At 37.5% G+C, this 63,687-nt stretch overlaps 2 protein-coding genes across 3 annotated transcripts; one reads left to right on the top strand and one right to left on the bottom strand.

Annotated features, from left to right (window-relative positions):
* The first annotated feature begins 7,342 nt into the window (after positions 1–7,342).
* Positions 7,343–41,555, top strand: LOC149792373 (uncharacterized). 2 transcript variants are annotated; one of them, XM_089970948.1, is made up of 3 exons: positions 7,371–7,493; positions 8,872–8,988; positions 34,958–41,555. In XM_089970948.1, the coding sequence occupies exon 3, from the start codon at positions 35,355–35,357 to the stop codon at positions 39,204–39,206; it is 3,852 nt and encodes a 1,283-aa protein (XP_089827074.1). In that variant the 5' UTR covers positions 7,371–7,493; positions 8,872–8,988; positions 34,958–35,354; the 3' UTR covers positions 39,207–41,555. The 2 variants fall into 2 exon arrangements, with proteins under 2 accessions (XP_089827073.1, XP_089827074.1); XM_089970947.1 differs by lacking the exon at positions 8,872–8,988 and having other exon boundaries at positions 7,343–7,493.
* A 5,190-nt stretch (positions 41,556–46,745) lies between these two features.
* LOC149792372 (uncharacterized) lies at positions 46,746–63,220 on the bottom strand. The gene is made up of 2 exons (XM_089970946.1): positions 63,132–63,220; positions 46,746–53,795 (listed from the first exon to the last, which is right to left on the bottom strand). Exon 2 carries the CDS (start codon positions 53,766–53,768, stop codon positions 49,788–49,790), a length of 3,981 nt encoding a protein of 1,326 aa, XP_089827072.1. The 5' UTR covers positions 53,769–53,795; positions 63,132–63,220; the 3' UTR covers positions 46,746–49,787.
* Between the last annotated feature and the right edge of the window lie 467 nt (positions 63,221–63,687).

Genomic DNA, 63,687 nt, shown 5'->3' with positions numbered 1-63,687 from the left:
TTACTACATTTTTGTTCGTAAAATCTCGATTTGACTTAAAGATCCATTGCTTGGACCATTTGCGAAATCTTATTAGATCATAATTCAAGCGTAATTCTATTTCTGCACATTACGGGGTTCAATAAAGCAGAGATGAAGCATCTGCAAAGAGACAGATGAGACAATTCGTATCGTTGGAAATATAATGTACGGACATTAGAAACAAGATAGGACACAGAACAGATCATTGTGGAACACAGACATTTATGACAGATTCTCGTGAATACCTATTGTACTAAGAGTCTATTTGCATTCTGTTACTTAAATAGTTTACAAACCATATCAGCAATTATTCGTTCATTTTGAATAGTACGCCTTTATACCAGCCCCGATCAAATAATTTTGATAAAATCACATTTATGTATATCATGACGTTAGGCACATCTGATGACGCAACAGCCAGCATGTCTGCTTACGCCGCAACAAACAATATTACTTTACTGGTAATGCCAATTAATGGATTGCACTCATACATATTTATTAAATATGTCACACAAAAGTGGCGAATTACTGGCGTTATCACGTCACGTTCCCGCCAAAAGTTTGATGGCGATTAAAATACTTATTCTTGTATAGGATTCGACATAGCTTATAAACTCTGATAAAAATTATGTGATTTGTTAGCTTAAACACAGTCCTTTGTATCCTTTCAAGCAACAGTTAGCCAAGCGTCTAACCGTGCCGCATTCAGAACATCATCGTTTCTGTCCTATGTAAAAGAGATTGCGATAATGCTTCTCAAATTAGTAAGTTTTTGGCGGCGGTCCCCCTCCCCCATACACGCACACTGATTTCATTAGTTCATGCGCGCCATGTAGGAGCGATTGACGGATAACGAAACAATTATACATGTACATAATCTTATCAGCTGAACTCATGCAAGCGAGAATACTGATATGTTTCACAGCTTATTACATATTTGACTGGTAAATGATAGCAAGTAAATGATTAAAGATGTATGTCAGGAATAAATCATGGTTGCCATGTTTCATACTCTTAACGTAAATTTTAATGCTTGCATTATAATATTTGTGAAAAACTATAAAACGAAAAATAATCTCCACCGAAAGTGTTGAAATACAAAATCTATTCATTTATGAAAAATGTTTATACACTCTAAATCCTTTGCGAGCTACCTTTTCTTATTTTTCGAACGTGTCAAAATTTGTATATTTCCCGATATTCTTCCATGGCTTGTTTCCCCTGTAATATAAGCCACCTGACAAAAAATTGGATTGTGATAATTAGGCCAAGCCGTGATAATCTATTGTTTACAGTGTCTCGTTGTTGTTGTTGATGATGATGATATTATTATTATTATTATTATTATTATTATTATTTATATCTGTAATACAATTCATTGTTTTTAAACGCATATTAACTGCAATAAAACACTGTTGATGACAAAAATATCCCAAAAATATGATGCGATATATCAAGCTATTTCGATAACATTATCATATTGAAGTGTTGCTGAACATTTAAATGATTTTTTTTTAATTATTTTTTTTTTTGGCTTTCGGGATATGTCACAACAGATTTTTTTCGCTATACTAAGATCATTTTGTGAAAAATTTTATGCTGTATATTTTCCCACTCGATTTTTTTTCAAACGTGATATTAGACGTACATGTTATAATAACCAAGGATTTACATTGTCTTTACCGTGGAAGTAATCTCTCTTTCATACTAATACAGGAAGCAAACCGACACGTGAACAGCGCCCCTGGTAAAAACAGCTAACGCTCACTCCAGGGCCAAAACCTGTTGGAATGGCATACTTAAGTTAGCCATTTTTCATCGTGATTTAATTTTAAATTTTGACTTGTTGAACGTATTTAAATGTCATTTCGCACAATATCTCTTAATCGGCAATTACTTTCACTGTCAGCGAACACTAATGACCGTGAAGATGGCATCCAGATATCAAAAGAACAGTGTGAGTTAGCGAGAAAAATGGTGCCCGCATAAAGGGCGAGATTTCATTATTCCTGTTTCTCTACATAACTCGTTGTAAAACGATAAATGTCGTCGATAAGGATGTGTTATGACATTATGATGTCATTCAAGTTACCTCACTATGACGCTTTACAAATAGCTTACTAGATCACACGCGCTAAATGAAACGTTTCGTTCATATATTCCTAGCGAGATTTTTATTTGGATGATTGTTTTACCATACCTACGGACGAATTGTGCGATGTAAACACCATGTCGCAAGAGTAGCGGTGCCATTTTCAAAGAAAATCGGACTGTCAAAGTGTTAAGTCTATTCATAACATGAAACAATATTTTTTGTCGTAATTATGAAGATTTTATCTGATTTGTATTCAATAAATTATATTCAAACATTAGAGCAAATTCGCAAAGAAAAAATTAACGAGGATAGGATTCTTTACCGTGGTGCTGTTGTTGTTGAGTTTAATTATAGTAGCGTTCGCACAATTGTGCATGTGCCACTTTTTTCTGACTGCACCGCAGCCTGCTAGTTGTTCCTGGGGAAGGGATGGTGCCACCTCCCCCAGGCTTTTATGGATTCAAGGAACCCTGATAGTTTGACCTCAATCTGTGGGTCCATAAAGGTCCCTACAGTTGAATGGTTGGCTGTCATTAGTGGGAAGGAGAGCTCGGGAACGGTCCTGCTTGCTTTACATCGCTGGTTTCTTGTTGCATTTGCCTTTTTTTTTTTTTTTTTTGGTGCTAATGCCTCGAGTTGACGTTTAATTCCGCCTACATCAATAATGTGATATTTATTATTCTTGACCCAATAATACCCAAGTATAATAAAATAAAATATATTAAAAGAAACTAAATGTGAAATTGAAATCGAAAGGAATTATGAATGCGAAGAAAGATGTATACATGTTCATATGCACATTAAAATATATTTAAATATGGATTAATGCAAGCATAAATAAAGTAATTTTATACATTGTGCATGCAAAACCATAGCATAAACTACAACAACACCAATAATAATAATAATAACAATCATAATACAAAATTTATTAAGAAGTAACAGCCAGGTCATGGTCAATGAAGTTGAAGAGACCATATGGGTGACCATCAAGTATGTCTCAGCCCAAAGAGCAGGAACAAAATACAGCGTTGACCACATGAGCTCGATTTTATATTTTTATGCATTATATGTGCAAACGTTCCCAGGGCCGACAAACAATTAAAATCTCCATCTAACATATTTTAATCAGGTAAGTGCTTCTGTTTTGGAATGTTATTGAAGTGAATTATTCTCTGAAATTAATCCAAACTTTATTTTACTATGCACTTGCCTCGGTTGAAAGCCGCGTCTAAAAAATATCGTTCAACTCTGAATGAACAAGCGAATCCCATGGTTACCATCTAAGTCTGCTCATCGATATCAATGGAAGCACAAGTACTGCGAATAAAGCTTCATTGTGCTTGTTGACTTTACTTCTTCATATGTATGCATTACTGAGATGTGAGAAGACTTTGTTCAAGCATTAAAATTGTTTTTCAATTTCCAGGAGCCTGACCAGAAGACGAAGATCCATACTGAATTTGCTGTCGAAAATACCGACAAAATTTTATACAATACTGAAAATAAACAGATAAAAATGCAAAGAAAGTTAGATTAAAATACATACTGAATTCTATTATTTTTATATCGATCTGTCGCTGCTTAAATCCTGATGCCTGTAAAGCATTCATGACGATAAAACCATTGCACTGACAAAATTATTGCAAGTTCATTTTGCTGAATGGAAAAGATGTTGTTTTTTTTATATATAAAATAAACAGAATTAACTTTTTAATAATTTTAGACCAATTACAAAACAACCTGCTTGATATAGCAAACAAATTCAGAATGAATTTCACTCTTCATAAATAGATGATCTGTACCTTTTGTCCAGTTTAGTGAATTTCATGTTTTGTATGCTCACGGCTTGTATCAATAGCATACATAATGGATCCCGGACATACCATCCCATTGTATGGATATCCACTCTTACTTTTTCATTAAGCGTGACGGCACGAAAACAATTGCAAGAGATCAGTGTAATTTAGTTAGTACTAATATTGGTATCCTATTTAGGTTGTCGACCAAGCTACTAATTTTGCATCCGGTGTTGTTTCCGCATAGTGTCAGCAAGTTTTGAAGATATTAGATATAAATATACTTGAATATAATAGTCCTCTTGCTTTGAAAAATAGCCCCTTTTCACCATAGAAATATGAAAAACGGTGTTCACCTAATGAGAGCCTATGAAATAGTCCGTACATCCGTTAACAAGTTTGTTATCACTACTCCTACAAAACCAGTTGGATGAGTGACAGGAATCTTTGCATACACATTCGGCCATGGGTTTAGTTTGTCTAAACAAAAATGTATCTTCATTAGCCAAGGTGTCGATAGTATAACCTAGCTACACCATGGTGGATAGATCAGATATTTCAATGCTTTGTCATATCGACATCTATTGGATTTCAAGAGTTGCCTCCGTTAATATATAATGCCAACTAACCAATAGCGTTGTAATGGCGGTACACTGTAAATGGTAGAGGATATTTTGTACGTTTTACATCGAAAGTATGAGTACCTAAATTTATTTCGATTGGATGCAGTGGCTTGCCGCTGCATCCAATGAAATTAATAGATCCAAAGCACTGAAATATCTGAACGATCCATCAAGGTTTAGATATGTTAAGATATCGGAACCTTAACTGGCGCGGATGAACGAAAATGGTGCCACTAAGGTACCACTATCGTTGCCACAGAGATCATCTTGAAGATCGTAGCATTACTCCTCCAAGACGGATGATCATAACACACGGAGTTTTCACTAACTGACTTCTGATGATTTCTAGCTGATCCTAAATCAAAATGGTGCCAATCGGAGATCAGTATGGCTACAATGACAGCCATATTGAAATTATTATAGCTACTCTTCCAAGATGGATGTTCATATCCACTTGGAGTTTTCATCAACTGACTTGTCTTGTTTTGTTGGGCCCAGATGAAATTGGTGATGATCTGATATTAAGTATGGTCAGATTTGTATCCATCCTGAAATGTCGCTACTCCTCCTATATCGATGGTCATATCGACATTTTCGCAATGTTTGATTGTAGAGTTAGACGTTCTTGCCATTAGTATGGCGTATTTGAAACAGAAGTCGCTTTCATTCTTCACATGATTTTAATTGTTGTCAAGAGGTTGTGGGAATGTTATATTATGACGTTATACAGCAACGTTATAGCAACATTGCAGCAAGTTTACAAAATCACGTTATCATAACGTAATGGTACAACGTTGCCATACCTTCAGTGCAAAGGTCTTGCAACATTGCATTGTTCACTTAAGAAGTCCAAATGTCATGCAAGGCAATGGTGAAGTAATGGAGGTATCACGAATTATTTCAAAATCATTGCACTATATATTAACTACATAATTCAGCTGTTTCTCCAAATGTACCGAGATTTTTTCTAATGTGATAAACAGAATGTATCAAACATGAAGACGTACTAAGACCTTGAATTTTTTTTTTACATAAAGACGTACATATAATCACTGAATATTGTAGGTAGCAATGTACATTGTTTGGTTGCACTGTATATTGCTTGTAGGACCTCTCTCTCTCTCTCTTTCTCTCTCTCTCTCTCGTAGTAAGGTGTGAGTACTTGCTTGTGGTCTTGTGTAATTACGTTGAAGAATGTGGAAATCTTAACGTATCGGATCAATGACCGATATTAAAACAGTATGTGCATTATTTATTGCTATAAATGCATGAATGTTTATAATGGCACCCAATACCAATAACAGACCAGCTAATCCAATCTAGTATTTATCTGCGTTTGAATTGAGAAAAAAAAATCCTGATTTTCTTGGTTTATGCGGCTCTAAACCATTAGCACTATGGTTTCGTATATTATTCCTATTCATTTCGTATGTTTTATTCCTATTTATCTCTTTTGTTTCTGTTTTGCTTTCTTCTTTCACTTAAATATATCGAGTTATACGTCATTAAATCAATTAACTAAATAATAAAAGGCAGGTTGATATCTTGTAGGATCTTCACGAACAACAATATAAGCGGAACCAACTTTTGTTCTGTAATGGATAGGTGTACAGTTTATGTATTGGTATGTGTACAGTTTATGTATTGTTATGTGTACAGTTTATGTATTGGTAGGTGTACCGTTTATGTATTGTAAAGTTTATGTACTGGTATATGTACAGTTTATGTATTGGTAGGTTATAGTTTATGTATTGGTAGGTGTACAGTTTATCTACTGGTAGGTGTGCAGTTTATGTATTGGTAGCATGGTAGGATTAAGTCATTACAGGGTCCAGAGCACTGAATATATTACGGTCCACCCACCCATCCTCATTCCTACAAAATGTGAAACCACAAAAACAATATTAAAGGCTCAAAATGTGGGAAAATACCAGTGTTGCCATCATTCCAATCAAAATACTCGCACATCGAAATCGTCATATATAATTCATTCATCAACAATTAATTTTAATTTCTGCTGGTTCCCCTGTTGGGCTGATGCCCTAAGCACGTGCTTAGTGTGCTTAGCGGGTAATCCGGCATTGATTGGTAAGTGTATAGTTTATGTATAACTTCGGCTTCATCTCAGAAATCAAGAACTGATAAAATTCACGCCATTAATCAAGCAGGTTTCCTTTCGTATTACCCGCTCGTATTAAAGATAACTCAAGCGATGATACATTGAGCTGAAAGATAATCTGTAGCAAAAAAGAAGGAAACAAACAAAAAAGTAGGTTTTAAACAAACCACAGTGACTCATAGGCTACGAGTGTATACTTACGAGGAAGAGGGTTTAAAGGTTATTTACCTATTTCCGAATATTCTCGTTTTATAAATATAGTTATTTTATCCACCATCACTACAGCGCTATAAAAATGTATGGATATATATATATATATATATATATATATATATATATATATATATATATATATATATATATAAGGCTCGATTCATGTATATTTTACTTCTTTGATTGAACGTTTGTCCATGGGAAAGTAATAAATCATTCAAATAATCAATCAATCCAAAATCCAAAAGAGGTACCGATATGCAGTTAAAATTTAATTTGGTATGTCATATTCACTTGTTTTGAAGAGCAATCATGTCGGCAAAGAAATGGCAGCCATATTGGTGACCTTGTTAGGATGGTACAAATAGCTTGAAGATTGCAGTGTATGCCAAAATACAGCGTAATTAATATATTTCACAGGAATAAATAGGCCAGCCAATAGACTGGTATCCAAAGTGTTGAGCCAAAAATATACCGCCTAAGGTTTTTTAGAGCAACACTTGTCAAAACTGCCTGCTATCTCTGGTTCCTCTCTCAGCTATAGCAGTATTGGATAGAGCACAGGCGTGTTGATGTTAGCCGGATGGGAGTGCTTTCTTTTGGACTGATTTTCGAAAATAATGGTAAGTTTTATCTGAATATTCTATAATTTGATGAGCTTTTATGTAAACCTAAAAAAAATTATCCGCTACTTTCAGTACAGTATTGCATGGCCTTTACCACGGCCGCGAACATCAGAAAAATTATCATAAATGTATCAGGAATCAACTGCGTAAGTACATGACATAACATGCATGATTGCTTCTTAGTAATGAACCTAGAACCCGTCAAGGTTTCTCACAGAAGGAATGTGATAGGAAATGTGGACTAATATGTTCATTATAGAATAACACTACAAACTGTCAGAGAGATACTTTTACCGATTATCGTCAAACTAATGTACAGTAACTCATACGGTAACACTTGTTTGTATGTACTAGCAATGTGCATGCACTAAAATATAAGTACAAATGATACGTAATGTCATGGCAATTCAAATGTAAATGTTGCACACGTTTATTACTTCAGTCTAAAGGCACAATTAATTTGTTTTTTCATTCTGATTAATGGATAGATTCTATAAATAAATGCCAGATACAAGATCAAATTCACGACTAAATATGGCTGTCCCCAGTGTCCGCCATCAAGCTTTAGGCCAATAAAGGGACGCCTTCAGTCACACTTTGGTCGAACCACTCTCTCTCTCTCTCAAAATTGTTGTCCCAAGTCGAAATACGACATGTCAGATATGTGCTGCTTCCTTCACTGCGAGTGCCTACTAGCGATTTTGAAACATACCCGTATGACCTGAACGTTACCGGATAAATCAAGGTGTTGTCGTTTTCACACCCACCTTATCTTGAAATCTATTCTATAAACAATCGTGGGAATATTTTTCTGGATGCATCTCATGAATACCAAATTTAGGTCACCGTGACCTAACATTCATGCTTGGATTGCACTTTTGTTTTAAGTCTCCTAAATCTCGTGCTTAAGTTGTAAGGACTCTCAGATCTTAAACTAAGAAGCAGAAAAGAGCAACAACTAACAAGTTTTGTAAAATTCAAACTATAATAAATATCCCCAAAATACAAAATTAAAAAATCAAAAATAAGTCACATATTAGTGAATGAAATCCTAATTAATCATAAAGTTTTATAAAAGTCCAACTTGTTATCAAATGTCCAATATTACCGAGTAATCCAAATGGGTTCCAGTGGTATTCCAAATGAAGTTCACTCTATTGTGCTGAAGTGTCAGTAGTCTTGGTTTATTGAAGTGATATTATCCAAAATGTATTTTAAGGATTGCAAAGTAATCCCAATACAGTCAAACCTGAAAATCAAACCACATTGTAATTCTGTAATTCCAATGAATAACTAAAATAAATAACTCCTCTCAAATGAACACAACCAAATATTTTCCAAGATTGGTGCTAATGATATGAATCTTAATTTTCAGTAAATCGTCGCTTATGTTGGAAAATACGTTGTAGTTTCAAAACCAGAAGGAGGATCGAAAACACGGGCACTTGATTAAAGGGGAAAATATTGATAATACCCTACCAGTTAACATAAGGTAACTAATTCTCTCTGTCACAATCGAACCTCTCAATGATTATTTTCTAAGTTTTCGATACTCTCTGCCTATATAGTCACTCAAAACTCACACCAACGTAAATAAGACATTCCACACTTTTCCCAGATGTTCCGGTTAAGCAGCATATTGATTTTAAAATGCCTTGTACGCTTTGGCAGACCTGTACATCAGTACACTTCCGGTCTACTTCGTAGTGAGTGTGAGTAGTAGGTATTATCTATATAAACAATCCCTACCCTTAAAAATACACAATTAAAAATAAAATGAAGTTTATTTTATTTCTTTGGAATTTGGAAATAAAATTTCGTAATTTTTCAATTATTCAGTTTTTCTAAAACTATATTATACGTGTCTCATATGGTCATGACCCTTAAACGTTTGCATTAAAGTAACCACTTAAAGGAAAAGTCTGAGGTTACTCCGATTGCATATTTACCGGATCAGGTCGAGATGTAAAGATTTATACCGATATTTGAAGAGACTCGCTCAACGAAATAACCAATCACTGAAGCAATCGCGATCTAATCGCATTCACTCCAAAGTCATTCTAAATCAATCACCCAGGGCAATTACTTTAACGGCTTGCCAGTCAGGAACTAGGTCAACTTGTCTTTTTAAGAAACCCCATAACCATGAACTCCGATTTCATAAACATAGTTACTTCGATAAGAGTACAGTTGTACTATCTTGAAATTACGCACTGTGTTTACTTAAATGACCTCACCTGAAAGTACAAATCCACTCATAATTAATTGGTATTTAATATGCAATTCACTAAATTACCCTTTCAATAAAAGATCGTGAAAGTAAGACACATAACACAGATACACATAACAAACTGATATTTTGCTTTCAGCCGTTTCTGTTACATCATCTGTGCATTTAACCATATTTACATCCAGAATACTCAGACTTCGCTTAGATTTTACACTGAATAAAGCGACCCAACCAGTACTCAGGGCCGACAAGAGGAGGGGGATGGGCCAACCGGGAAAATAATAAACAACACTTTTTTACTTTTATAAAAGAAAATCTTTGTTTGAACAAGAACTATGATAGGCCGAGTTGTTTCTTACCCCAGGGCCTGTAATCGTTCTCTATGGCCTTGCCAGTACTTGAAGGTTTCTAATTACAATTTTCCAAGATACTCTAACCCCCATTACCTAAGTTCTTATCAATCTCGTATGCCGGTCTCTTTATCGTCGGCTATTCTAAACATGCTTCTTCTGTGAAGGGATTCGTGTTTCAGAGTTAACACATTGTTTCACCCGATATAAATTCCAGGACAAGAATGAAAACTGCTGCTCTCAAGTTTGTGATATTATGCCTGCTGCCACTTTGTGTACAGCCACGTGCTCTTGTATGCTATCAGACTGTATCTTACATGCACTTGCCAGCATTAGACATGTTTTGCTTTCATGTGCGCCAGGTAGTAAACAGAGATTTAAATAACATCAAATACCGTGCTTCCCGCTTCAGTTAGAACAGGATATGGTTTCCCTCATCCAAAAACATTTACTCAGAGACAGTCAGCGTCACATCAGCGAAGGTTACTGACATAGATATCCGCCTAGTGCATATTTCGCTGTTCACTGAGTTTTAGATTTTGTTTGCAGCATTGTACACTTAATTCTAGATTTTATGGTTGCAGTATTGTACACTTAGTTCTTGATTTTATGGTTGCAGTATTGTACACTAATTTTTGATTGTACGGTTGCAGTTTTGTACACAATTATAGACTGTACGGTTGTGGAATTGTATACTTAGTTCTGGATTTTATGATTGCTGTATTATACACTTAGTTTTAGATTTTATGGGTGCAGTATTGTACAGTTCTAGATTTTACGGTTGCAGTATTGAACACTTAGTTCTATGTTTTATGTTTACAGCGTACCTTAGATATATAAGCATTTTAAAAAGCACATGTTCTTATCTGCACTGGCTAAGATAAGGTTCAAAATCGACTGTAGTAACATCATCGACTGTAAATATACGCTATATGAGGAGTGATCTATTATATACGTATGTGTTTCTGGATAGCAGTAACCTTAGCAGGTTTGTGATATATTTCTACACGTGTAATCTAGGAAGGTTTCAAATATAAAAAGGCAATAATGGTATGTAGGAGTCTTAGTTCTTTATTTGCTCAGACTGCAGTAAGCTGAGATATTTTCTATCTCACTGTGGAAATCATAAGATTTAGGAAATACTATATTCCTCCAATCTCAGTGTGAGAAATTCAAAGTGTTATAAAAATTATTATTATTATTATTATTATTATTATTATTATTATTATTTCAAATAAAAATGTATTTGGTTTACGATCAGCGAGTCTTACAGGTAGTCACAGATAACAGAAAAGTAACACTATCAATGGAACGTAGACTTAAAAATATAACTCTTACTACAGTGTTTGACATACGTGCAATGTACACACACATACATACATACATACATACATACATACATACATACATACATACATACATACATTACAGAAAAGCAAACATAAACTGTACACGTAGGTTTGTGAGATTGGAAAGTAGTTAAATGTCTAAATTTGTTAAGCTACGGCTTAATCAGAAATATGAAATTTGTCAAGCGCGTTCTTAAAAGAATAGTGTTGATTTTACTTTCATAGAATTGACAATGCCAACTGTCCCGCGCAATGTGTACAAGATGTTCTCTACAGGGTCTTGTTTAATTTAGATCCCAGATATTATTGTTGTTGCTTTGGATTTAACGCCATTTCTCAGAGCAACGTTGATTGCGCATGGCAACCAGTATAAATGGTGGAAGAAGAGCTCGGGAAAACACCGGAAAGAACCGTTGACCACAGAAAGCTACCTGGACAGATGAGAGTTCAAATTAGACTATAGATTATGTTAATGAATACAGGAAGCTTTACCTAAAGAATTCATTATTATATTGTGAAAGGAATCATTGTTATATTGTGGAGTCATGCTACGAAACGGTTTATATATCAAAATAGCTTAAAGTAATGTGCTCAATAATTAAAAGGTAAATACTGTAAATTAACGGATACAATGTGAGGATCAACAGTCTTTCCTTGTAATAATTCTTTGTTGTGCAGGCATTATTTTCACGATGAAACGGATATTTGGACGGATAAAAATGTTTTGTTTATGAGTGGCAAGGTTTATGACATACACATTTTGCTTTGTTTATGCTATGACGTCTTTGTTATCGTTGTTTCACTCTCGAGGATAATTTGTCAAGTGTTGCATTTGGTGCAGTGTGCCAAAAGATATAGGTAATAAATTCTCTCATATGAAGGCTTTTCCTTGAACAGCTATTTGAATACTAGTGAGTCAGGAAGGTCACTGCATATGTTGGCATTAACTTTCACCCGAATGATTGCTATGGAAACAGAAAATAACTCATCTACTGAACTTGGCAACGCTCCAAATTCAGAATGAGAGTTCATAGCTAGAAATTGGTAAATACGACTGGCTAGTAAATGTATTTGCTACGCAGCAATAACGGTATCACTAAAATCCACAACTGATAGGCTTTATTCTTGGATATACGCCTACCAGATGGCCCAGCTGTTTAACTTTTAAGCTAAATTTTTATTCGGGCCTTGTGCACTCTTTAAGTATCAATTATGGCATATGTATGATGCATACATATTGCCTGCGTCACTTGTTTGCGGTATGAAGTAATGTGTATGTAGCAGACGACAATATTATGTCTGTATAAATTTTCATTGGCACAGTTATTATGGCATGGTTCTTAATATAACATACTAAATGCATGGACTGTAATATCCCTATTTCGAGTGGACAATGTCCTGAAAATATTCTAATGAAATGGACAGATTGTCGGCTTCTGTCTAATACGGTTATGATACGTATTTTTTGAGTGAACTAGGCACTGACTACGTAGCAAATGTTTGTAGGTCGAGCTAGATTCAGTGACGTGATATACGTGATAACGTGTTGATAATTTTCTGACGATTGCTAGCCAATACGTCTGAACATGAAATAATTAGAAAATTTACATGCTCTGAGTGAATAACGGATGTATTTCATCTCGTGTGTGAACGCTCTTTCACCCACTTGATGACATATATCCATTATGCACTAGTTTCAAGTTATGCTCTCTTTCTAGCCATACACCTTTCAGCATTTTGCTAACTTGGGTTCTTCTATTTCCAACACGCGGGAAGCTGGCCGGGGTGGGATGGGGTCCACAGGTTATTTCAATAAATACACATGTTCTCAATTAAAGGAGCCTGAAAATGCAACTGTTAGCATGTAGCGGGTCCGCGAAGCATTTTGAAGTTTACTGAGCTGATTTATATGTAAATACGTTATGTAACTTTAATTTGTTTTTCCCATAACCACTGGGTTTTCTAGTTGGCTTTTCGTTGATGCTGTCGAGTTGAATCATATGAGCATTCACACGGTAAACCTTTGGCGTTGACTCGACGTTCGAATTTTGATCAAAATTACCAGAAAAGGTCTTAGTACATCAGATTGTACAACATTCGCTGTCAAGGAGTAAGCGAACGGCGCAATAGAATAATAGTAATAAAAATCAAACACAATTATTACATTCCGTATAATCTAGTCGTTCTCAATTATACTCAACGAAAGAAAATACACACAAGGCAGATTTTACATTTATGCGTACATTCAACTCGATCACATTTAAAACCAAACTTTCTTTCCTCAACATTAATGAACACTTTTCAAGGTTTTGCTTTAGATTTTATAGGAGGCTTTCAGTTTATATCTCAGTACATTAGATCTCACTGTACGCGTACAATGATTTTTTTCCAAATGCGTACATTGCCCAGAAACATATTTTATACCCAAGGGGTAGTTTCAATGATTTCCGAAAATGTTATATCTGCGAGTTTTATGAATTATTTAAGCGAACATGAAATATCAACTAAAGACATACTGACGTGTGGCACTGTAGGACATAAAATTATGCAAGTATACTCTGGATGGATTTCGTCTTCCGGATGTTCATTATCTTGTTTTTGAAAGTGTTAGTTTTAGGGACTTCACACTACACGTCACAGTAATCTATTTCAAACAGATCCTCAGGCAAATTATTTATCAAATGTCATGCATTGTTAACTTGCTTGTGTACTAGGACTGATAGTTCTTGTTGAACGTTTTCAATATTCGTACGAAATTGTGTGTGTGTGTGTGTGTGTGAGAGAGAGAGAGAGAGTTATGTGTGTGTATGTGTGTGTGTGTCTGTGTGTGTGTGTGTGTGTGTGTGTGTGTCCCACCAAGTCACATGAGGCCGACTAGCGCCAAGCGAGGCAGCTACTTGTACCATTTTATAAGTCTTTGATATGACTTGGCCGGGTTTGAACCCGCGACCTCCCGCATCCGGGACTGACGCTCTAACCACTTAGGCCACTGGAGAGGTCGAGATTGTTTGTAAGGAAATGCACATAAAACATCAAAGATACACACCACCTGTAGAATTATCTTGTAACACCAAAGATATATACCGGATGCAGTATTATCTGGTAATAATAATGATACAGATCAGATGCAATATCATCTGGTAGTATGTACGAGACATACCATGTGCACTATTGCTTGATAATATCAGTGATACATACCAGATGCAGTATTATCTGGAAATATCAATGATACATACCAGATGAAGTATTATCTCGTAACAATTATGATACACATCGGATGCAGTATTATCTGATAATAGCAACTATACATAACATATGCAATATTATTTTGTAACATCAACGATACATAACCAGATCTGGTAATATCAGTAATACATATCGGATACTGTATTATCTGAAAATAGCAACGACACAGATTGGATGCAGTATTATCTGTAAATATCAATGATACATGTCAGATGCGATATTATCTGGTAGTGTTACTGATACATATCGGATGCAGTATCATTTGGTAAAATCAATGATACACCTTGTATGTAGTATTATCTGTTGATACAGATGATAAATACCAGATGCAGTATCATCTGGTAATAGGAACGATACATATCAAATGCAGTTTTATCTGTTAATTTTAATGACACATACCAGATGCATTATTATCTGGTAATATCAGTGAGACATACCAGAAAAGTATTGTAACATAGATGGTACAATACAGGATGCATTATTATATGGTAATATCAGTGAGACATATCGGATGCAGTATTATCCGGTAATATCAATATGTTACTACGGTCTTAAACTGGGTAACAGAAAAGAGTAAAACCAACATTTTTAGTAAATTTAACAAATAATTTATTTCCCATGAATGCAATTTGAAAATTCAAAAGGAACTTAGAGTATTATGAATTAAATCCCAAATAGTCCTAAAAGTTCTATCACACATCCAAAAGTATAGTGTTCCAAATGAATTCCAGTGGTGTTCCGAATTAATTCCAATCTTGAATGTGATGATGTGCCGACGGTCTTAAATGTGCTGATGTGCTAACAATCTTGATGCATTACAATGATATAATCAAAAATGTCCGTCAGTACATTCACAATATTTCCAAAATAGTGGTTAAATCCAAAGTGTAAATGAACACTTTGTAATTCCAATGAAGAATTGAAATAAATAAATCCTGTCGAATTATAATTGAACACATATAATATACTTCTTGCCCTACTGGTGTTAAGATGGGAATGGCTAATTTTGATGTAAACAACCTTAATATTAAAACCCAAGACACAATAAGAGGACCAGGATGAATGTCAAAGGTTTATTTTCAAAACATTATAAGTTGCAAACAAGGTCAGGTCCTTTACTAAAAACCTGATAAACATCAGGTAGACCAGATTTTTCTCAAGAAGAATACAACTGTCCTAAACTTAAATGCAAGTAATCATGTTAACCTACAAGTGATAATTATGTTAAAATATTGCCTACAATCGTCGACAAATCTTATCTATGTAATATATTACTTACAAAATGACCGTTACAATATGTAATTATGAACAAATGATTAAAGACAAAATATAGATATATGTGATAAATGATACGCGTCGGATGTAGTGTTATCTGATAATAGTAATGAGCCATACCAGGTGTAGTATTATCTGGAATTATCAGCGTAGTCAAAAGCCAAATGATATACAGTTGTTTTACCGAAATATGATGGTGATCTTGTGGTCTAAGGTTGACATTGCCCGGGGTGGGAGTGGGAGACAAGCGCCCCAATCCTCCAAAATGCCCCATACGGCCTGCGTCTCTTACTGCCTCTGTCAACTAAAATCCAGCTCCTGGCCTTCGCGAGTGCTTAGATTTGAAGCCCGGCAGACCAAGTTTACTACTAACAGGAGAAGGGGTGAAGGCGGCCCACTCGCGCCTTAAAACCAGTTGCTTCGGGTAGATGGGACTCGTAAACCTTGGATGATAGCTCATCTAGGAGAAGGAAAACTCCGATTCCAAACCTCTGCTGCCTTGTGGCTATACCCACTCATGGGAAAGGCTAAGGGAGTAAACCCCGACAGAAAATCCGGAGATGGAGTCCCTAAGGCGGTATGACATTGACTTCAACGTCATTCCGGCAACTCCTGCGACACCGTTGGTGCCAAGCTGTATCGGCATTCGTCGTTCCCTTGGGCACACCAGCTGCGTGGAGATGGGGGATCTGCTGCATGGGCAACAGCTGATTCTCCATACCACCCTGCCCAGGCTTCATAACTCCACTGGAGAGGACACTCCAGCGTCGTCGTACGGCGTCGGCACAACACGAGAAGTAGCAGTTTACCGGTTCTAAGTCAAAGCTCGAATGGCGTAGAGCTTGGCGCCAGGGGTTACTTCTGACGGTGGGAGAGATCACCAGCTCTCACTGGACAGCTACCGCCTGCCTCAAGCTGGGCAGCCCCCAGTCAGTAAGGTGCTTCCCGCCATGGCCTGCCTGCTTCACTGGGTGCGTGGAGCTTAGAGAACCATCTCGACAAGTGGGCCACAAAACTCTGCACCAGGAAAGACTAAAAGAAGAAATAAAAAGACTCCAACTCTTCGTTTTGCAACCTGGAACATCAGGACCATGTGTCCTGGATTGACCACTGACCTACAGCAGATCGACGATGCACGGAAGACTGCCGTCATTGACAGAGAACTCTCCCGACTGAACATCGACATTGCCTGCCTCCAGGAGACCCGACTGGCTGACAGCGGCACCATCAGGGAAGCCAATTACACATTCTTTTGGCAGGGGAAGCCCTTGGATGAACCTAGGCAGCGTGGTGTAGGATTTGCCGTCAAGAACACGCTAATCGCCTTCATTGAACCTCCATCATCAGGTACTGAGAGAATCCTTGCCCTCCGGCTGTCAACATCCTTAGGCCCGGTCAACATCTTCAGTGTGTACGCCCCAACCCTCTGCTCCACCTACGAGGAGAAAGACAAGTTTTATGAGGCTCTGGATCAGGCAATATCCAGTATCCCCAACAATGAAAGCCTTTACTTACTAGGAGACTTCAATGCTAGAGTGGGAGCTGACCATGAGGCCTGGTCCACCTGTCTCGGCTTTTACGGAAGGGGCAAGATCAACGAGAATGGTCAGCGACTGCTGGAGATGTGCTGCTCCCACAGCCTATGTGTGACCAACACTTTCTTCAAATGCAAGGAGATCCACCAGGTGTCGTGGAGACACCCACGTTCAGGGCCACTGGCACCAGCTAGACTTCGTCATCACCAGGCGTGCAGAACTGGCCAGTGTCCTCATTACCCGCAGCTACCACAGTGCCGATTGTGACACGGACCATTCCCTCGTGGCCAGCAAGGTGCGAATATTACCCAAGAAGCTGCACCACGCCAAGAAGAAGGGTCACCCACGTATCAACACCTGCTGTGCAAGCAACCCAAAGAAAACACAGCAGTTCATCAGCAAACTGAAGGAAGCCCTCACCAAAGTGACACCTGATGACACCATTGACTCCAAGTGGTCCCATATCCGTGACTCTGTGTACAATTCAGCCATCAGAGCTTACGGGAAGAGGGAGCAAAAGAATGTCGACTGGTATGAGGCAAACTGGGAGGAGATGGAACCCGTGACTGAGGCAAAGAGGAAAGCCCTCCAGGCATACAAGGCTGCACCTAGCCCCAGAACATTACAAGCCCTCAGGATTGCAAGGAATAACGCCCAGAAGACCGCCCGCCGCTGTGCCAACACCTACTGGCTGAACCTTTGCAACAGTATACAGACAGCTGCTGACACCGGGGATACAAGAGGAATGTATGAGGGTATCAAAAAGGCGACAGGCCCCCCCCCCCCAGCTACAAGACCGCCCCCCTCAAGTCCAAGACGGGCGAAGTAATCACAGACCAGAGGAAACAACTGCAGCGATGGGTTGAGCACTATCTCGAGATATATGCAACCCAAAACAATGTCACTGGAACTGCCCTGGACGCCATTCCAGACCTGCCTGTCATGGAGGAGCTAGACACACAGCCCACCCTGGAAGAGCTCAGAAAAGCCATCGATTGCCTTGCCTGTGGGAAGGCTCCTGGAAGCGACGGCATTCCGCCTGAAGTCCTCAAGAGCGGAAAACCAGCACTGCTCCAGCCCTACACACACTCCTCTGCCTTTGCTGCGAACAGGGATACGTCCCACAGGACATGCGTGACGCCAACATCGCCACTTTGTACAAAAACAAAGGAGACCGTAGCGACTGCAACAACTATCGGGGCATCTCCCTCCTCAGCATCGTCGGAAAGGCTTTCGCCCGTGTTGCCTTGGCGCGCTTGCAGATCCTAGCCTCCCGCGTCAACCCAGAGTCCCAGTGTGGATTTCGAGCCGGCAGGTCAACTGTAGACATGATCTTCTCACTACGTCAGCTGCAGGAGAACTGTCGCGAGCAGCAGATGCCCCTCTACATTGCCTTCATAGACCTGACGAAGGCGTTTGACATGGTTAGTCGGACTGGACTCATCAGACTCCTGCAGAAGATCGGCTGCCCCCCACGTCTGCTTGCTGTCATTATGTCATTCCACGAGAACATGCACAGCACAGTGTGCTTCAATGGCGCAACATCTGAAGCATTCCCAGTCATTAGCGGAGTCAAACAAGGCTGTGTCCTTGCACCGACACTCTTTGCCATCTTCTTCTCCATGCTTCTCCAGTACGCATTCAAGGACTGCAGCGAGGGAGTGTACATCCATACCAGGGCTGACGGCAAGCTGTTCAACATCGCCCGTCTCTGTGCTAAGACTAAAGTCACAGAGGTACTCATCCGTGAATTACTCTTCGCCGACGATGCAGCCTTGACATCACACACGGAAGATGGACTTCAACAGCTGGTATGCTGCCTCTCCCATGCATGTAAGGAATTTGGACTGACCATCAGTTTGAAGAAAACGAATGTCATGGCACAGGACACAGACTCCACTCCCTCTGTCTCCATCGATGGGTACAATTTGGAAGTTGTCGAGAACTTCACATACTTCGGGTCTAACATCTCCAGCTCACTCTCCATTGATTCTGAGGTGGGCGGCAGGATTGCCAAGGCAGCAGCAGTGATGGCCAGACTTAACCAGAGGGTCTGGAACAACCCCAACCTCACAGAGAAGACCAAACTGCGTGTCTACCAAGCCTGCGTGCTCAGCTCACTTCTCTACAGCGGCGAAACATGGACCACCTATGCAAGACACGAGAGGAAACTCAACAGCTTCCACCTGAGATGTCTGCGGCGCATTCTGCACATCCAGTGGCAGGACAAAGTACCCAACACAGAGGTTCTAGAACGCGCCAACATGAACAGCATGTTCTCCATACTCAGCGAGAGGCGCCTTCGCTGGCTCGGCCATGTCAAGAGAATGGACCCAGGTCGCATTCCCAAGGACCTGTTATATGGGGAGTTAGCAGAAGGTGCACGACCAACTGGACGACCACATCTGCGCTACAAAGATGTTTGCAAGAAAGATATGAAGACAGCAAACATCAATGTCAACGACTTGGAGAGCTGTGCAAACAACCGTTCCAGCTGGCGTCTAGCTGTCAGGCAGGGAGTTCAAAACGCAGAGGAAAAGAGAAGAATAAAACAAGCTGAAAAGAGAGCTAAAAAGAAGGATAAGCAAAAGCGTACTTTGGAGCTACGCCATCGTCTCCCCTAGACGGACGGATGCCAAGGATTATCTGGAATTATCAGCGTAGTCAAAAGCCAAATGATATACAGTTGTTTTACCGAAATATGATGGTGATTTTTTTTAGTCAAACGGTATAAACAGCACTGCATTCCGGAAACACAACTCTTCCGTACCTCTCTTATAGTTTCATATTACGGTAATTACTTATTCGTGTTATTTCACATCCCACTAAGTAGCCACTCATGTTATTTCACGTACAGGGCCAATAATATTGCTAGCGTTACGGTGTTTCTGTTAGCTGGAATAACTAATCTGGGTTTCAAAGATACCAGCGGTAAACAACACTTTTTTGTTTGCAAAAAGGTAAATGACTTGTTTTGATGTTAGGAAATGTATTTGGTTTGTTTCAGTGCAAGGAAAATTATATGCTGTAACAATAGATAAATACATATGATCTTGAAAACTATGCATTTTAACATTGCTGCTTTTTCAAGCAATAAATTAAACTCAATTTTTTCCCTTGTTTTCTGGTGTCGTTTGCTGCTAATGCACTCTAATAAAGTTAGGAAAATGACACTTTATGTCAATGAGTTCCGAAATGCTTGAAATGAACTCGAGAAACTCAGAAAAGAGATGCTATGATATCTCAAATGGCATTTTTATGTCACGAAAGAAAAATCAGCGCTATTTCCAGATTGCTTTTCGTATGGAAGTTAAATTTCAACTATGTGGATGGCTACGGAATATATCATCACTTCATATCAGAATAGGCTACTTTTAGTTAGTTGTGAAGTAAGATGTCGTCGATGAGGAAACTATGGATACGTGTCATGTGTGTGTGTGTGTGTGTGTGCGTGTGTGTGTGTGTGAGAGAGAGAGAGAGAGAGAGAGAGAGAGAGTGATTAGGAATTTTTAACGTAACTTTAACAATTTTTCAATCATATCGCTCCGATGTCTGCAGTGTGGCAGTTTATAGCAATGTCTAGCACTGGGGCATCATGTCGCAGACATGAGGCATGATGTTCCACCCAGTCACATTATCCTAACACCAGGCCGACCAGTCCTAACTCTAACCTCTTAATGCTGACCGCCTAGCGAGGCAGCTTTTAGTACCATTTTTGTAAGTCTTTTGTATGACTCGGATGGGATTGCAACCCACGACCTCCTGCTTCCGAACCGGACGCTCTAACCACTAGGCCACTGGAGCGGTCAATACGTGTCGTAAATATTTCTGATTTATTTCTATATAGTTATTTTGTTTTGAGTTAAGTGTCTTAAGACCCCAGATCTAAACCTTGGTTGTTCTACTGGCATGCTAAATTTGAATTATGTAGTCAGGGCAGCGGACAAGGTAGGACAACTACGGCAAAAATTCAAGAGATCCACAACGGACGGCCAGGGGGCCCATCGCTCAAAAAAGGATTTTTTTTTTGTTGTAATTCATTGGGGCCTACTGGTGATATTTTCCCCGGGTCCTAGATAGATAGATGTGAGTACACACGGAATATGACTGTGGGGGTTTGAGGTTAGATACAAGTCTTTTTGTAGAGATTAAAACGTAACTAGAGGACGCTTCAGTCGGGCCGAGTGCCGCCATCTTGCTATTTTTTTTAAAGAGAGGGTGCCCTTACTTACGGGGCTCCCATTCATTTAACTTTGATTGGATAATTTCATGAATAGCGGGAACATTTTACATCATAACCTGCGCAAAGGAAATCATTTGGTTTTTCTTTTAAACTATACATTATTGGTAAGAATTTGAGACGGCGCAGAGAAAATTTTCATAAAAACCAACAAAACGTGTGGATTATGGAGGGTTTCACGCTGGAGAGGTTTTATTTATGTATCTAAATATAGAATCTGCCAAGAATATTGTGGTACTTATCTTCGTTTCGTGGGACTAGGGTTGTATTATAACATACCCTCCGTCTCATCTTTAACCGGAAATGTGTGTCAGTTTTCTCCCTTGAGTACTTGGTAGAGGTAGCAACCACAGAGTCTGACGTTTTATCAATAAAGTACAACGAAATCGGTGACAACACGAAATCACCTTATCAGTATAATAAATATACATATATTTATAGTACATTAAGGTGATCAGTTGTATGGTACTTTACTGACAAAATGTCAGACTCCTTCGGTAGCAACTATATACTCAATAAATATAAATATCGTTGCTACCGCTACCTGTAACCAGCAGTTTGCTTTTAATTACTACTGCTACAAAATAGTATAAAACCGCCTTGATACCTTTGGTATGAAATTAATGTAGTAGTGAAAAAGATTAATACAAATTTATACTTGTATCTTCACAGATGGGATGTGTTTGTTTTCTGTTTGAAGAATGAGACCCCCACACTGTAATAATTTAAAACAAACTTTTGCAGTTTTTAAAGTTACTCACAGCTCAGTCTGTTGTATCATCAATACCCCCTGCATAAACATCTTCACTTGTCTGTGATTTTACCGCCATTTCACACTTTCTAAAAAATAAGTTAATATTGTTATGACAAGAAATGTCACCACAATCCAACTATGCAATACAACTGCAAAATAAATAAATAAAAATAAAAAGTATATACAGTACTGTATTTAACTTTTCACAAGAAATATTAGAGAAAAATAAATATTTTATGTAAACTTTTTCATAAAACAATATTTTTAGATGAATTAGTCTAAACAAATTCTAATACAGGTAGGCATTTGAAAGGAATAAATACCTGGATTGTCTTGTTACATTGTCTTTATAGATTTCTTTTGAGAAGTAAGGGAGACAGATGTTACCAATTGTAACGTCGCCCTCTTCGTAAGAGGGGTGGTTAATTGGGTTTGGCTGGCGTTATCTAGAGGATGACCTCCCTCGATATTATATCCGGCAGGAGTGAAAGAAGAATGGAATTTCAACAAAGAAATGAGCGAGAATACTGGGGAGAAATAAAGCAATACGAGCCCCCTTTGACAAGAAAATAACAAATTTAATTAGAACAAATTAATAACGGCAATTCCAATTCAAGTTAGATTATATCAATAGAATTTAAAAGGTGTGTCTAATCTGGATTTATTTCATCATCATAACGAAAGGTGCAAAGAGCGCAATGTCCACGATTCATTGCATCACCTTCTTTCCCTTTGACCGTATATCAACGTCTCCTAGTTCATCCTTCCTAAGCTATATGCTTTGCCCCTTCATGGACTTCCTGGTCCCTTTATTCTGACCTCGTCCTTCTTTCTTTTCCCGTACTTCTGTCTTCAGACTGTCTCGTCTTTCTCTCAGAAAGCTGTTCCTTATTGCTATTCTTTTTCAGAACTTGTGCGAATTAGCATTAAACCTGTCTTTCTTTTTACACGACGACCATCTGGTCTCTTTCAAGTTTCACGAGGAAAGCACTAATCTCTTTATGCTTTCCACGGAGTCGTGACAAAGTTTCCTCTTCTAGGAAATTTTCAGACTAAAGAATTTCGATTAAGGTCGTCACTGTAAAGTCTGATTGATCTAAAGTGTACACCCTAATTTATTCTGCCCAATCGTAGACAGCGGTCTCTAATTTTCCCAAAGAAATAATTCCTTTCATCGGGTTTAGATAGCTCAGAATCTGTGAACGACAGTGCGTGACAATTTCCCTTTGAAAAAATGATAAGTGGACATAGGTTCCTGCCAAGCGGTTAGGGTTGGTAGCTCAAATATTTACTTTCTAAGGACCGTGTTAAGATACCCCGGTTAATTTCACTGAGTTGGAATTATGTCCCTTTGACGTTTATTCTGACATGGGGGAGATGAACGAAGAAAGGTCGAAGTGACCCTTCACAAAGACGTTTCTGGCTTAAATGCGATAAAATTTAATGCTCAATGCATTCAAACTTAAAATTTTCTGAAGTTAAAAATTCGACACTTCTCACCAATCCCTTTTGTTTTTGACTTTCACATGAATAAAACATGAATAAAAACAAGCTCTACACATAATTTGGCTTTTGGATTGGACATGCAATCATAATTGTAAATTGTGACTAATCAAAGCTTCAAATTCTGGATAGGCCGCGGCACATTTCCACATAATTTCCTTTTATATACTACATACATTTGTAAATGATGCTTCAATAACAGTCTGGTTATATTCTCAAGTGACTGCTTCATTAATTAACCCCAATAAACATTCCATTACTGGATTTGTTTTCAGTATATACACTGTACAAAAAAATGCTCACTTTTTGGAGAATTCTTTTCTGGCAGGTAATAAAATAAGTTGTTTGTACTTGTTATGAGCAAAAACCATGAAAAGGATTATACTATATTTGCTGATTTGTTATTTCTGATGCTTTGGCCGTCTAAAAAATACCATATTAACCTGAGATGAAATGTTAAATTTTGCCTGTTATCCCTACTTCTTGCTCACAAAGTGTCGAACATAAATAAAAACCTGGTAAACTTTTTGGCGTCGATGGAATGCCAACTGTTTATTTTCATTATGCCATCCTATACGAGAGTGGTTGTGATGTACATATAAAGTTAGGGTTTCTAAGTGTGCAGATGGTTGAACTAAGACCTGGAGATTTAACAACAACAACAACAACACTCATGCTAAGCGACACATCCACTTCAATAAAGCTGTACTATGAAGAAGATTAAACTGCAGTTGGAAATTTATTCGATTTAAAAATTAAGCGACACACCATAACAACATGCATACACCCTGCCTACAAATCCTTTGTCATCAAATAATATTTAAAAGATGGACATGTATTAAAAATCATTTATTCATAATGCGAACACTTAGATTCTTGTGCGCATATATCTCTCTCTCTCGATCGATCGATATTTATATTTGTTGAACCTCCAATAGCCTGAATTGTTTATTAATTTTGCTTTCCTAAATTGATCATGACATTGTGTAAATTGGCAAATGGGATTGTTTAGTAATAGAGTTTAGCGTACAATAGCCAATATTACACATGTTTAACTTGCAAGTGTCAATTTATGCTTCATTGTGATTGTATCCACTTAGATGTGTGGGCATCATGGTCATTTAAATACAGCGATTTAAATACTATCCAATACTCAAATGGTGGCCATGATCAAAATAATGTCCAGGGTTCCCCCTAAACAACAATACTTACTCAAAGATACGTAAAAAGCCCAGAAGCGGAATCAGTCAATGGTATATACCCTTGTATCAAGTTGCTTTTTTATTATATGAGGCCATGCAAGCCTGTGAGAAATTTGAGAACCAGTGATTGTGACTGTTATTGTTGTTATTGTCGTGGCTCATGAAAACAAGCTTTTCAATAAGGATAACAACACATCGCTGCCAAATAGACTGCTTTCTGGACCAACGCTCTAAATTACTACCGGTAGGCTAAATAAACGCATACCCCATTGTTCACGGTGGCCGCAGGTATTGCATAGAGTAAGGTCTATGGTGTTCACGTCGTGCCATAATTTGCTCATTGCATGGCGAACTAGGATTTACCGGTGACATGTTGAGATAAAATGGGTTTGATGCTTCTTGACATTTTTCTTAAAACCTTTTTTCTTCGTTATTAATGTATTCTTCCGAGACAAAGTGTCATGCACACAACTAATGAGCAGAAAAGGACGATGCCGGCCAGAAAAATCTATTTCAGAAGCTTTCTAGTGCTTATTTTGAAATATATGATATAATTTTTCAGCCAAAACATCAACCTTCACTTCCAAAAACCTATAATTCTATTCAAGCATGATTTCCTCTCCATATTACCCTTTTTGTAAGCAAATCTAGCCTCTGGAGCGGAGTACAAAAGCATTGTTTAACATGCCTCTATGCACTCGGAAGTCGCCTATAATAGCTGATGGGACGCTCGTGTTTGCTGACAGAAGTCCTTTTCCGCTCGTCAATCAAGTACAAACGCTCGGAATAGGACGGTAATATCCCAAGAGTGAAATAAATATTTTCCAAAACAGCGGTCTGACTGAAACTGGGCGTCATTGCAGGAATGTAATGACGCCTGAAAAACAGATTTAAAAGATACACAGGCATGAATTTAAGCTTGGTATATTTTGGCATATTTCTGCAGGGAATATCCGAGAATGCTTCAAAGATTCGAATGCAACAATGGCATGTAATATTTCCTTTTTTCCATGCATATATCGTAGCTGTATTGGGGGTGGGGGTGGCAGCTACATTGGGGAATTAGCAGGTAAAACCAATAAACATACTACACACTTTCAGGCTACGCATTTAACGATTTCTTTTCATTAAACCAGACTTCAAATTTAAACACCCATGATAACCATTCTCTCTCTCTCTCTCTCTCTCATATATATATATATATATATATATATATATATATATATATATATATATATATATATATATATATATATATATATATATATATATATATATATTATTGTGACATACATCTCTTCCACTGGAGAGAAAAAAGCATATATATATATATATATATATATATATATATATATATATATATATATATATATATATATATATATATATATATAACGCTATTGGACTTTACGATAGAAATCCTGGTATCACGTGTCTCTAACTGGCTTGATTGTTTTTCACACACAAATCTGTGCTTCTTATGTTGACCAAATCTTTGATATATCAAACTGAGTTGATTTGCTAACATATGAATCCAAAGTTCATTATAAGTGTAAATAATCATTTAATTAGTATGCTTATACACACATGCCTTTTGTTTTCTCTGCTCTACGGGCCAGAGGTAGAGGAAAGCAAATGATTAATGACCATAAGGCCATGGGGTGAGTGTACTGTAAAGATTCTGCTGGTATATTTAGACTGCAGAAGCGCTGAACATTTCTCGAAATGTGGATTCTATTAAATGTAACTATGTGCAAGAGTAGAAAATTGGGAACAGTTAAATCACTCAATAATATGTTCAGGAAAGTGGTTATAACAAGGGCTTCAGTGTAGGTATTTAATCCACAGTCTGTTGCCATTCTGTAGCCATGTGTGCTTGCTGTGGTCGCGTGCGTAATTTACCGTTTACACGGCATCTTCGCTAGCCAAGGGTCGAAGCCGGAACATCAAGGAACTCGTGTATTGGTCAGTTTCCTTCGCTTGCTACAGTGTTTTCCTGTGCTGAAATTTCATTGTTTGCATTGACAACATGATGTAGAAACAATCTTGTGAACTTCAATGAAATCTCCAGATGTATCGATGGATAAATGATTGCGCTTGGAAGCGAAATTGCGATTGGTTCATTCAAACAATGTGAAAGGTATCGGTTATTAGACGTTTGCACAGCATTCGTGTAATGTCTGCCATCAGATAGAAGTAGAAGTTCATCATAATAAGACTACCTTTTTTCATTTTTTAAATAATTATTGGCATGAAGTACTCATATTTGAGTACTATTTTCTTGATCTGACCAAACTCGAGTGCTATTTTCATGAGCTACTCATATCTGAGTATTTTTTCATATAATCTTCATATCTGAGTACTGTAGTAAGTGTAAAACACTTAACATATTTGAAACTTCTTGTCAACTTTGATGAAATTTGTGGTCACAATTAATATGTGTTAGAGTCAATAGATGAACTAACGAAACTTAATTAAAAAAGTTTGCAATAAAATATGAACGAATTGTGTTTCTTTTTTAACATTGTGTCCTGTTCCTCGGATGCACGCTTTCACGTATACAGACAGACATAATACATACAGATACATTGCAAAGACAAAAAGAAGACATTTAGATAGAATTGCACAGTATACATATGAGGATACATTATCAACAAGAAAGATATTGAGAGGGATTGACAAACTGATATTGAGTGGAACTGACAGACTGGAAACCTGGAAAGATAGGTAATGGATTAACATTTTCTGCTTGCGAAAATAAATTAGCAGATTTGCGGGATAGACACGGCAACATAACGAGGCAGATTTATGCCCAGAGCTTCCCTCACATTTTAAGAACATAATTTATGACAGACTGGTCCTGTCTGAAAGTTTGCTATTACTACACGACAGCAGCAATCTCTGATTTTTCCTGTGTTCTGAATTATGGGTGTTATTAAGCGCGATATTGATTACTGGTAATGACGTAAGAATATGCTTTTTTTCTCTCCAGTGGAAGAGATGTATGTCACAATGAGAGATTCCGAGAGACTGGTTTAGTGGGATTAATGCCCTTTTCATCACATGATATGCTATATGGTGGTCAGTATATTTGTTGGATGAGGAACACTGCACACACACAAAAAAGAAAAAACATCCACCCAAAGGTTTCTCACATACCCACTTTGGTCCAACCGAGACTAAAACCCAGGTGGATAAAAGTGTAATGTCAGTAAACTGAAAATGAGAGCGCTTTAGACCACTCAGACTCCCGGGGCGAGAGAGAGAGAGAGAGAGAGAGAGAGAGAGAGAGAGAGAGAGAGAGAGGTGGGGGGGGGGAGTTGTTGTTGTGGGGTTTAACGTCATTTTTCAGCACACGATAGTCTACACATGGCGGCCAGTATAAATGCTGGAGGACGAACCCGAGAAAACCCCGGAAAGAACCACCGACCCACGAGAAGCTACTGGCAAGCTTTCTCACATACCAACATTGGCCGAATCCAAGACTCGAACCCATGCAGACAGAGGTGAGACGGCAGTGATCCTTAACGGAGAGCGCTTTAGACCACTCGGCCACTCGCGGCCCTGAGAGAGATAGAAGGGGGGGGGGGCTGCGTGCCTTCCTGTGTATGTTAAGCGAAAGAACACGTGAAATTGCAAAAAGACAAACAAGAATAAACGCGTGGAAAATATTCCATTACAAAGTAGGAGGAAAAAAAGAAACCGAAAAAAAGATTTCAAAATCGATAAAGTGAATACAGTGAAGTGACGAACATTCAAATAGCTTTTTTATCGCGTGATCTGGTAAAATGAACACAGAAATACAAAGACCGAATTGCTGAAGATAAACGAATCAACGCGAGGGAAAATGACGAACAGAAAACTGACCTTTACAGATCATTACTCAGCATATGAAATCTAAAATACTCAATACATGTATTTAAAACACTGCCACCCTCAGCGTAAAATTGGATGTAAAATACACAGTCACTGCGTATGCGGGATACGGCTAAAACATACACGGCTCCCGTTTGTATAGCCACTTCCGAAATAAAAAGAAAGAAAGAAAGAAAATAAAAATACAAATATATAAAATATGCTGTTATACAGAATACGGCAAATCACGTTCACGATCGCTGTATATAGGGAAGAGTCTCATTTCTTTGGATGATTCTTTTATCGTTTGTTTCACAAACGAGTAAATCTATCGCCGTTTTTTTTTTTTTGGGGGGGGGGGTATTTTGTTGTTTTTTTTTTCTTTCTGGTTGTAGATTTTGCAGCGCGGCGCAAACAAAACATTTCATTCATTCACTAGACAAGCATTAGAATCAACAAATATCTCAACACTAGTCAGTCAGGAAGATATAGGTTAAGTGCTTTCTTTAAATTTCATCTTTCTGACACCATGTAAATAATTTCTCACGAAAAAAAACAAAACAAGAAAAATAAAATAATTCACAACGAAACTTGACAATTTTCAGAGTCAGAGTGAAAATTCACAACTTGGAATACATAGAAATTCAAAGATATACTTTAACATAAGGAAGTTTTTAAATTGCAGAACTTGTCAGCAAAGATGTTTCAAAAATGTATCCATACTTGTTAAAGATAGATGAGTTAAAATGTATATACTTATGTAAGTCTTGAAATGGACAGCACTTTTTATTTGATAAAATTCCATTATCAAAAGAGACAAGATTCTTAAGATTAGTCATTAACGAAATTTGTCGAATCTATAATGTCACTATTTTGGGTGCACTCCATGAAAAGAACGGAAATACGTACTTCTTTGACTGAGGTGGTGCTCTACAGTTTCGTATTTTGCATAAGGTTAGATTTTTAACGAAAATAATTTCCCCGGTTATCCTCACAGGTTATAATGGCTATTTAAAAAAGACATTTTACATCTTAGGTATTGTTCAAAAGAACTTTTAATTCCCTTTAATTTGGCGTGTGATTGATGTGTGTAATATGGATTATAGAGTTTACAGTTTTTGCCTTAGTTCAGATGTGCATCTATCCGAAAACAGCTAGCTCCGCTTGGTCATTTTCACTTCATGGAATTCAGAGGTAAATTGTAAAAAAAAGAGCGGATATCTGTTTTAATACACAAGGGAGCAGTCGTTTTAGTTAGCTGTGTGGTTCAATCATGTGCAACTAACATAAGTACAATATCAAAAGAAATGTCAGCGACAGTAAATTAAAGCGAAACAAAGGTGTTTCAATATTTTCTCTATTGTGCATGATGCAAATGTAACCTGCTTCACCTTAAAACCCCCGCTCTCTCAGAAGTTCATGATAGCTATATAGCGCCCCCTGAATTAAGGGATGTCACCTCTTAATTCTAAACTGAATATTTGAACGTCGATTAAACTTAACATTTTCATTCTTTAAAGAACGGTTTGTATCAGATAGCTCTTTTAACAAATCATTTTCATCGTTCCAAAATCTAAGTTAATTTGGATGAATGGTACAATTTATGATAAACGGTAGCATTTTAGCTTAAATTGAACCCGCTTCTACTACAGCGACTCGTCTTTGATCTTGAATACAAAATGTAACAAAATAAGTGATGATGTATGTTTGATTCGCCTTTACCAATTACTGCCATCTCTCGTCTGTCCGCGTGGGTTCGAATCTCGGGCTTAGCCAATGTAGGTAAGTGAAAACGTTTGCCAGGAGCTTCCCGTGGATCGGTGGTTCTTACTGGAGTTGTCCCAGGTGCATCCCCCACCCGTTACACTGACCGTCATTTTTTGCCTATCGTATGCTGAAAATCGTCGTTAAGCCCCCAGCAACAAGAAGAAAAAGATTTATTCAACTGTCACAGTAGCTCAGTTGCTCGGGCAATACTAAAATATAACTCGTAATTCAAAGGTTGTCTGCCTTGGTAAAGACACGTGTGTGTGTGTGTGTGTGTGTGTGTGTGTAGGTATGGGGGGGGTGGATGTGTGTGATTTTGATTTTTAACGTAGCTTTGAATAATTTTCAGTCATATTGCTACAATGTCTGCAGTGTGGCAGTTTATAATGTCTAGCACTGGGGCATCATGCCGCAAACATGTAGCATCATGTCCCACACAGTCACATTATCATTACACCAAGTTAACCAGTCCTAACACGAACCACTTAATGCTGAGCACCTAGCGAGGTAGCTGTTAGTACCATTTTTTATAAGTATGACTCGGCCGGTGTTCGAACCCGCGACCTCCTGCATCCGATGCCGACGCTCTAACCACCAGACCACCGGAGCGGTCGGTAAAGAAACCTAGCTCCCATTTTCTCAAGATGACCGAAAGAACAATATGTTGACAGTGCCGTTAAAAACACAAAGTAATATCCAAAAATAAAACTGTTCAAAATATCAGCGTCACATACGTTTTCATTATTCAAAAAGCAACGTTAAATTAAATATAAATTAGGGCAAACAAACATACAGGGATGTCTCAAGGAGAGGGTTTTTGTTGCTTTATGTGTCGGGGAGGGGCTGATTTTTACAGTATTTTAAACACTTGATTGACTATATCATGCCGCGAAAATGGGAACTAAGAACCTCTCCCAAGGATTCAGCAAGGCAGGCAACCGGGAATATATTAGGGGGCTATCGAACCCGCGACTCTATATCAACTGAGCTACCTCGCTCCCTACCTTCTAGTAGAGAGCATTGTTATCCTTTGTTAGCAATTATCAATGAAGTTTTGACATGTTCAGAAAACAAACATATGTTCCAATGATATTGAACATTTTACAACAGAAACATTGTCATCAGATGCACGTGTTATCTCCACATAACAATTAGTATGGTCATTAGTAAATGAAAATACCGTTGTTTCAAAGAGACATAATGCTATTAGATACGCGTGTTATTTGCACATAAAAATCGCAGTTGTCATTAGTTCATGAAAATACCTTTGCATCAAAGAAACAATTAGTATATGAAAATACCGAGATATTAATGTGCTCATTTGAATAAAAAGATTTCTAGATAAACGACAGTTTGGAGTGTATATGTTTGTGCATATAGCAGTGTCAAACTCCGTTTGCCTAGCGAGTGAGTTCTCATGCACCTCGAGTATTTACTTCCAACATTTTTCCGTGGAGCCGCGGTGATGCGAGTTCGATCCCTGTCATCAGACCAGCCTGTGTCAGCTAGTGTTATGTGTCCTTGAGCAATGTACTTTACTCCAATTACATCGGCACTAAACTAATCTAAATGTGTTGCTGTACCGTAAACAACCACACTAAACCAATCATGCTGTACCGTAAACAACCACACTAAACCAATCAACCTAGATCCATCCTTTCAAGTGATGGGTGCATGCTCCTGGTGCATGATAACTAGGTTACTGGCATTTGCGGCATGAATTCGAATCCTGATTGGAACGAATTATTGTTAAATTATAAAGGTGATTGAGTTGCTATTTTGTATTCCACCCAAGAAAACCAGAGTTTGTAAGCAAAGGCCCGTGGGTTTTTTTTTTTTTCTTTTTTTTTTTTTTTTTGATATTTCTCCAAGGCGATGAGAGGTTTACAATGAAAGACTCGAATTCCTAGTTATATTTCCGAGACGACATTGCCTTTGGAAACAATTAACCGAGTTCCTACTGTAATTTTGAAACGGTTAGAATCAAGACAACGCGGTCTGTAAGGCATACATCTACAAAAGAGGTGCTCGGTATTACCGGTATACCTGTTTACCACGATATTTTTGATTGGTTGGACATGCAACAGGACTCTTTACTGTATGATGATTCCGCCTCCTTTGCTCCTCGGGTCCGCTTCCTTGTCCTTTTCCTGTCTATCCATCCTTTCGCCTTGCATCAGCCATAGTTTTGTTACGTTAAACATATGCCCAATTATCTATTTGCGTATGTGTTCCCTATCCTGACACCGAAAAGTGCAGTAGTTATATTCCCGGATCAAACAGACCCGAGTTGTGAATTTTCGTATTTGGTAGTTTTTACTTACTTGTTGTTTTCCGAGAGAAAAAAACAACAAACAATTAGGTATGTTTATGGTGGCCGTATAATTTATGTGATCTTAATTTGGTTTTCGCTTAGCCATTAGTTCATGTCACAAGCAGCATGATAATCTCGTTTGTTTTTCATGGCCACCAGTGTTTCGTCTGAAGAGGGCATTCTTTGGTCAGATTGAAAGCCCTTTTTGATAAATAGAACTATCCGGATTTCATAATGATGTCCTATTATACGCGTCATATATATTCCGATGTATATAGTACGTACATGTCTTTATATCTATTCCACTCCTTCGAACTGATCTATCCTTTGCGTCAGGTCTGACAAGAGGCAGTTCATTTGCTCGTTTTCGGTTTGGATTATACGTGTTTTTTTGTTTTTGTTGTTTGGGATTTTTTTTATTAAAAAAATTGGGGGGGGGGTGCTTGGTATTTTGTTTTGTTTTGTTTTGTTTTATTCTTGATGGTGCATTTGTAGCCAATTCTGAGAACTGTATACTGTTGTAGTTTATCTGCCATCAATCTGTAAAAATATACTGAAAATACACTGTCTGATTTGAGCATATCGTGTTTTATTTTGCAATTAACGCTTAGAAAGACTCCGTATACATTATAATAAAGAATGTGTTGGGATTAGAAAGACTCCGTACGCATTATAATAAAGAATATGTTGGGATTAGAAAGACTCCGTACGCATTATAATAAAGAATATGTTGGCATTAGAAAGACTCCGTACGCATTATAATAAAGAATATGTTGGGATTAGAAAGACTCCGTACGCATTATAATAAAGAATATGTTGGGATCAGAAAGACTCCGTACGCATTATAATAAAGAATATGTTGGGCTTAGAAAGACTCCGTACGCATTATAATAAAGAATATGTTGGGCTTAGAAAGACTCCGTACGCATTATAATAAAGAATATGTTGGGATTAGAAAGACTCCGCACGCATTATAATAAAGAATATGTTGGGATTCGTTATGGTCTGCCCGTACGCTCCAACCTATATTTGAGACTGCACAGTTTTTAAATCTGTTTGATTAAAACGTTGAGGATAAAATGCAAAGTTATTATCAAAGTGTTGAAGTCTTAGCTGATTACAAGAATAATCTACTCCCTATGCTTTGCAGTGATTTGTTTCAAACACAAAAGTGAATATTAAGACGAAAGAATTAATAATAAAGAAGACACTATGCGGCTAACAGTTGTAGAGAATGCTTATTTAAAAATGTTTTCATAACATCTTCCTTTCACAGTACAGAGAGAGCATGGTCTAAATTTAATAACATACGGATAAAACCTCTGTTTCTATGACTACTGAGGTTAGATTTTCATTAAAGAATTCCGTTCCCTGTGTTCCCTTTACTGAAATTATATGCTGTTGGACGTACACTAATGAAGAAAGACGTAAAGGTAGATTGTTTGTTCTTTATGTTGTTACTGATGGTAATTATATACCAAAAATATATTTCAAAGCCATGGTCTGATGTACGTACATACCTACCTACCTACCTACCTACCTGCCTGCCTACCTACCTATATACCTACCTGCATACATACATACATACATACATATGTTGTTTGTGTGTGTGTGTGTTTGTGTGTGTGTGCGTGCTCGCGCGCGCGCGTGTGTGTGTGTGTGTGTGTGTGTAATATTAGAAAGACCCGTGATAATAGTTCAATATTTGAAACAGTTAAGTCCAGGCAAATCTGCATGATATTTTATAGAAATATATTTAATGAAAAGAATGAGAGAACAAATTTCTAACAGTCAATGGTTGCAGATGATCATTTAGTTTTGTCTTCTTGTTTTCATTCCAGTGTAGATTCAAGTAGGACCAATACAAAAAGTGACGTCGAAAGAGATGGGAGAGTTGACCCATTGTGTCGCAGATGCTTCAGCAAATAAATATCATCACCACTCATTCTCTGATGAATTCATCTCAACCACCCTAAAGGCCATTCTTCAAAACTGCACATCCATTTTTACCGACTCAACCACATCCACTCTTCAGCTGATCTCACACCGATGCTTTTCTACGGGTTTCTAAATATCGAATTATTCTGCTTGTATTTTCTTAGTTCTCAGATAATGATGACTTTGTGTTTGCTCAACATTCTTTGACTTTGCTTATGGAATTCGAATCGTATTGACTATTGAATTTCGTCGAACGGCACACAAGAATATAATATCAGACGTTTATCGTCAACTACCACAATGGGCAATAGTCAGGGACACTCCAATGAAGTAGAAACTGTGAAAGAAGAGAAAGAAACACCATCTTGCTGCGAATTAAAACGTAGAAAAAGTAAATCAAAGGGGGTCTCACCAGACGAGCAGGATGGGGAAGAGACTAGAGAAGAATTATCTCTAGGAAACGCACTGAAAAACAGCTTTGACAACGTGTCATTGAACTCTGACAGTAACTATGGCCTGACCCAACACGTCGCAGAAGTAAATGTTGCCAGTTATGTCGCTTCAGATGACAGACCTAAAAGCAGCTCGCCTCAACAAGATATTACCAACTCAGAAAGTAATGATATAGACAAATGCGACAGCACATTCAAAGAAAAACTTGATTCTGACGTTTCTGATTCTCTAGAGTGTTTGTATAAATGTGGGGATGGTCAGGCAAGTAATGTTAATGATGCTACAAATGAAAAGGAAGGAACAGTTGCTTCAAACCAAGAAAGCAGCAAACGACCCATAACAAATGATGCATTTAACTCAAGCCCATTGCGAGAGAAAAAAACGAAACAAGTGGAGTCAGGTGTGCCTGTCCAATCAGTTCTTCAGTTGCTGGAGAATATAGGAAATTTAGAGCAGGAGAGTGTGACAGTTTCTTGTAATCGTGACCATATTTGCCACGCAAGTGTAATTATGCCTGAAACAATCAATACTTCAACGCCCGTTATGATTAACACACATCACATGTCTTGCCTTATTAAATCACCTGAAGCACCGGATAGTTCGCTGACTTTCAAAAGTGCAATGGATTGCCTTGATGGAGGTGGGAAGCCGCAAGTTACAGTGCAGCTTGAGAACCCAGGAACCTATAATGTGGAATGTACAGCTCCAGATTCAACGGCTAAACACTCAAAAGTTAATAGTGCAAACGAGTGTCTAGACTTTGTTAGGAAGCCAACAGCTACCGTGCAGCTTGAGAAACGAGGCTCATGCAATGTGGAACTTGCAGCTCTGGAATCAACTGCTACACACTCTAAAGCTGAGGACAATTTGTCCTCAGATGCGAAGCGTGAGATAGTAAAATCTAGTTGTGAAAGTGGAGAAGTGGAAGAGACTGAAATATGGAAAGTAACACCAGATGAAACTTGTGAGAAAGATACATTTGCTAATATGATTAAAGCACAGGATGGCAAGGGCGAGGAGGAGTTTGTAATGGTCGAAACAGATTCCTATATGTGTCCTATAAAAGAGGATATTTCCATCGTTCACCAAAAAAGGTTGGAAAGTCAAGATGTAATTTTAAACTACTCGATCAAAGAACCAGACAAGCAGATTTCTCAGGACACGATATATGATCGATCGTGTGAGAATCACAGCGTTCAGAGCGGGATTCTTTCAATAGATTCTGCAATTATAAAATCAGATAAATCAGTAAGCACAGTGAATGAAAGTGACAACACTCAACAGGAAGAAAAAGAAAGTGTAATACAGAAAAATGACGAAAATGTTACACCTTTAGAAGGAAATGGGTTTTCAGAGAAGCAAGACAGCGATAGTTTGAAAGAGTTTGAAGAGACTGAACTTTTGTGCCTATATGAGGTTGAAGAATCAAATGTTGTAGTCAAGAATGAAAATAAGGCCGATATTGGACAACCTGCGATATCAGGACTTGCTGATACAGAAACGATGTTAAGTCATCACGTGTTGAGAAGTAGGGATGAGCCAAACGCAGAGGTAAATAGTATAAAACCAAGTTTAAATGACAGTGCTAAATTACAGAGTGGTTCAAAATTGCAATATTCATGTCCGATTCTGGAAAATATGATCAAGCATAAAGCCATAAAAGAAGGAGAATTTCGCGATATGGATCAAGACTGTAAAAATTGGGAAGATTCTAGCCGTGAAATGCAATATCGAATCGACTCAAATGCTAGCAATGAGGAACAATTTCGCCGTGAGAAGGACGGCTCATGTAGCCAAGAAGTAGATAAGTTGAAGGTCGCGAAAAGTGACGAATCCGAAGATGGTACAGTACCACCTCCGACACCGTCTTCCATGGCCATTTGGCGAGAGGAGGAAGAGGAAAAGCTAGGAGAAGAGGGCGAGGTATCTAGCGAGGAAACACATAAGGGACAAATTAAGCAAATGGTGTCAGAATTTGGAGATATTGTCTGCAGGAGACTTTCTCTTCTGCTGGAAAGCCAGACACTTTTATCTATCTCAGATGGCGATGATATTCCAGTTTGTGAAAATGTGTTTTTGGCTTCGGGAATGGATAAAAATGAACGTGATAACAGAGAGGATATTACAAAGCAGAATAAAGACGTTACTGAACTTAAGGATGAAATAAACTCTTTACTAAATGCTGGAAAGGAAACTCTTGTAGGATTAATTGATGTTGATAGCGTCATTGAGAACTCAAAACAAACGGATGAAGAAGTCATCAATTTGAGTGAAATATTTCCGAAATTGGATGAGAAAATTACAGTGGACATGAAAGAGATTCAAGTTAAACACGATAAACGTTTTTATTTAGGTGAAGAAGTGCCAGCATGCATTAATAATTTGTCTCATTCCGAATCGGCATCAGAGAGAAGCGGAGGAGATGGAAATCTTGATTATGTGGTTTCTGCAGGCAAAGCGCGCTCATTTGATGACAGAGATAAGTGCCTATTAAGTGAACACGTACAACAAGACCTAGAAGTAAAGGATATCGATGAAGAGATATCTGAAAGTACTGATATACAGGCAACATCATCTACAGGAGCGGAAAACAAACATAATTATTTATTAGGCAACGATGAAGAGGACGTTGTTGAGGTAATGGATGCGTTGGACGACGTAATTGATGAGGCATATTCACAAGTGTTCACGACAGAGAAAGAGAAACGTTTTCTTGAAGCAGAGGTGGAACTGAATACAACTCACACGACGGACCAAACGGAAGATGAACATGACACAAAATCACTTAAAATGAACGAAATAGATCCAACTAAAAACGAAAGAAAGGAACATCATGAAGACAAACTGACGAAGAAGACACTCAATCCTGCAGCCCTAATGAGCGTTTCCGTCAAATCCTCAAAATATCAGGAAAGTTGCGATAATGTTGACTCGATAGCTGATGATTCATGGACCTTGGCTATGGAAAGAGACCTTGCATTTTCTCTGAATACTCTTACACTGGTTGACTCCAATACGATGCAGCATGATTTCAGGCATGTAGAATCAAGCCGTGATGATGCAAGCATGACACCGTTAGAACAAGAACCAACACTGTCGTTGAAGATTCAACAAATGGAGGAGGAATATTCACGGGCTCAAACCGTGGATGAGCTTGGCGATAGGACCCCTACAGCAGAGTCTTTTCCCGAATTAATTGCACTCACAGGGCTGGCCAGCGCTGCTGTGGACAACTTGGTCCAGCATCAACCGAGTGGAAGACTGTCTGTTTCACATACAGAGTCAGATCTCGATATATCGGAGCAGAGAGATGATCTCAGTACTGAGGGCATGTATGCAGACGATGAGGATGATGAAACAATGGAGATCCTTTTCACACGGACGTATACTGAACCAAAGCAGGGGACTGAAGCTTTCGTTAGCTGCACCGTTGTGAATAGTGCATATCGCCAAGCAAACAGGGATGGCTCTTTCCTAAAGTATGCCGTTCCTGAGACTTTAGACCTTTTGGAAGGATCTATAGAGGTTATGCCACCTTCTTTCATCAAAGCCAAAAAGGAAATGAGGGACATCCAAGTTCACCTTCAAAGTCTTCGGAAACAGATGGAGCATTTTCATGATGACATCGACGAATCGAGCCTTCCAGATCTGGATTATTTAACTCCGGACCCTCAGCCAAGAAGAGCGATAACAGACTAGAACTAGTATAGGTATTAATAATTGTCAGATGGTGGAAATATCCGACATTCATATTGGAAGTATTGCACCAACAATATTAATCGATCGAGCTAAACTATATAATCCCATTTGTCCCCTATCCCCATACATTTCAGTGATAGTAATTTCTGACAAACTCAAAACCTTTCTCTGTGCAGTTGTTACGAATATCCTATCTTAAACTAAGTAGCAGAACAAGTAAAACCATCAAGTTTATTAAACTCAACAAATAATTTAAATTTCTAGGTGAAAAGGGAAACTTTAAGAAGAACTTAGAATATTGTGAATTAAGTCCCAGCTAATTATAAATGATCTATCACGAGTTCAAACGTATACAATCTTACGAATGAATTCCAATCCAAGAGTCTTCAGAATATGCCGATATACCAACGGTTTCGAATGAGCTGACGGACCTGCAGTCTTGATGCATCACAATGATATAACCCACCATGTCTTTGAGTGAATTGTAATTCCAATGAATAATTTATATAAATAATTGCTCTCAAATTATATCTGAACACTACTAAAGGTGATTCCACAAAGAATGATATCAAAATAGGAAGAATAATAATTTTAAAAAATTAAGAACCATATATAAAAACTCTTAGATAAAATAATGTAACAAGCACGTGGGTCAAACGTTCTCTTCCAGGATATTCTAAGACAAGAACTTGAACTCAAATATCAGTAAACTACTTATTCATAACTTATAAACATGTCAAAACTCTGGTACACAATAGAATTTCCAATGTCAAAACCAGGGTTTTGAAATCAAATCCAAGCAAACATATTTTAAAATAATGACGTTAGCTCCTACCCTCACTTACGGATAAAAACCAACCACACAATACCAAACAAACATATATAACATAATACTGATATTTATTTGTTGCAAATAAGTGTGCCTTGAACTTCCAACGCACACAAAGAATTTTAGAAAGGTGAACCTTATTTACACATCACCTATCAATCACTGAGTCTTTGTTATGACCCCGAGAAGCGTGTAATTCGTCATTCTTCCTACGTAATGCAGAATTCATCTATCACTTTTTAATTCTTCAGAATCACGTCCTGGATCATACTTAACAGAAAAAAGTCATTATATTATTGGCATAATCGAGATAATCGAGATGGCGTCTCTAACTAGAATTTTGTTGCAATTGCAGTAGGGTTTTGAATCTGTTTTCATTTCTCCCTTAGAACCTATACTATAATTTCTATCAAGCAAAGCATGATCTGTTATAAATTATTTTAGCGAGATACGATTTAATACGTCAACGTTTTATGCATACACCTTGTAATATACATTTGATGTGGCAATGCTTTCCTTGCAGTCAAATTTCGGATATGCTTTGCGTCAGTGACAATGATTGTTACTTTAGATGAATTTTAGAAAACAAATTGTATTCTGTGATTTATTTGATGACGTCAGAATAAGATCCTTCTCTGGTAGCAACACAAATAATTTAATTGAAGAAATTTCTGGGGAAAAACCGGTGACATTCAACAGTATTTCTTTGTTTGTTTAACTAGTATTTATGATTAAATTCAACTTATGATAATAATAATAATAATAATAATAATAATAATAATAATAATAATAGTCATAATGCCAATTTAATAATTACAAATGGTAATATGCATAAAATTTCCAGTGTCGATTTCTTTATGGGGATAATGTGATAGGTGAAGTTCTCCTGCGAATGTGTTGAATATATGAATCAGGTGTTGGATGACTTCAAGTATTCGAGATATATCTTAAAGTCCTTTGTAACTGTAATCTAGAATTGTAAGTGTTGGTGATGATGTTGTCAATCAAACAATACGGAATGATACTTAATTGTTCTATTATATTCTGAATATAACATATAATACGAGTTTGCCATCACACAACCTCTCATTTTTAGCCTACCTGAGCAAAATATTAGCTTGTTAATAATCTGTTATGTCCCTGTTTCCTCACGGCAGGCCTTGCTATTCAGGTTTCAAACTCTTGTACCAGCATATTAATTATATTATACATGTATACAATCAGGTTACTTCGGCACCAGATAAAGAGTAATGTCACTGTGATTTGTATTTTATGATCAGGTGGCAAAAAAATATTCGTGCGTTTGGATGATTTTGTTTGGCGATATATTTAAAAGTGTTTGCATCCAGCACCAATAAATGGTCAGTGTAATCTTAATTCCAACTGCGCCCTCTACCGGCTAACGTGTGAGAAACATTTATTGAACGCTTTTTGATTCATATTAAGAATAACTTTTGTGCGCATTTTTCTTTATATTTTTATTTTTAATTTTGAGATTAAATAAATGTTCTTTATTCTTATTATTTGTTACATTTTTTACATATAATCGAGTGGTATATACCTCTGCACCATTTAACCGGTTTACGAAGAGCTGCGTTTGCTAAAAGTGTGTGTGTGGGGGGCAGGTTGAGTGTGGGTGTGTAAGGGGGTAGTTTATAGTGATTTCTAGCACTGGGGCATCATACGGCAGACAATATAGCATCATGTCCCACCCAGACAAATTATCCTGACACCAGGCCGACCAATCCTGACACTAACCTATTATTGCTGAGCGCCTAGCGAGGCAGCTGCTAGTTCTATATGTATAAGTCTTTGATATGACTCGGCTGGAGTTCGAACCAGCGACCTCCCGCATCAGAGGTAGACGCTCTAACTACTAGGCCACTGGATCGGTCATTTTTTGCTAAAAAGAAACGAGATTAGTCTTGTGTTTTGAAAATGTATAACTTATAAATCGGTTTGTGGTAGGATATGAAATAAATTCTAACACAAGTTGTTTTATTGGGGGGGGGGGGGTAATTAACATAATGATTTCCAAAAACCTTTAAATACAATTCGTTGGATGATGGCCCCAGCAGTTCATGTTCATACAAGATGATGACGAGTGTTCGTAACTGAAGGACTGTTCACTTCGTACTTGTAAAATATGTAAGCTTGCAATAAATAGCACGTCCTGTAAATGTCTGGTGTAAAACTAAAGAAAGTCACCAATAATTGCTACACGGGCCAGAAGCAAAGTGAGAATGGTATGTCCCAGTTCAAGGGGTGAGATTAGTATGTCCCAGAATCAAGGGGTCAGATTAGTACGTCCCAGTTCAAACGGTCAGATTACTACGTCCTACTTCAAGGAGTCAAATTAGTACATCCCAGCTCAAAGGGTCAGATTAGTACGTCCCAGATCAAAGGGTCAGATTAGTACGTCCCAGTTCAGGGGGTCAGATTAGTATGCCCCAGTTTCAAGGGTCAGATTAATACGTCCCAGTACAAAGGTCAGATTAGCACGTCCAAGTTCAAATGCACATAATTACAGCGAAAAATAATAGTGGTTCACTTACAACACAGACAACTCATTCTGTAGGACCTATCAGAAACACGCAGCCTTCATGATAAGGCATATTTCTACCGGCAAACAAATAGGTCAAACTTCTGGTTAAAGTCGATTCCAGCATTAAACAGGAAAACGGCGAAAATATCGAATTCAGATGTGCGAAAGATGGAATTTTTCATGCAATCATCTGGGCCCCTCGAAAGGCATTGTGTTTTAGGTAACTAGACAATTAGTCAAAAGAGATAACCGGAAACTTGATCAAAAAAGCAGTAAAGATATCTAGAAGGCTAATATCGAAATACGGATATGCGGGTATGTTATTTATTTCATATTAAATAATATGGCCTGTAATAACCGTTCCAAAATATTTGAATGAAAGCCTCAAAAAGCTTCTTGAACCGCACGGATTTCTTAATTTTGGCTGCAACACAACGTTTACTTACAAAAAATTCAGCCATCCCACGGTCGAAGCTTTGTTTTAAAATACTTGACCTTGTCTTAATGGTCAAAAGCTGAAGGAACATGTTGACAAGAAGAAAGAAAAATCGACTGACAGGTTTATGAAAAGAAAGCGAATGAAAAACTTTATCACAAATCTTGTCGCAAATATTTGGACTGTAATCTTTACCACAAGATCAAAGGAGCGAGCAAGGACTATCGCGGAATGAACTGTCAATCAGTCAAGAGGTTTAGGAAATATAATTGAATGAGAAACCTTTAACTAAAACATTGACGCTAATTCTTCGCCTTACCCATTACCATATTTCGTAACCTAATAAAACAAATTATTAATTACACATTTAATCTTATATCATTGATATAATGTCCAATGCGGAACTATTTTGGTGCTTTTGCTTTCTCCCACCTGTTGATAATAGTTTCAACGAATTAAATTCTCACTGAAACGAGAAAATATTTCGAAAAGCGTAAAATATAAGATATTTAATACATCTGTTTTATTCTTAGGGAAAATAACTCGTATATATATATATATATATATATATATATATATATATATATATATATATATATATATATATATATATATATATGACTTACATGTATAAAAAAAGCTTTATTTATATAAATGTGTTCTTTCTCTATATGGGGTGGGCGGGTGTTATATATATATATATATATATATATATATATATATATATATATATATATATATATATATATATATACATACATACACACAAACACATATATACATACACACACACACACACACACACACACACACACACACACATATATATATATATATATATATATATATATATATATATATATATATATATATATATATATATATATATATATATATATATATATATATATACATTGCTTCATTCTGTCCGTGATTGAGGGTTATGCTTCTTTCTGTTTTTTTTTTTATGACTATAAGTGGTAAACAAAATGTTTACTTGAACTGGTGTTCAAGGCCTGGCTTTGTTTACGAGTTAATCGGTTTATCCGTATGAAATCCATTACGTCGCAGGTCAAGTAGGGTTTATATATAAAGAGGTTTTATTCATTCCTGTTGTAAGATCAGTCTATGTAATCAGTTATAGCTGTGTTCAGATATTATTTGAGAGACATTATTTATTTAAACAGACTGTTAGCCAAATTTTGCTTCACAAACTTCTTCGCATGACCAAAGAGTAAAATCAGCACGCTAGCAAATTTTTAAGCGCAAACAATGATCACGCGATTGATTAGTCTCCATTATTTTGTTTTGTTTTGTGTTGGCTGTGTTGCCATCTAAATCGCCTTTTTCTCAATGTCTATAGAAAATATGCCAAAATACTAAAATGATACCAACAACCATAAAGATCAATTTTTTTTATTATTCCTATACATTTGTGACGGTTAGATGGATTGTATGGGTTAAGCGTCATTTATCACCACAAGATACATCGTGGCTTATATATTTGGTGGAGGAAGAAACCGGGAAAACCCAGAGAAGAACCCCCACCCACAGGAAGCTATTGGAAAACTTTCTCACATACCCACGCTGGCCGAGGATTAAGACTAGAACCCCCGCAGACAGTGGTGAGATGTCAATGATCTATAAAGGCGAGCGGCATTAGCCACTCGGCAAACAGTAGCCTCATATGTATAAAATAGTTTGTCCTAGTCCGACAAATAAAGCCCCAAAATCTGTGTTGATACTGATGGACTATATGTGGGCATTATGTCACCTGTTCATTAAAATGTGCAATTTTGCTGCATGCAAATCTTTCCGGAACAAACCTGCGTACGGTTTAGATAAATACCGGTAACTGGTAACAGTCATATCTAGCGTGAAATTCACAAATGGCCAGAGGATAGAGGGTTGTGCTAGTCCATATGGATTTACAAGTCACCAAACATAGGATTTGCTCCGGAAATATAATGTGCATGCCACCTAAAGAACCCTTCAGCCAACCGTAGCTGCACAGCCACGAGAAATAGCGGTAAGTGTATAAAATATACAGCGATATGTGCAGCCAAATTTGAATGCAGATTTTGCATCTTTTAATAGATATGTGATATCATCCCCTAAACCGCCAATCAATATTATGGGGCGGGGGATATTTATCGGCCTAATTTTGTCCATGTGAGAAACTTGTGCTGATTACACCTTTCTCATATCCGTAAGTGAGATCGTGCTTTTCACACTATTGTAGAAAAATAGCGCTCTGCGAACATTGGTTACATTAACGAGTAGAAGTCTATTATTTTCATGGTCATAGGGGCATTCACTCACAGTAAAGATAAACAACAATTGCAAAACTATTATCTAGGTAAACAAACTGCAAAAACAGTAACATCATACAACGTGCAGTGGTTGAAGCTAGTGTGTCAAGCGAAGACTTTTTACATTCATCGATCAAATTACACGTACAATACAGCGCTCCAGTGGCCTAAGTGTTTACAGCATCCGTCTCGGATGATGGAGGTCACGGATTCGAAACCCGGCCAAATCGTATCAAAGACCTACAAAAATGGTACTACCAGTTGCCTCGCTTGACACTCAGCATTAAGAGGTTAGTGTTAGAACTGTTCGGCCTAGCGTCAGGATAATGTGACTAGGTGGGACATCATGCTAAGTGTCTGCAGCATGATGCCACAGTGCTAGATATCACTATAAACTGCCACACTGCAGACATCACAGGGAACTACGTAACACACACGTACGTTCTCGGCAATCAATTCTTCAGTTGAAATAGGCTTTGTTGTAATTGTTTCTTTTTTGTTTTTTTACTCCTTCATGTTATCGATTTTATTTAAAGTTTAATGGAGGACTATATAATTATTTTTGTCAGTCTTAATTAATCTTAGGGATAAGAGTGGACTGTATTTTGTCGATTTGTTCGCATTTGTATCAATGCAGAAATTATCTTCAGTAGACCAGTCGTGCGCTGTGTAATATCAATACCGCCACTACCTCAGTCTTTGTTAACACTGCAAAGTGTTTCCATGCAGTTTAAAATTTACACTGAATTTCAGTTCAGTGTGAACCCAACTTTAGGCACTCTATTTTGAGGTGAGGAAATTTTAATTTGGTGTTTTTGCTATTTTTATTTATATCAGTATTCCAAATAATTTGCTCTGGAATGTGAGAAAAATGATCGTTAATCATGTATCTATTTTTGGATAACAAAAATCCACTGTAAGGATAACACTTTTGCATGGTCACGAGGCAAAACCAGTCTCGTGTCAGACGCAGAATTCTGACTCAAGGGTGTGATTATTCTATCCTACACCGATACCTATAAAGAACTGTATTAACCCCACACAAGTTACACTCTTGACGACGTTATGCCTATGACAAGAACGGTTGGTTAAATGTATTCAAACAGTAATATTTACAACAAATTCTTTGTTGTAAACCAAACTTTTAACTATCTATCCGAGGAACTAAAATATTTAAGAAAATTTTATTTATACTGCCAGAACGATCAGCTACATTTCTTCTCCACTTAGAAATGAGAGGAAACTGACCAGTTATATGCGCTGGTATGGAACTGAAAATTGAATCTTGGGGTGAAATTCTGTAGGCAGGAACTCGGCAAAGCCTTTCCACTGAAAAACCCGGGGACAGCATGAACTTAACAAGTCAGAACAGCAGTTACGTTTGTGATCAATGAAAAGAAATAAGTAAAAATGTCAGTCGTGTATTAAGTGTGATTTATTTGACAACATATAATCGTGAAATTGAAAGGAATGTATTATTTGCAAATACATACTTAAGCATGATCAAATTATTCGCTAAACTTCACACGCACTGAACACTTTAAACATCTTTTTAGAAATAGATAACCAACGTCGAAATTGTGTGTGAGAGAGAGAGAGAGAGAGAGAGAGAGAGAGAGAGAGAGAGAGAGTACAATATTGTGAAATGAAAGACTTCTACTGTGTAGTAAGACGAATTACACTTGCTTTCATCCGCAAAACAGTTGCGCGACAAGCGATTGAATCTCAATATGTACAATATTTCGAGCTTAATTTAAAATGATTTTCTTAATCCTCAAATAACGTTAAGGCCAGTACACATAAAAGATCAATACATATCTTCAGAGTAAATTATTCCGAGAACGCATCATGTACATACGTCTTTGACTTCAGGAAGTGGGGGGGGGGGATATTTCTATACTTATAAGTTGATACACACTTCGTACTTTTTTCCGTTATAATGTTTATTTCTGGTACATTTCCGGTTCAGTTTATAGCTGGGGAGTGGGACAAAACCTGTTCTATTTTGGGGGAGGGTGTTAGGGGAGGGAGGAAAAGAAGACGATTGTGTCATCGACTTATAAAGGCTTTAAATAAGGGTGCAAATGATTCTTGATTTCGACCTAAATATATGGTGGATCTTTTCGTGGTTTTCTGCTCGCTGTTGCTTTGTTCGTCGTTCAGCAGCTTTTGCCTCTGACGACGATATCGTCCACGAATGTAAAAGTCCATCCCCCTTCCGGTTCTGAAGTGGCCGTTTTTTTATCATTGTCGTAAAATAGTTTTTAAAAAACTTTTCATTTGTATACCACAGCTATTTTTTTTTTAAAAAAAAAAACACTTTTAAATGAATGAAATGACATTAGATGGAATGTTTCCTCCTCAAAGAACTGATAAAAAGCTAAACCAGAATGGATCCATATTCTTTTACAAATACATGTAAACAAAATCGATGCACTGAGTATATTCGAGTCAAGTGAAGTATTAAAACATTTGTATACAATTTAAACTCGTAAATCTTTATATATATATATATATATATATATATATATATATATATATATATATATATATATATATATATATATATATATATATCCATTAACTGGACATGGGTAGATTAAGAGAGACTTTCATAAATGTTGGTGCAGTTTATATTTTACACTCATTAACATAAATTTGACTCAAATGTTTATTACGCTTACTCTCTTTGTCGGTACAGATATGACGGGTAAAACAGAAGTTGCCTGAAACTACTTATTAGAGACGATTAATATATTCCAGATAATAAAATCTCTAACTCGCAAAATATACGTCTTTCTGCATACGGCAAGTTTATTTCTTTGCATTAACGTACGTTGAGCAGAACTTCAAGTCTAAGAAATATGTAAGAAATAAACTTTCATACGCTGACATGAAACATGTATGTGTGTAACAACTATGCAGAAGACAGTATCTGGAAAAATCCAGACTGAGAGAAGTATTTTTTATGCGTATTGTTTGTTTGAACACGTGACCCCGAAATCTGTATTACACGTGAATCCAGAAACCAGATTTCAGTGCGCATGTACACCTTTTTAGAGTTTAGTAGTCAATGCCAATCAGAAATGTGTTTATCCTGAATGACTGAGCTTTTCTTCTTCCACCCTTTCTGCTTATTTATTTTATTTATTTAATTCAATATTTGCACCCTCATTTCCTGTCAACGTAAATATTAATCTGGTCTTGATACATTTTACCGTTTGTCAGTCTTTTCTTCATGTATGTATGTATGTCTGTATGTATGTATGTATGTATGTATAGGACTTAACGGCACATGAGCATAATCCTGGCTATCATGTGCGGACTAAGGTTAGGTATCAAAAGAAGTATATAAAACAAAACTAAATGTCAAAAAAGGGTAAAGAAACTGCCTTAACATACAAATTCAATTTTTGACATTAACCCCAATCTTACCACAAAAAAGATCAAAACCATATTAGCTGGAATATCATCAGGGGACATAGCCCGGGGCAAGAAAAAGAGCCTCCGTGCTGGTAGGTAAATAGCGCTTGTACTACATATTCGAGCCCACGGAGGGCGTAAGCTGGTTAGGTTGGAATCAAACAAAATTAAATTATATTAACTGATTTCAAAACAATTAAATTTCTTAAAAGACATCAAAGAACAAAAAATCTATACAAATGAGTAATGAAAGTCAACCCTGACAAATACACTGCTACAACTTAAGTATAGTGTAGAAATAATTAAAGGCACAAATCCATTTAAAGCGCTAATTGCTGTAAACGATCTTGACACCATAATAAAAGTCGTTCAATGTTCGTAATACTGACAATTCTTACGAATGAAATACGTCAGTAATAAGTCTGGAGTGGCAGAGTACCGATGCGCTCCATCAACTACAATGGTCCAATCATATCGGCATGTATGAAATATGCGAGTGATGTGCTTTAGTTGCATAAGGAAAGATTTATCTATTTTACTTCGACAAATTTGTGCTGTATTAGGACATGAACTTGCAACAAACATCAATCCGTTTTCAAACAGCCACACCGGATAATCAGACGTGGCCCTGTGTTCCCGAAACATTTGGTCACAAAACTCAACCTCGGGCTCAAAAGCTTATCCAAAAATAATGGATACATGGCGTTTACCTGTATCGTTGAAGTTCAACAAGCAATGAGAGAAAATGGATTCGTCAAGATGTATAAAGTTCTGTTACTCTAATTCTATTCTCAGAAAAGTCAAATGTCCGATTTTGGGGGCTTTGCACTCGAGTTTGAATTTCTTTACTCAATTTCGGGGATCCAGGACCAGTGCTATGGAATAAACTCTATGTATATTATTTGTTTTACAGGCTGAGGAAACTACAATTACAATGCCTACGACAATGCCGCTTGCAGATAAAAGTTAACTGGACAAAAGGACACAATAGATTCGTATCGTAGCATAATAAATGAAACAAATCATTTAGAAATGGTTAGCTCTGCGTATCAATGGCAGATACCATTCGTTGCTTGCGTAATTGTTCCACTGCTTCCTCTTGCTGGCGTAGTTTTTCTCTTAATTGTTTCAATCGCTCTTCTCGGGTCAAAGGAACAACGGGTTCAGAAACAGATGTCACCCATTCACTCTCCCTTGACTTCTCATTCTCACTTTTCTTTCCTGTGCTTTCTTTCTTCGACCCTTCTGTGTCTTCACGTGCACCTACAATATTCATCTCGACCTGATCATTTGCTTCACCTACCGTTAATGTTTTCAAATAATTCTTTGATAGTGTGTCTGTTCCCACTGAATCGCACACTTTATCCTTCACAATTGAATTGCCAGTGCCTAACTTTGGCTTTAGAACACGCAATCCTCCCATCGCAACCTTCAAACACTCTGCAGCATGTTTTTCAATTTCACTATTAGACGTTTCGGCGATAATAAGACTTTGTTTCTCAAGTAAAGACTGTGTATATGTTGCTTCCTTCGCGACAGTAGACGACATGGTAGTTTCTGATTCAACCGAGTTGAATATTAGTTCCGCTTTACCCGAGGCTTTCTCAGCAGAAAGATTGCCAGATACAACGTACGCTCGAGGCTGTACAATGTTGTCCTGCATCGGGATTAATACATTCTTTCCATCCACATTCAAAAGATAAAATGTCCTCTTTCCGGGACCTTTAAAAACACCTTCTGCCTTTGAAACTGCAGCAATCACACTTCCAAATTGTTTTGCAGGCACAAGAGAGGGCATTGAAATATTACCTGATATTAGGTTATTGCCAGCAAGTTGCTGCGAAAGTAATTCTCCTGTCAAATAGTTTGATATGCCATCTTGACTACTGACATGCATTTCTGATCCCTTTAATTGATTGGTACAGGTAGCTGTTACGAGTTCTGTCTGACCAAAATCATTTACAGCGCTTCTCCGACTCTCGACATTACCGGGTATATTGGCTACATTCGGTTCTGTCGCTATGTTTTCGACCTCTGGTCCATTTCTAGCTATAGTTTCAGAAATTCCTTGAACGACAGCGGTTGGATTCTCTGATGGATAAGTTCCTATAGGCCTCACGGCAGCAACAGGTTTATTAGCAGAAAATGTTATCTTTTCTTTGCTGTCGCTATCATTGTGCGAGGAATGTCCAGGCTGACCCTCGATATCTTCCTTTGACTTGGTATATTTGATGACGGTCTTATTATCTATCACTTTGAAAATAGTATCCGATTCTTTCTGTGGACTTTTAACCCTTTTTTCTGATGGAACAATATAACATTGTGTGCTCTGAGACACTTTTTGTTGCCTTTCGTTTATTTTTGATGATAATATACTTTTGAGGACGCGAGGCGTGATTTTTGAAGGTACTGTGTACACCGTCGTTGATTTCGGATCTCTCAACATGGAAGCTAAGCTTGGCAAATTTCCACTTAGAAGTGATGTAGTATCTGACACTGAAGGTTTGTTAGCGACCGAAGAAGGAACTGACATTAGTGAACCCTTACTGTAGCTGTGCGATCCTGTTGATATGGTCGAAGATTTCGTTGTATAGACAATGTATTTCTGCTGTGAAGATGGGACAGTCGTAGACGTTTTACCAAATAAAACATTTGTTTGTGACGAAATGTTGCTCAATATGTTTTCTTGCTCAACCTTTACTGCTGACGATGCATTCTGATGCTTAGGTTCAGATGGAGCATATGTATGATGGCCGATAGAGACAGAGTTTTGTAAATCTGGTTGCACACTAGATTCTGAAGGTTGGCTCTCAGGAATAAACAAGTGTACAGTATCCTTTGGACCTAAGTTTTTGTTGGGTTTCGCCGGATCAGCTTCAGCGATGGAAACACAAGCGGCCTTCAATTTGGCTTGAGTTTTGAACATTTCATCTGTTAATGGCCTTCCAGTAGCCTTTGGACTAAGTATTGTCTTAACAAACTGTGCACAATAATTTGTCATATCAGTGTTTGTGAGTTTTGTAGTTGTGTTGGGTTTAAATTTAATAGAAGCAATAAGTTCTGCAGGCGTTTTTGTCTTTCTTCGTTTGGACACATAGATGGAAGTTCCATCAGGAGAAGGAACAAAGCCGCATATTAGACCTCCTTCAAGATTTAAAAACTTTACGTCTTCGGCCCTGTGTCCGATGCCAGTAAGAAGTTCTCGAATTTTGCTTTCTCCTGTTAAGTCGTATTGTGTGTATTGAGGTTGGACAGAATTATCTGTCTTCCCATGCGATATCATAACAGCGGCTGGTACTTCTGGATTGTCAATCTCTATTTCAAATTTCGTCTTTTTCCGTTTCTTGTCCCCTTTAGCCACCTTTATACTACTAGAACTTTGCACCATTGCCTCTTTCTTCACTTTGTTTTCCGCCTCTTTCTGAATGTCTTTGCTACAACGCGTTGCAGCAGTCTTTTTCTCCTCTTGTTTCTTGCATCTGACGTGATCGATTACCGAATCTTTATTGGATTCGGCGTCTGTTGCAGAGTCCGCCTTAATAGCTGGAATCTTCTTCCGTTTCATTGTAATGTCACCGATAATGAAATTGTCATCTAATAATGTGGTGGGCTTCCGCTTGCGTGACGAACGAATCTTGGGTGGAGAATCTGTCTCTGCAGGAACCTGGTTTGTTTCACTCTGTATGTACTTCTGTTCTATAATCTTATTCCTTGGAAACTTATCTTCGTTGAAACTGCATGCATGCTCAGAAGATTCCAATGCCTTAGAAGTTCTGTACTTTATAATCACGGAGCCGTCTTTTCTTATGCAAGTCATTTTGCATGTATTAGGTCTATAAGACGTTTTAAATTTCCTATTCAAAAACTGCTTTCTACAAAAATTTGAACATTTTGACTTTCTCATTCTCATGGTTAGGCTCGTCGCGAGCTCGACTCCGCCGTCAGATACATTTTTGTTCATTCTGTTCAACACTACGAAACATGGTTTGATCACAGTAAAAATGGATTGTTCTCTTTCTGGATGCAATTCCGCACCATAGGACACATCTACTCTCTTACCTGTAAGCAGACTTCTCATCTGAAATGTTTCCGTCCCTCCGATCGACGGCTTTTTCCCATACATTGTCTCCACAAATGACAATGTCTCTTGGGAATGTTTACATTCATCACTGATCTTAGCTTCGGTTGTAATTCTGGAAACTGTTCCGTGATGTTTCTGCTCAGAACGATTCTTTTCAACAGTGCGTGAATCTTTATGCTTCAAACGCAATGTAGAACAATTATTCTGGGCCCGTGTGGTTGATGATTGAAGCATACTCTCAGTAACCACGATGTCTGAACTTCTGGCATCAATTTGTTCGTTCGAAGAAGAACATCTAATTAAATGACCACTACTTTCATTTTCTTGAGTCTGAAGTCGACTTTCATATGATTTAAATGCATTTTCTGCGGTATCCTTCAGAATTTCTGTTAAAGTTTTATGTCTTTCATTTAGAGGAGTTTCTTCTTCGGAATCAACTGTCCACTCGGCAATAATCTCGTGGCCATCATTTAAGTCTTCCTGAGTGTCCTCCACCTGCACGTTGATAGTCGTTTCTTTATCAAGAACTTCATTATCATCCGAAATTCTCTGGTTTTCTGCATCATCCATACCATCTAGTTCATTTAAACCACTGTCGCCGATGGCAGTTCCAGCAACAGGACATGCATCGTCATTTCCACCAATGCCTGTAATAACAGCTTCATCATAGCCATCGTCGTGCCTTAAACTTGGCCGGCTCGAATCAGGTTCATTACTGGATTCACCATCAATGAAACAGCCATCGTTCTGTCCATTAACATTTTTCTCGTCAAGGTCATCATGTCCACCGTTGTCCATCGGATTTGCTTCATTTGAGAAGGTCTCATTTGGGGAAACATCTTCCTTATCTTTATCGATTTCATCATCTAAAGAGCTAGACAGAGAAAACACAGCGTCGATCTTTATCCTCAGCTCGTCGGAGTTATCCATCATCATCGATGTTCTGGTAACTATGCATTAATTCTGAAAGAAATGATCGTACACATTAGCCGTAATAAGAATGTAAAACACTCATGTGACTGAGATACGCGGACATGATTTAATTTTTTTTCCCTTCCATATTAATCCTTTCGCACAGTGCAACACAGGTATCGTAAATGGTACAGTGTGCACGTGTTATAGTTATGTGTGGGCACTTCAAGGCTTGCGTGACTTGGTTACTGAGTGAAAGTAACATTAACAAAGAATACCTTCAAGATTACAGTATAGGCCTGTCACGTGTTTAATAGTCCTCTACATAGACACTTGTAAGGCATAGTGATTACTGACCAACAGATATCAATGGAGTTGTGAGGTCTTGAACTAAACTTACTGTTCAGGCACCATTAATTTCTTTTTAGGCTTGCCATGACCGTGACCTCTGACCTTCAGACCTAAAGCATCTAAAGGTTTCTTTACAACCCATTGTGCGAGCCATGTACAAAATGTGGTAATAAAACATAATCTAGAACAAACGTTATTGTAAAAATATATCTGTCCTTGTGTCACAATAACCTTGACCTTTAACCTTTTGACTCCAAAATCAAGTTTATTTTCGATACCAGAAGTGCAATATATTATGCAAAACCCTTTTTTTTTCTTTTTAATCATAGTCATTTTGACCTTTGCAAGAGTTACAATTTAAATAAAATTTTCATTATTCGGACCCGTGTGGTCTTGACTTTTGAACTGTCTAGCCCAGCCGCAATTGTCTTTTTTCTTTCAGCAATAAGTAAACCCAAGCTCTCAGTTTGCTGTCATTGTATAAAAGTTGTTGGGTTGGGCTTTTTTGTTGTTGTTTCTGTTAAATGAAAATCTGCATTTATTCCATCTAAGTTACTTTGTCCAAAGACACCCAGAATCAAAATGCTTCTTTCTTATCCCAAGCGTAAGCCATCCAGAATGTAAGGTCGAGGACAGGTGGTCTTTAATAAACCGATTGTCCTTAAACCATTTATTTTCTTACTTGATTCACTGTGACCTTTACGTGTGACCTTCTGACCCCCAAATATGTAGGCATCATCCTTGCTGAAATTAGATGGCATTCACAAATTAGTAAATGTATGTGGTCTAGAACTTAATATTTTGTGCGAAACAATTTTTGGGTTGTCATAATGACCTTGTCCTTTAATCTTTTGACCTTCAAATCAGTACCTTTCTTCCTTAGTACTGGTAGAGAAAAGAACCAGCGAGTTGACTGTGCAAAAATCTTTCTGACTTAAATATTTGAGTCACTGTGATTCTAACACACACACACACACACACACACACACACACATACAACCGACAACAAAATTATTCGCACCTTACTTGTATCTAATTTAACCCGTCCACTAGGTTTGGTCAAGGTAAGACGTCTAGAACGTAATTTTATTCTCTGAATCAACGATACCTTCAATTTTGACATCTGGAATCTGAAACTGAATAGGTGGGTTTTTTTTCTCAAAAGAAGCCTGTAGCCGGCAATTTTCTTTTGTGTTTTTATTTATAGCAATCGCTGCCTACAATTCTCAAACATCGGGGGAAAATGTATAATTAATTCATCGCTGTATTCCATCTGAGGCGATTCATCGAATTAAGATTAGAGCCATCTTCAATACTATACAGACAGATCTACGTCTAGACGACGCATGCTTTTTCTTCATTTCGGTATCGCTCGATGAACCTGCCTAACATCCGTCATGAAGAATCTTAAATGTTGAATCTCTTTCCTTTCAAACAGGAGTGGTGATCATGTGCCATACGTAAAGCTAAAAAAGCTCACACTAGACTAATGGCTAAATAACCCTCCAAACGTGGTTTGAAACAATTTGTTTTTCCTTTCTATCAGTTAAATAGCTTAAAGTTATTCATTCAAACAAATATTAATATAATGGAATTGTTCAATAAACCTGGTGATGCTACATGATACCATTAATTACATATGGATCTCGTGGAACCCATAAGAAAAAAAGAAGAAAAACCCCATAAAATGTGAACTGACAAAATGAATTGTCATAAAATACCAGATTTAAAGTCTGTCAAGAAATTTCTTTAATAAAAATAAATCGTCACTGGTAACCGAATTTGTTTGAAAATTTGATTCCCCCCCCCCCCATTTTTTTTTCTTCTACGGACCGCCCAAACTTGGGAGAGATTATAGTACACCCCGCTTACACGTGTTATATACGGACAACAAATGCATCACGCCTGGTTAATTTCTAACACAACGTCTGGCTGGAAATTTCACGGGCTGACAAAACAACATAAAGAGTCACTTTATCCCGACTGAATAGCAAAAGGATAACAACATGCTTTTTCGGTGTACGTACAGACGAAGTAAAACCTCAAGGAAAAATGATAATGTTGTTGTGGGGTTAATGATAATAGTAAATAAATGACCTTTAACCCTCGAATAAGAATTTGTCATTTATTGTAAACATCCCAAGTGGTCTGACATTGCCTACGTGGCTGACATCTGCCTGGCAGAAAAACGCTAGAGCAGTTGGCCCAAAATCTGAATCAGCTGGATGTTTACTGTTTAAAGAAATGCCCAGTGTTGTTTTTTTTTTGCACATTTTATGAAAACGATTGTTGCAAGGGTTTCTCCATTTTTATATCTTCATCAATATTTTCTGACAAATCACCATACTGTGTCTATTGGTGAAAGGCCACAACGCATGGATGCTTTCTGTCCTCAGGGTTGGTCTAAGCATTCTGTTAAAGATAATGTATTGCTATTAATATATCTAAATTATTTCCCGATATTTTCCAATATTAATTTGGGGTAAATTCTGTGATATTACCAATAGTATTTTAGTTTTAAAATATATGTGGCAGGTTGCACGAAGTTTGTTTACCATCAATGTCACTGACTTAAAGTGTTATAAAAAATATAAAAAAAACTAGTCAATCACCTAATCGGACGAGTCAGCTGACGGTTTTCCACCGTCAGATTGATGATGACGACGTCATAGTAAAATTAAAATTCCACATGACGATCAATTTTGGTTGTTTGTTAAACATATTATTGCCAATAAAATGGCGTAAAAAAATACATTAAGTGTCTTTACCCCGGACACATACAGATAGCCGACCTGGACTGGCCTGTGCAGGTATCGACCCTTAGATTACCAGTCCGACGCTCATCCAACTAAACTACCGCTGCTCCCATATAACGTACTGATTTCCTCAAAAGAAAATCCGTACCAACGGCTAGCTTCCGTTTAATACACAATTATTCAACTGAAATCAGTTAATAAAATATTTCCCAATGATTCTCAATTTGCACAAAATATGACAAATACAGCTAAAAACTAAGCTAAAATAAAATATTGGCTGTATTCTTGAAATTGTATTATATCTAATTTACCAATAAATCGTTTGTTTCTTATTATGCACATTACAAGCTGATACCTATAAGGAAAGCTTAAATAGATACACAGACGTACAGACGGATAGACAAACAACCAGAACGTTAAATAACATTCCTGGCGGTCATGCTTAGTACAATGAGAATTCCAATGTATCATGCAAAGCAAATGTTCGCAAGATGAATGAAACTGCATGCAGTTATAAAACAGAAGCACGCAGTATGTACGCGTTAAATAAATAACGGTTTTCATCGCAGATCACAAAACTTACACAGCAAATGCATTAAGAAATTAACAGTACTCTCTCTCTCTCTCTCACACACACACACAGACACACACGCGCGTACGCAGGAGAGCTGACTATTGTACCGGGCTTCAAACAATTGGATCTATCCTTTCTTTCTCTTACAAACATGAGTACGCAGGAGATCTGACTATTGTACCGGGCTTCGGACAAGTGTAACTACCCTTCCATGCCCAAAGGATCAGAACTTTTGAACCTTGATACATTATTGACACATACAAGTTATTATACAATAATTTCATCTGAGTGCTGGTAACGCATCGAGTTTGATAGCGGAAGGACTAAAAATAAGGAGACCATGTAGTGACATGTAAAGATAAAGTTAATAACATTCAACCGAGTTAACTACAGTAGTCCCTTTACCTATCACAAGTTGTACTAGATGTGTGTGATTTAGATTTTAAACGTAGCTTTAACAATGTTTCAGTCATATCGCTACGACGTATACAATGTGACAGTTTATAGTTATGTCTAGCACTGGGGCACCATGCCGCAGCCATGCAGCATGATGTCCCACCCAGTCACATTATCCTGACACCAGGCCGACCAGTCCTAACACTAACCTCATAATGACAAGCGTCATGCGAGGCAGACGCTAGTACCATGTTTTAAGTCTTTGCTGTCACTCGGCCGGGGTTCAAAACCGCGAACCTATGCATCCGAGGCGGACGCTCTAACCATTAGGCCACCGGAGCGTGAACGCTTTTGATTCTTTAGCGAGTCTTTTTTAAAAGCAAATAAAAACATAGACAAGACAAACAAATAAAACAGAAAAAGGGTTATATTTGCAAAACTTTACATGGCTATTTCTACATGAATTAAACCTTTAACTTTATTATGTTTCAACTTTTTTATTTCAGGTTGTTGCTGATACTAGAAAATATTTATATTTAACTAGAAATCGATGAGCCATAACGACATCTGTTATTTTATGTACATTTATGTAAGTGCAAATTATATCCCGGATATTTCATTGTTATGGTAGTCATTATAGACTATTAAGCAAATTTAGAGAACTATTTTACAAATAATGTACACTGATACTTGCATACTTACAGCATATGAGGTATATACCTCTTTTACAAATAATGTACACTGATACTTGCATGAAAAATAAAAACAAAATTAGAACACCCATTTCATCAGCTTCATCAAGTGAACACAGAATCAGCTTTCCAAGTCTGACAGAAGCAACTTTGTCGAAAACTAGATCTGTTTCTTAACCTGCTGTGCCTTATGACGTTATTACAGGAGGTAAGGGGTCTTTTTAACTTGAGGGGTAGGGTAGACGTAAGAGACGAATTTCGTATTGGACGAACTATCTCAACTTTATGCAAGAAATGTTTGACTTCATAGTCAGAGAATGGTGTACACGGCACAAACAATATTGGCTGGCATGACTTCAACGCCATTTTTTCATCACATGGAAGCTTGCTTATAACGGCCAATACATTTGGTGGCGGAAGATCCCCGAAAAAAGGACGGGAAGCACCAACGACACACGGTAAGCTACTGACACATTTTCTCACATACCCATGTTGTTCGAGAGTTTGACTCGAACCCACGCAGACAGGTGAGATGTCCGTGATCTGTAAACGCAAGCGCCTTATACCACTTGGCCATCTGAGGTTACATAAACTTGTTTACATGGGGATTATTCATTCTTGCTTTAACATCTTAAGCAGAATCACTCTTACTGATATGTTCAGTTTTTAATTTGGTTGGACTTATTTATTCAAATTAGTGTTCACTGCAATTATAAAGTGCTAAAATCTATTCTTGGACAAAAGCATTCATTTGGAATTATAGTGAATTCAGACAAGAAAATTTTGGATTATATTATTGTGATATGTCAAAAGACTGTTAGCACATCGCCACTCTCCAGGCCATTGGCACATTCAACACTGCGGTATCATCGACACATTCAATATTGGATTTTTTTTTTGGAATACATTTGGATTTGTGATAGAATCAGTTGAATTATTTTGTATTTGGATTTAATTCACAATAATGTAAGCTCTTTTTAAATGTTACCTTCTTATTTTATGGAAATAAATTATTTCTTGAATTTTACAGAACTCGTTGGTTTCCTATTTTTCCTGTTACTTAGTTTAAGACCATAGATTCGTAATCATAATCTGTCTATCCTAACATGCTGGTCAGTTGCTATCCTACCCCCAAAATCACTGTGCAGTACACATACACACAGATATATATATATATATATATAGAGAGAGAGAGAGAGAGAGAGAGAGAGAGAGAGAGAGATTATTATAAACATACGCCAAACAGTACGGACAGTGCTGTCCCTGGATTGTACCGGACAATGATTGATACTACTAACATAATTGATATACATACGACGCACTGTGCAAATCTGTCAAATTTACAGCACAAGCGAAATTATATATAATTGTATACCATCATTTTAAAATTCTTTACATTTTTTCACTTATCAACGAAAACGTCAGAGTTTACCATTTACTGTTACATTTCAAGCCTGCAGTTTTACACCTAACACTGTTTGTATGGGACTTTTCCATCTTTACAATATAAAAATCCACTCATCTTACAACCATATGCAAGTTCTGACTTTATTCTATGACATTTTATTTTGTCTTTCCATTTTTATGCATGGGATAAGAGCAGGTAATGCTAGTCTATTGTTCACCCATCACATCCGGGTGGTTATGGAGCGTACATGTGGTTAATTTTGAATAACTTCGTAACACAGGAAAGCTTGGGCAGCTAACGTCATCGAAAGGCCTTAATTATAAGTTGTTTGATTAGAAAAGGTATGTGTCTTGTTACCCAAAACAAATATATCTAAAAACCTAATTAAGTTTACAACTGCAAATCTTAGGTTTCCTGTGAAAAATGGAAGATGAGCTAATGTTTACCATAACAAAAGATAGTGTACGTCAGTGGTTCCCAAACCTTTTTGGGCCATAGCCCCCTTGGTTATCCACAGCGCCTTATAAAAAGCATTATTCAGCATAGCACCCCCTCGGTACACCGCCCACTTCGGTAACCAATAGTGTCGCAAGAAAAAGGTGATGAATATTGGTATATTCTGTCGCTCTGTCGTTCTTATTTTCATAATTAAAGAGAACTATTTTTACGTCAATTTCAGATTTCAAGAACTAACGGTTATAGTCAAATAATGAATACAGGTAACATTGGATTCCTGAAAAATATATGCATGTTTTAGATCAGGGGTCTCAAACACACGGCGAGCGGGCCGCATGCCGCCCGCCAAACAGTATTCTTTGGCCTGCAAAATGATTGGCGTCACATGGTTTCATGAAAGATAACAAAGGTGATGCGCCCTTAGCTCATACAAAATGCGTCCACGCGACCCTCCGGGTGGTTTGAGTTTGAGACCCCTGTTTTAGATTGTGTTTTTCCGAACTGTGTAATCATTGCAAAACCCGTTATGTGCCAGTTCATCCATCTCATCGTCGCACGGAAGCCGCAGTGGTCTGAGTATCCAGGAACGAGAACGTAACTTGACATGCTTTTACTCTACTTCTACCTTTTCTATCATTATTCTTCTATCCGTATATCGCTACCTTCCTTCCTTTATTCCTGCATCATCGGATAGATAGATAGATAGATAGATAGATAGATAGATGGATAGATAGATAGATAGATAGATAGATAGACAGACAGACAGACAGATGGTTATGATATAACACGCTATTATTACATACCTCATATGTTTTAATTTTATAACATGGGTGTAATATAGTTGCGTCTTCTCGCAAGGTACGAGGCTTATTGTATTCACGTCATAAAATAATGTGATGGTCAACTAACGTAAACAATTAAAGGTTTTGTGAAAAGAAATTTAAGTTTGTGTAAAGGAACTGATGAACTAAATGTCACATTAAGATGAAGAAAGAAAACTAGTCTCTAAAAAGAAACGGGGGCGGGAGGAAGAAGAGGTTTTACTACTTTTAATCGAGTCAATTCACATTTGACAACCTACGTGTGCCCAATTTGATGCGCTTTTTTTGTTCTTTCTATTTTGGAGGAGTAGCTAAAGTGACAAAAACATGATCATATATTTTCTCGGCTTTAAAAAGGAGATTTACAGGGCTAAACATGCCAGTAATTTTATTATTCCAAATACTGTTGAAAACCCGTTTTTACTAGCCAAAGTTCCCTTTCTCACCTTGGCGTATCGATCAGTGTTTCAGGATTCAGTGCCTCGGGTCTGTGCAATCACTGAATGCGGCGGCAAGCCACTCCATCCAATCAAAATCAAGTTGTTTAAATTTTATTACTGTTCCTACATGACCGATACAAAGTGAGCAAATAACCAAAATGTTCCGGTAAATAAGCATTTTTTCACTGCCAGTCCGTGTTTGTACAAAATAGCCTTCCCTCAAATAGACATGTAATGGCTTATCTCTGATACGTAGTCATACGTTCGATGTTAAACTTACAAATTATCCTTCTGAAGTCAAATTCATCCACTATTTTCGACCGATGTTCAAAGTAACAAACCAACGCTGTTACACGCTATTGATTAGTTGGCATTTACATACTACGGGAAACAACTCATAACTCATTAAATTGAACAGATGTCGCTTTAACAAAGCACTCAAAATCTGATCGATCTGCCAAGGTGTTCATAGGGTTAACACAGAGGGACTTCGGCTAGCGAAGTCAAGATGCTGACAACCTTACTATAGTATACATATAGTATTTTCCCGACACTCTTACAACAACAACAACAACAATTTACTGTCGACAACATAAAATATATAAAGTTCAATAAATTGCAGAATTTATATTTCTGCCAAAAAATACTGACCCTCTTTAAAATTAAAACAAAACCGTATATATTCCGTACTGTTAAATATGCGCTGTATACCATATTTGTACATATTCTAAAGCCACTTCCATTTTTACAAAAATAATTTATAAGAAAACCGAACTAAGCTACCTAAATATGGACCTGGTAAAATAAATATCTCGGTGTAACCACTTATTTCAAATTGTAACTAAAACAGATCGAAAGAAATTCAAAACATCCTTCGTGATGAATTCTTCATTTACCAAAATTTACTTAATTACCAATGTCATTTCATAATGACATGCCGTTCAGTCGCTTACTTGAATCAAGCATGGTATGACAGTTCATTTTACACTGGTACGTAAAGTATTCAGTGGATCTCAAGTGATGTCACCAATTAACTTCCTCGTTCACTAAATAAGAAATTAAATATTATAATCTAGATTTAATTAATAGTAATAATGAAAACAATATGGTACAGACTGTTTCCTGCATCATTTTACCTGGCAAAAATATACAGAGATGATAAAATAACCCCAAAACCTGTCTCCATAATTGAACTGAGTACGCTACTGCCCACTGACAACACATGTAAATGTGTTTTACCGTATATTACATCTTAACAGTTCAATATATGAGTGACCTGCAAGGCCACTGCCATGGTCAAGAGAATTGAAGATAATAGCGAGATTATAACATGGTCATGATTTGCACACGCTACTGACTTCCGTATAAATTCAGCGAGTATATTCATTAGCATTAAACGACAGATTTTAGATAGAAAGAATTTTCCAGCACTTCAACTGTAAAGGGCGTTATAAGGCTTTTCCCACAACGAAAGATGATTTTCAAAGGCCTACCTTTGGCTGCTGTGTGCAAAACGACGTTGAAAACAATTCCTTGGCTGCTCTACGAAGACATTACAATATGGCGGCATAATGCATTACGTTGTCCTTGACCTTTATTCGAGTATATTTTTATTATGATGCGTGTTATAAGCGACCCTTTGTATTTGTCGTTATTGTAGGATTATGCTTATGTACTGGGCAATCGTTCGTTATAAATATACACGTATTACTAACGTGCAACTGTTGTCTTAAATTTATTTTTGAAACAGGCAACGACTTTAAAAGAAAACTAGATTCACATTTCATAGCAGTGATTTCTTTGCGCGGCAGGTCTATATAAATGGAGCAAGAAGTGACAAAGGGGTTGGATGGGGATTCAAAGTTGTACATGAATCAGTGTTAGGTTTGTAGCGGTAGGCTATGTATCTAATCTGGTTGATTTGGGTCGACGTGTTTATGATCGTCGATCCAGTACATTTACGCCCAAGAAAAGCAGTTATTAGAATAAATACTGAGTCAGGTAGAGTAACTGTGGGTGGGTGTAGTTTGAAAATTGAAGGGCTGACAT

Source organism: Sinohyriopsis cumingii, chromosome 9, assembly GCF_028554795.1.
Source record: "Sinohyriopsis cumingii isolate HCF-2022 chromosome 9, ASM2855479v2, whole genome shotgun sequence".
Classification (NCBI taxonomy): Eukaryota; Metazoa; Mollusca; class Bivalvia; order Unionida; family Unionidae; genus Sinohyriopsis; species Sinohyriopsis cumingii.
This window is presented reverse-complemented; position numbering and strand designations above follow the sequence as displayed.

What these genes read in the sequence shown, in the direction of transcription:
- LOC149792372 (XM_089970946.1), bottom strand. Translation starts at nt 53,768, where the DNA reads ATGATGATGGATAACTCCGACGAGCTGAGGATAAAGATCGACGCTGTG.
- LOC149792373 (XM_089970947.1), top strand. Translation starts at nt 35,355, where the DNA reads ATGGGCAATAGTCAGGGACACTCCAATGAAGTAGAAACTGTGAAAGAA.